The following is a 72089-nucleotide window of genomic DNA, read 5'->3' as shown; positions in this document are numbered from 1 at the left end:
CACCCTTACGACTGGGGAAGGTATCCCGCGGAGGCAACAGCGGGTGGTTTCTTCTGCTCAACGGCGCGCGCAGCGACGCTACTGCTGAATGGACGAGGCGCGACAGAGCCCGGCGAGCATTTTTTACCTGCAGCTATTAACTTGTACTGGACTGTGGAGCCGTGAAACAAGATGACTGCGACTTTCCATAAGGTGGAAAGTGAAGGACTGGTGTTTCCACATTGTGAGAGGTGGAAAAGATGTTGTCCTTAGCAGACAGGACGATTGTTTTGTTTTGTCTTGACCACTGAATGGTGGGATCCATAAACTTTTGGCAGTGACTTGTTAAGTGTGCTTTGTGAATGGCATGTGGGACACTTGGTATACTTAGAGGACAGTTGTCGTTTGGTGAACAATTAGAGTGGGACATTGACATTTGCGTCTGTAGTAGGAGACATTTCTTGGATTGGCGCGGGAATAAGTGCTGTTTGTTGAAACTTACGACTTTTAATTACACCATGAACTGAAAGGACAGAACCGTGGGTAATAGTAGTTGTAGGGCCATTTTTTTTGGACGAACAGTTTCGTGTGGATGGTACTCTGAGAGTGACTATGACATTTGTGTTTAATGAGAGATACAGTTTACTGTTCAGTGCGTGTTCAAAATGCCGAATTGAATGACTCAAAGACTTTCGTCCGGGTAACCATGGGAGAGCTTTGACACCGAGACAGTGGTTCTAGGAAAACTATCAGCAACTTTTTGACCCCAAGAAAATCACAGAATGAAATGTTTCCGTGTGACTCGCAAGATAGGGAATAATGTATTTGTAATTGTGTAAATGTTTTTTTTATATGTTTCATTCCTGAAGGGACAGCAAGCGTAATTGTATTTTATTAATAATTGTGTTTAGAATAGTTAGTGTTTGTTTTTTGGTTTGTTCTGGGTTATCAAGTTCACGTAGCATGTGTATTAGAATATTTGGTACAATGATGCTTTAACTATTAGCCAGTGGCGTAATACAAATGTAGCGGTTCTTGTAGCATTTATCAGTAAGGTTGTCACAGGGGAGAAGAATTTGCATTGCACAACAAATATCGGAATTAACTGATGTATTTTGATGTCGTGCATGGTAATAATCTTGTTGGTGTTTTGACTGAAGCCACTTATTTCTATTATCACAGTGGTGATATTTCACATTAAAGTGTAACGAAGGCTAGTCGAAATGCAAGTTCTTGTCGTCTATATGTGTGACAACAGAGAAATGAACAGTAGAGTAAGATAAGAGAGCTACTGGTGGATTCAAGCACTTATTGATAAACTATTTATTGCGAGTATTGATCAAAGCAGCAGGTATTTGCACTGATGGATATAGGATAAGGTTAAACTCACTGTCGAGTAGCTGTGGCAATTGTTTAGGTGATGATAGTTAATGAGGTGTGACATGATGTCTTAGACGAACTATATTACGTAACCAGTATGTAACTTGTGGAATATTTTATTGTTTTTCTTCTCAGTTTTTATTTCTCTGTAGGTTTGAGGTATATTTTAGAGTAATGGTATGGAGCCTGACATTCTACGTGTAACTAGTGTACGAATTTTTTTTCTTTTGTTGATTTTGTTTTGTATTTAGACTTTGCTATGTAAGGGTTTTTACAGCGCAGTTTATGAATGTCAGATTACTTGCTCTGTGTTTGGACGGTGAGCCATTTAAAATTTCATGAGTAACGAAGATCCCAGTAACTAAAGCAAATTTTTATCTCAATATTATTTTTTCATTTCTATGATGTGATGTTTTATTTGTCATGTGGATTGTTATATATTTGTATGTGTACGTTACTCCGGATTGTGGAGAGTACAATATAATTTGGTCGTCTATTTGAGGTCACCAGGGGCTAAGGTCTCCTCCTGGTTATTTTGATGAATTGCTACGTTTGTTTTAATACAGTTTTCTTAAAAAAAATGTTCGGAACTACCCTCGCATTGCAAGGATAGTACCGTGCCATTTTTTTCTGCATGGGTAGCCGGTGATGAAAGGGTACAGTACCGCCCAACATTGAGAATAGGTACGAAATTCTGTCAGAACAACACATTTTTTTTGTAAAAGTAACTCAATAATTTCAATTAATACAGCGAAGCCGGATACCAGTGTGGGAAAGAATGACAATTTATTTATTTAATTGATCACATGTGCACTTCCTCAACATAAATCCTTACATCCAGTTTGGTGAGATCTGTGTGGTGTAAATGAATGAATGTATGGTCGTCTGCTAACCACAGATAGTGAATCGATATGAGCATCTTTGAGTCGATCCTTTGGGTACCTTTGGTGAGACCAAAGAGATGGAAGTTACCAGAGCTTTTGAGCGTTTGAAATGTGGCCGACCAATAAGGTAGCAAGGTGCTTCTCCCACTTCGAGAGAGGTGCGAGAGAACGAAAAGACGGCCATGTTTCAGACTCGGCACTCTGGCGCTGAACCTTCTGCTGTGAAGACCTGTTTTTTGTTGTGCTCCGTAATGAAAGCGTGGAGGCATGGTATGGATGTGGAATACTTAAGAGTAGTTAGAACTAATCATTTCTCTTTCCTAGGATCTTTTGTGGGGAAAATTACAAAGTGAGGCAGGTAATTTTAAAGGGATTATAGTAAACCAACGGTCACAAAGGGACCACGTGTAGTTATAAGTTGAGATACTAGCGTGGGTACAATAAGCTGAAATATTTAAGAATTAATATCGTGTGTACCATAAGCTGAAATATTTGAGAATTAATAGCGTGTGTACAATAAGCTGAAATATTTAAGAATTAATATCGTGTGTACCATAAGCTGAAATATTTGAGAATTAATAGCGTGTGTACAATAAGCTGATATATTTAAGAATTGCGTGTGTATCATAAATTGAAGTATTTAAGAAATATCATTCCGTGTGACGCTGAATTTAAACTCTGAGAGAAAATCAAGGTGAGTCGGCCGTTTTTTCCAGCAACGCCACTTGGCTTGCATTGCACAGGAAGACGAGCGTTTATCTCCAGAGTTCACAGTAGGAAACTGGAATTACAAATTGGGGCAGTGTCGAGTGAAACTGGGTTAAATATTGATTGAAGTGGGAAAGCGGAAAATGATGAAGTTGTAACGGTTTTTGTGTATTATTTCAGATTGTTGTATTGGGTATGTCTTGTAATTTGAATATGTGTGTTTTGCATGGGAGTAGCAAGGTAGTTTCGGAAGATTTTGTGGGTATGCCTGTTCCTTCTGCATCACTCGATCTGGAGGAATGTTTCTGGAGAATGATTGTGAGAGGCGAAGTGTGAGGTATAATAAAAGATCCACCATCCGATCCAGGGAGTGCACAGTTGTGGTAGATAGATTACGAGACCGTAGTATGGAAATTCTCTTATGATATTGTCGTAGGTTGTAGAATTTGTGTGCTAATGAATAAATCAAATAGTGAAAAGAAAGAGATTAGTGGCCTATTTCATTAAATTGTATGTTATCATAATGTCCCGAATTTGTATAAAAGCCGTTAAATCAAAGACAAAAAGTAAGTGTGGTATTGCCAGTGCGTAGTGTGCAGACAGAGTTCTATAGTCAGATGCGTGTTTCCGTTGCGTATTATTCATGCAGGAGGATAATTTATAACAAAATCGTAAGATACGAGAATTCATGTTGCTAATCCACTCGCTTGGCAAACCACCCATCTTGCAGGCCTGACTGCTTGATGCCACAGTATGAGAAAGGCAAGTGGGTGCCTCTCAATATATATATATATATATATATATATATATATATATATATATATATATATATATATATATATCCGAAGAATGAGGCATATCCATGACACAAGAAAATTTTAAATATCCTTAAAACTACAGAAGTTCATGTTTTAGAGTGTTTAAACATTTCCAGAATGAATCTCTGAATTCACAGCTTTTAACGGCTACATGCGATTTCAACAAACAGTATCTCAGATGACAGCATTGCACTGAAAGGTGCGTACCTGTATGTCTTTTATTTCCTAATTTATTAAGTGCTTAAATCTTTTCATTATTCCAATGTTTCTTCGAACATTACAGTCCCAAAAATAACACAGCAAACGAATGGAGCATCGTTTGTAATATTTGTGTATTTATTTAATGAATAAGTCACTATTTTTACCAGATTATTATTTAACTATTGATTACAATTGCTAATGAGCAATCAGGGTAATTTAAAAAGAGGTCAATCACATATATTAGCTGATACCACTAATGAAAAGAGAACCAGAAAACGCTTCCTTCAAGCTGGCCTAAATAATTGTTTAAACAATATTTAGCGACAGTCCGTCGTCATTTAGTTTGTGCACACCTTCACAAAAATGCTGGCTCATTTATTAAGGAAAAAACTGTTACTTGTATATATTGGAAAAGATCTGAGGCTGATCGAACGTTTATAACATTTCTTTATTTAAATGCTTTTGTAATATATTACTTTAGCATGGAAAGTGGTCAAGTCAGGTCTGTAGAACTTAAGAATAGTGTGTTTTGGATGGGGATGGCCTTCAGGCAATGGAAAAGCAGGCAGTGGCGGAACACGTCTGGAGTCAAGTGGAGATAGACTTTTTTTCGAGTGAAGAGCTCAAGGGAGCCAGTGTGGACACTTTCACGTTTGTTCCTGAAGATAGTAAACCTCCCAGTGATCTAGTGCGTGTTTGATTCTAGTGGATTATAGAACATGGCCGGTGAACGGTCACTATGATACTTCAACTTTTGGTCACTTTGTGTCGAGTTATTGAAGAAGGCATACATGCCTGAGGTGACGTGAATTATTCGGTCAGGGAGGTGATTAATTGTGGGTGATGAACAGCCGCTACAAAACTCCAACTTTTCCCGATTGCTTTACGGAATTGAGAATACACAGAGTATGGGCCTGTATTCGTTATCTTGTGTCTGTTTATTAGTAAATCGTTATGTTAAACTATTTTGAGCTGGTGAATATTTCGTGTATTGTGATACCATAATTGTGATAGAAGCAGAATCCACAAGCTAAACAGCCATCCAAGATGCATGAAAACTATCAGTCATGAAACATTCTAAATACGTATTCTACAGCGTTTGATTAGGTTATTTTTGTATATTTTAATTGGATATTAAGGACCGCTTTCTGTTTGGTTGAGATTTACTTCTAAGAGTAGAAATTATTCATCATAATTTTCTGTCCTCTACATCAATTACAGACATTAGAATAGAATCATTTTAATTAAATTATTCTTTTATGTTTTATTCAATATTCCTGCGTATTTTATTAATTCGCAGCCTCCAGCCAATGCACAGATTATTTGACTGCAGGGTCACAGCCACAGATTATTATTTGCAGCGAGTTAGTTGCTGGGCACGAGCAGAAGTCGACTGTATGACTATATCAGGCTATCCCTTTTAAATAGAGCCGTGCATAGTAAAGTTACACCAAGTGTGAGCAGTATTACGCAAAGTTCTAATTAGTTTGCTAGTATGGCCTGCTCGTTAGAGAGCTGCTACTCGGCGGAGAACCGCAAGTAACGTCGTACTCTTCTGCATTGTGTTAGGTGGAATGAAATGACAACACCTTGTCATGTCGTTATGGTGGGCATGTTGTGTGAATAACACCTCTTAACATCCAGAATTGTGAACTGTTGTGTCATCCACGTTTAAGCAGTGGCTCTAAGTGCTCTTTGGTTACATCGTGGAAATTTGAAATGTTCTAAGACTCAGTATCATGATCAACATGTACAGCTCAGTCTCTTGGATTGAACATTGACTCATGTGTTTCATTCTTGTTCGCTCATTTAATAGTGAGCTTATGGGGATTACTGAAATTGTCCTGTTATGTGGGCTAACTGTTAAATGGACTTTCTCATGTAGTTCTACCTCCAGGACGAGACTGGTTTGGGCAGCACTGATAATTTGTTTTGTTAATTATGTTTTGTTGTCGGTGAGTAAATTGTGTTTGCATTAAGAGGTTTTATACTTTGAACTGTCTAAAAAATTACCGAATAGTTATGGTTCATTCATTGAACTGTTGGAGAGGGGTTTTACCGTGCAAACTGGAGCACCCTTCACTCATTTGGATTGTGCTGTATAATGTTATTTCGAGGAGAGTGTTTCATTTTTATTCTGTCACTAGGTATTTAAAGGAGCTACCATTTGATCTGTGTGAACTCATTTACGCTTCTAAATTGTTAGGTTTATTAACAATGTGAGTTGTCCATTGTATTAGCATTTGTTATAAGTGTTTTAAGATACCTTTGTACATGTGTTTTAGAAGTGTCCGCTATTTGAATTACTCGACCAGTGTGTACTGCGGCACGTTCACACTAGTGGGCGATGCTGGGGTTTGAGTCCTCTTTCCCAATGCGTCACTGGGGAGCAAGCTAATTGTGCTCTGCTGAAGCACCTGGTCTTCGTTATAACGTTGTTGATATTGTTAACTTGCTTGTCAATTTACCGCAGCACTGGGAGATCTAATAAACTGTATTGATGTTGCGAATGCGGTTCAAATTCCCATTGCCCCGTCCTTCCACACACCAAGACACGACTAACCGCTGGCTATATACCAAATGCATAGCGCTAATCCTCTGTTACACGGCACTAACAAGCTTTCCGGTTTCCCAGTATAGGCGGCACAGTGCTCACTCTATATCGCATACACACCTTCGGCTTTGAAGGCTTTTACTGCATCATTATGGGCCCTACCAAATCATGGATCGTGTAGCCACTCCGTAATATTGGTTTCGTGCTTCCCTAGCGAAGGACCTTGGCTATACAGCTACTGATGCACTTAATAAATGAGGCACTGGTGATGTAGTGACACTGTTGGAAGTGAAATATACACAGTAGCACCCACTGGCCAACTAATATGAGAGGTACTCAACGAGTAATGAAACAAGTTTTTTTCTGAAATCAGACTGGTTTTATTCTTTTCAACATAATCTCCATTGTACGGACTACCGAAGATCCACGAGGATAATGTTCGCTTGAGACCTATTGTCTGTGCAATTGATTCTCCTACCTACAAGCTTGCCAAATACCTAACAAAGTTGATGACTCGTATAGTCGGCTGGTGTGAACGTCGTATCAAAAACTCCCAGATGTTCATAGAGAAAATCAAACAGATTACAGTTAGTCCAAATGACATTTCAGTCAGCCTGGATATGCTATCGCTGTTCACAAAAGTTCCTGTGGCGGACACTTTGAAAATGCTGGCGAATCTTTTTCCTCCTGAAACTATAAAGTTGTTCCGGCATGTGATGACGACCACCTACTTCCTGTATGGTAACAAATTTTATGAAATGACGGACGGTACGGCGATGGGCCCTCCGTTGTCTCCATCACTGGCTAGCTTGTTTATGGAGAATTTTGAGGAACGTGCATTAAATTCGGCTCCCCTCCGTCCATCCTTATTTTATCGTTATGATGACGATACATTTATGGTCTGGCCACACGGCGCAGAAGCTCTCGAAAAATTCATGGAACACATAAACAGCATACGTCCAAACATTCGGTTCACTGTCGAGATGGAGAAGGAAGGAAGGCTGCCATTCTTAGACGCTTTAGCACAACGACAAGCGGACAGACGTTTCGGCCACTCTGTATACCGTGAGTCGACGCATACCGATATATACCTTAATGCACAGAGTTTCCATCATCCTGTTCAGAAGAGAGCCGTTTTGAACACTTTGGTATTTAGAGCCAAAACTGGTTCTGACGATGATCACCTGAAGTCCGAAATGAACCATCTGAAGTACGTGTACCGAAAGAATGGCTATGGTGTACGCGATATAAAGGCAGCGTTCTCCAAGAAAAGGAAACGTGAAAATGCTGCACGCTCACAGGATGAAACACCGATTGCGGCTCTTCCATTTTGTAGCGCTATATCCAGGAAAATAGGAAGACTTCTGGGTAGACGGGGTATAAGACCGATTTCTCGTCCTCCCAAGAAAATTAAGGAGATGGTGCGCCCTGTTAAGGAGAGTCTCGGCCTCAGGCTCCCTGCAATTTATAATATCCCCTGTGAGTGTGGAAGCAATTATATAGGTCAGATCATTCGTAGCGTTTCCGACCACTGTGCAGAACACCAACGTCATGTTAAAAATAGAGAACTGGATAAATCGGCAATTGCGGAGCACAGCCTCACGAACAAACATAAAATACTGTTCAATGGAACAAAAATTCCGTCCCATGCCTCCACATAGTGGGATTCTGTTATTAAGGAGGCTGTTGAAATAAGAAAGAGGGAGAAGAACTTTATCCGTGACAGTGGATACTATCTGAGCGATGCATGGAAACGAGCGCTCGATGCAGAGAAGCAGCAGACAGGCTTACGTTCCAACGGAAGCGGTGGCGCCACCAGCGCACACATTGACACTGTCTGCGACAGCAGTACGAAATCGCCAACCAATCACAAGCCGACCAACCACGAGCCGTCCACGGGCTATAAAAGGCCACCACAGCAGCAGTGAGGACACCTCCCGCAAACTCGATCCTCCTCATCCGCTTGTATCACCCATCCTCTCCCACCCCCGCCCGCTGCCGCGCCTGTATTCCCACGTCCCACCCGGTCTCCATCTCTCCACCCTCCTTACCCTCTCCCAAGGTGGCTTCCGCCAGCTCCCCCTCCATCTACCCCTTTGATCCTCCCTCCCTCTTCCTGTGTCTGTTCCTTTGGGCACACTCCCTCCTCCCTCCCTCTTCCCTTTCTCCCCACTCCTCCCCTGGGCCTCCCTTCCCCTGTCCCTCCTCCTCCCATCTCCTCAGCCATTGGCATCTTTGTTCTCCCCTCTCCAGCCCCCCTTACCCTTCTTCCCCTCTTGGCAGGTCCCCGGACTCGCACACGCTACGTGGACTTTCGCGCCCCGGAGATCATCGCCATCAGTGTCTCATGTGTGTGACGTCGTTTTGTGTTTTTAGTGTCCGCCGTCTCGCTTCTACGTTCACTTGTGCCGTCGGATTCATCAGTGTTATGTGCGCCGTGTCAACGTGTTTTCATTGTCGTTACCGTCGAGTGTGAACGGCTCCGTGTTTTTTGTGTATCTGTGACCACTATTTTTTGCCCGTCAATTTGTCTTTTCTAATTCTCCATTCTGTGTACTGCTATTGTTACCACTATGGCTGAAGAGCGGCGTAGCATGCCGCTGACAGCCTACCTGTTTGTTCAGGTATTAAAATAACAATAAAGGAAAAAAAGCAGTGAGGACAGTCAGTTGCTCCCGACGATGACGATGGAGGCAATCGTCGTAAGCTTGAGATATTATCTCGATTTGACGTGGCAAGAAAACCGAGATGTTTTACATATATTATTCTTGGACCTGCAGCCAGATCATCCTGAAGCAATATTTCCACGGTCCACCTGGCCACTCTCTTCAGTTGGGTATAACGATGCACGAACTCACCGGAACTGAATTCAGACTGCGAGCGTTGGCTGCTTTATACGCCCAGAAGCACGTCCTCAAGGAATCGTAATAAAGGCGCTCCAGTGCAAGTGAACTTATAGCATGGACGCTAGCGAATCGATAAATCACTGTCGAAAACTATTCTGATGACTAAATCGAAGATCGCTGTTTTTTAATGCTTGCTGAAAAAGGATTTCGAATCTTACTTAAAGAATAACCATCGTCTCTGTTTATAAGATAGTCAGGTAGTTGAATTTCAATGGATTCTTTTAAAACACAATCCTAATAGAAAGACTCAGGGGCAACCATTTGTGTCTCTTCACACAACATCTCTATCTATTTTGAAACCTCTTCTGGCCTCGAGTTACGAGTTGTACGTCTCGTTTAAATAATTGCTTAGATATGTTGGGACGTAGTCGTTCTAATGTGGCTGTTGCTCCATCAGAGACTTTGATTGTTTCTAAGCCAGCTTATAATCAGTATCTATGTATTCGCCATTTGAAGTATGGTGAAGCTATTGGTGATCTTGCTCGTTATAGTACGTCACATATAAAGTGGCGTCGCGTTCATAGTTCTATCCGATGCAACATTTCAGCACAGACTCTATCTCTAGATAGAGTCTGTGCTGAAATGTTGCATCGGATAGAGAAGGACGAGACATTCCCCAAACATACAAGACATATCAGACGACAGCTTCGTGACCTTAAAAAGAAGGCATCTCCCTCATCTGAGTATACCCATCCCTTCACAGTTTCAGACATTGACTCTGGACTGAAGGACCTCAAACCTCTTAAGGCACCTGGATTCGATGGTATCCACCCAGAATTCCTGATACATATGGGAGGAAAAGCTAAGAAATGGCTGGCAGAATTCTTCACTGACATCCTGCTGACTGGTCAACTTCCATCTGAGTTTAAAAAGGTGAAGATAATATCTGTTCTGAAACCTGGCAAACCCAGCAACAAGGTAGAAAACCATCGCTCCATTTCCCTGCTCAGCTGCTGCTACAAGCTTTTTGAAAGGCTAATATACAACAGAATAAGTAGCGCTGTCTTAGAGAACGTTCCAGTTGATCAGGCAGGCTTCAGACCAGGGCGTAGCTGCTGCGACCAAGTATTGTCTCTCACATCCTTCATAGAGTCAGGATACCAAATGAAGCAGAAAACATCTGTGGCATTTGTTGATCTAACTGCCGCCTTCGACACTGTGTGGAGGGAAGGCCTTATCTGCAAATTTCTCAGCATCATACCCTGCAGAACAATGGCTCGACTGATTAACAGCATACTAAGTGATCGGAAGTTCCAGGTAATCACTGGAAGCAACATAAATAAGGAGAGGAAGCTGAACAACGGATTGCCTCAAGGATCAGTTCTCTCACCCTTACTGTTCAACCTATATCTATCTGATCTACCTGACACTTCGTCCAGAAAATACCGCTATGCCGATGACCTGGCTCTAGCCGTCAAACACCAGGAAATGAAGACAACAGAAGAGATTTTAGCCAATGACCTGTCTGCATTAGACAATTACTTCAAAATCTGGAGACTCCAACCCAGTGTGAGTAAAACAGAAGTGTGTTGCTTCCATCTAAATAACCAGTTGGCGAACGTAAAACTGGAGGTAAGTTTCAGAGGCAGAATTCTTCATCACAACTGGAACCAAAAATATCTTGGTGTCATCCTGGATCGTACACTATGCTTCAAACAACACCTTCTTAACTTAGCTCAAAAGCTGAGGACTCGAAACATTATCCTCCATAAGCTATGCGGAATTACCTGGGGATCTTCAGCAACCACCCTGCGAACTTCAGCTCTGGGCTTGGTATACTAAAGTGCTGAGTATTGTGCACCTGTTTGGATGAATAGTCATCATACAAGGCTTGTTGATACCCAGCTGAATACGACAATGCGCATAATATCTGGCACAATCAGATCTACTCCAGTTTATTGGCTTCCACTGTTAACCGGTATAATGCCTCCTGATCTACGCAGATGTACTGCCCTTATGAGAGAATTCCACAAGATCTCCAGGAATTCTAATCTACCCGTGCATAGCGACCTGCCACTTTTAAATCGCAAGAGACTGAAATCACGTCATCCAACTCTGTGCGATGCTGCTGACATGGTTGCTAAGAATTTCAAACCTCTTGAAGAATGGAAAGGTCGATGGGAAGCAGTGACAGATGTGCACCTGCATAACATCTTCTCAGGTGCTAAACTTCCAAGTGGATTCGACTTACCACGCAAGACGTGGTCTACTCTCAACAGAATCCGTACCAGCCATGGGCGATGCAGGGATGCTCTCTTTAAGTGGAAGAAGCTGCCTGGTCCAGCTTGTAACTGCGGGGCTCCATACCAGACTGTTCACCACATTGTCACTGAATACAGGATTCGAGCCTATCACGGCGCCAAAGAGGACTTCCTGCTAGCAACTCCAGATGCAGTGCGCTGGATTGAAGGACTGGATATTCAGTTGTAAAGACAAACTTAAGTTTCTTGTGTGTCAATATGTACATATGTATATGTAATTTCATGATATGTCTGTATTAGCCATACGCTAAATAATAAAAGCACAGACTTTCCCACGAGTCACCTCAGCTGCATCACTAATGTGCTGTGCTGTGCTGTGCCGTTGTGAATTTTTATGGTTTCAAGTAAAAACGTCTACACTGTACTCGCCAGTCTTATATGGAAAGCCAGTCTCGCGGAAAGCACGTCGCGTTGATTTTTGTGGACTGTGGGCAAAGCTCTCCCTACGCTGTTTGACATGTTTGACATAATCATCAACACTCGGGCGACCTGATGATTTTTCATCTCGCAGTATACAATCCATCTCAAGAAAGTTCTTGAGCTAACAGTAAATTGTAGGCCTGCTTGTAGAATCTTTAGCGAATTCGGTGAGCGAAATTTACGCCGAACAGCTCTTGCAGAGTTCGTTTCGTGAAACCGAAATGCACAGCGAGGTCGCTCCGCACAACTGAAATTAGGAATTTTAGCTATGGACTACGCTGGCGCTCCTGGTTGCGGAATGGGGTACTGATGCACTACGTGAAAACTAAAATTCGTGTATTCCATGTATCAAATGCTCTATCAGGATTTAGTCTGTTTAACACCAGGTGCATGTATCTCATGTATCCACAGAATATTCCACAACTGCCAACAATAAGGGAAACAAACAACTACTGAATATCATGTAGTGTCCTGACATGCTACACTCCAAGTAGTACATAAATATATATAAACACAATAAACATACATAAACACAAACCATTTCAGATGACAATAGCTCGAGGTTCCGCCGAAACCTTCTCAACCGAAATAGGCAGAAAAAGGCTATTACCAACCAAGAAGCTAGTTAGACTGCATTACAGATCCAAATGTAGTAAATCACTTCCCTCTACATATTGCAACTTATTTTCAGCACACTTATTGTATTACTTTCTTGCATTATATAAATTATATTCGCTTCAAATAGGCAGAAACAAATTATATAGAAAAACCTTAACAACTCTTAAGCATTAATTTCTCTGTAACCTTAGACAAATTTTAATATTTTATATTCTTTATATTATATAAAAAAGCATTAACAACTGTATACCACTAAGACTGTAATAATAAGAAGTCTTTGCTGTTAGGTTTAGAGCCTCCGACCCACCTTTACGTTTCAGTGCGATACGTTACTATTTACAGTTAATAAAAGAAAAACGTGATTCAAAGTTGAGGTAATTTGCTACTCCACTCCAAAGTTGTACCGACCGAGGTGGCGCAGTGGTTAGCACACTGGACTCGCATTCGGGAGGACGATGGTTCAATCCCGTCTCCGGCATTCTGATTTAGGTTTTCCGTGATTTCCCTAAATCGTTTCAGGCAAATGCCGGGATGGTTCCTTTGAAAGGGCACGGCCGATTTCCTTCCCAATCCTTCCCTAACCCGAACTTGCGCTCCGTCTCTAATGACCTCGTTGTCGACGGGACGTTAAACACTAACCACCACGACCACCACCACCATCCAAAGTTGTAAAGTGCTCTTTAAATCATCCTGTGTAAGCTTTCCCACGGTGGCAGGAGATTTTGTACGCACCAGGCTTCCTCAATCCCAAGTCATGCTTTACTGAGCCAAGAAGCCTCTCATCTTAGACGACGGATGAAAGACACTTTCGATCTCATAACTTTTCAGAATTCCCCCTATTTCTGAAGGCCAACGGCGTTGCCGCAGTGGTAACACCGGTTCCTGTCAGATCACCGAAGTTAAGCGCTGTCAGGCTGGACGAGCACTTGGATGGGTGTCCATCCGGTCTGCCGAGCGCTGGTGGCAAACGGGGTGCACTCAGCCCTTGTGAGGCTACTTGACTGAGAAGCAGCGCCTCCGGTGTGGTAAACTTACCAGCGTGCGGACATTTGTAAGGCCGGACATTTGCCACGCCGGACATCTGCCACTATTTTACCTGTTCCGACGGGTTGGGTCCCTTGCGCACCCCTCCTCCTGCTCAGCCGCCGCCCGACCCCTGGAACTGCCTTTACTAACTCCACTTTAGTGGCACTGTCATCAGTAACACTACCGTCGTTGTCGCGCAGTAAAGGTACTTACTGAGCCTTTCCGCTGGTTTACTTAACATAGGACCCGAATCTCTTTGGATTTTCCGCCACATTTCTATAGAGAGTTTCGTTGTGGAAACTATTAAATGCATCTCGCATTGAAATCCGCACGAAATTTCGAGCCTCAGTAAAACTTCGCTAATCTTGGAGATTTGGCGTTCGTCTAAATTATACGTGCCTTTTTCGGTGCTCCTGTAGCAGCTTTCTGTCGTGTTTTGTGTACCACGAGGGATCAATTCCGTATTTTACTAATTTATTTGATATGAATCTCTCGAGTGCTGCTGATACTATTTCTTTGAACTTAAGCCACATATGGTCTTCACTCACATAGTTTGGAAGGATTGGAGACTGTCTCTTAGAAAGACATCAACCGAATTTTTAGCTGCTTTTATAAATAGATATATTTCTCGTTTAGTTTTGGTGAATCTCTTTGTTACGGATTTGAGCCTCGCTACTACTGTGTGTTCACTAATCCCTGTATCCGTCGTGATGCTCAGGATTATTTGTGGCTAAGAGGTCAAGTGTGTTTTCGTAACCATTTACAATTTGAATAGTCTCGTGAACCAATTGTTCAAAATAATTAAAAGAAATTACGGAAGTTGTTTTCTATCTACAACAGAGTCTAAAAACGTATTTTTGTCAACATACGGAAGGTAGTTTGAAGTCACTGCCAACTATAATTGTATGAGTAGGGTACCTATTTGTGATGAGACTCAAGTTTTCTTTGAAATGTTAAGCAACTGTTTCATCTGAGACCAGTGTCGATAAAAGGAGCCAGTTATTAATTTCTTCCGGTTGTCGATTATTACCCCTGCCCATACTAAGTCACAGGAAACATCTGCTTCAATGTCGCTTGTGAGCTTGAACACACATTACATTATACAGGGTGATTCAAAAAGAATACCACAACTTTAAAAATCTGTATTTAATGAAAGAAACATAATATAACCTTCTGTTATACATCATTACAAAGAGTATTTAAAAAGGTTTTTTTTTCACTCAAAAACAAGTTCAGAGATGTTCAATATGGCCCCCTCCAGACACACGAGCAATATCAACCCGATACTCCAACTCGTTCCACACTCTCTGTAGCATATCAGGCGTAACAGTTTGGATAGCTGCTGTTATTTCTCGTTTCAAATCATCAATGGTGGCTGGGAGAGGTGGCCGAAACACCATATCCTTAACATACCCCCATAAGAAAAAATCGCAGGGGGTAAGATCAGGGCTTCTTGGAGGCCAGTGATGAAGTGCTCTGTCACGGGCTGCCTGGCGGCCGATCCATCGCCTTGGGTAGTTGACGTTCAGGTAGTTATGGACAGATAAGTGCCATACAGTTGATTGTGGAATTTGCAGCTCTCTGCTAGCTCTGCGAGTCGATTTTCCTGGGCTGCGAACAAATGCTTGCTGGATGCGTGCTACATTTTCATCACTCGTTCTCGGCCGTCCAGAACTTTTCCCTTTGCACAAACACCCATTCTCTGTGAACTGTTTATACCAACGTTTAATACACCACCTATCAGGAGGTTTAACACCATACTTCGTTCGAAATGCACGCTGAACAACTGTCGTCGATTCACTTCTGCCGTACTCAATAACACAAAAAGCTTTCTGTTGAGCGGTCGCCATCTTAGCATCAACTGACGCTGACGCCTAGTCAACAGCGCCTCAAGCGAACAAATGTACAACTAAATGAAACTTTATAGCTCCCTTAATTCGCCGACAGATAGTGCTTAGCTCTGCCTTTTGTCGTTGCAGAGTTTTAAATTCCTAAAGTTGTGGTATTCTTTTTGAATCACCCTGTATATTTGAAGACAGTAACTAGTTCTCGAAAGAACAGTTATTGCTGATGACCGTGCAGCTTTTCCCTGGAATAAATGATGACTAACTGACAACCTCAGCTGCCGACAGGTGTTGTTGTTATACCTCGATGTGGACAGCTGAAAATGTGTGCGCCGACCGGGACTCGAACCCGGGATCTCCTGCTTACATGGCAGACGCTCTATCCATCTGAGCACAGAGGACACAGATGAATAACGCGACTGCAGGGACTTATCCCTTGCACGCTTCCCGTGAGACTCACATTCACAACCGTCCGCAATTCTACATATGTATTTTACCTTATAGACATTTGCCCGCCCACTCATTACTCGCGCACGCTTTGGCGATTCCCGCAAGAGTTTGGGCAAATGGTTCAAATGGCTCTGAGCACTATGGGACTCAACTGCTGTGGTCATAAGTCCCCTAGAACTTAGAACTACTTAAACCTAACTAACCTAAGGACAGCACACAACACCCAGCCATCACGAGGCAGAGAAAATCCCTGACCCCGCCGGGAATCGAACCCGGGAACCCGGGCGTGGGAAGCGAGAACGCTACCGCACGACCACGAGATGCGGGCAAGAGTTTGGGCAACCTGTGCGCATTCGCACAGACGAAAGTCAATGGCTGGGTAGCCTTTAACTATATATTTGAAGACAGTAACTTGTTCTCGAAAGAACAGTTATTGCTGATGACCGTGCAGCTTTTCCCTGCAATAAATGATGACTAACTGACAACCTCAGCTGCCGACAGGTGTTGTTGTTATACCTCGATGTGGACAGCTGCAGTCGCGCTATTCATCTGTGTCCTCGGTGGCTCAGATGGATAGAGCGTCTGCCATGTAAGCAGGAGATCCCGGGTTCGAGTCCCGGTCGGGGCACACATTTTCAGCTGTCCACATCGAGGTATAACAACAACACCTGTCAGCACCTGAGGTTGTCAGTTAGTCATCATTTACACATTACATTATTTTTACTTAAGCTGTGCTTCTTGTTTCTGTTGTAGTGCAGATCATTACAATTACGGTTTGAAGCTCCAAAACGTAGGATGCATTCTCTGTGTCCCTGTAAATACCAGAGCTAAACAATATAGAACAACAACGTACGTAACAAACATAGCATTCAGTATTACTTCATTTCCTTATTTCTAACATTTCAAAATTGTACCTCGACTTTAGATGACATGTCAATCATAGATGTTCTTATCTCTATTTAGTGAACGTATTTTCAGTCATATTTTGAACATTGTCCCGCTACACTTTATCAACTAATGTTTCGCTGCAAGGAATATCGGATTTTAGAGAGTAAACTGATATGGAATATGTCGTTCTTCTTTTCAAACAGTCACATACCCATTTCTGCTTTCCTTATTGTCTTTTGGGCATGCAGTTGTAGTAATTAAAGTAGGCAGAAATGTAGTGATAAAAAAGAAATGGTTAGCGTGCATTCGCATTCTCTTTTCATCGTTCCTTTCTTGTTTCTCCCTTGGCGATGGACTGTTTCTATCGCAATCAGTAAGCGTGAAAGGAAGCTACCGTACAGACAAAGGGATCTGTAGTGGACTGTTAAGGCAGCCAGTCCACAGTGAAGTAGCCGAAAGGGCACGCGTCAACTCACGCCGTCTGGCGTTAAGTCTGGAACAGGATTCGTAATGAATGTGATAAAGAAAAGAACGTAGCTACTAGAACACTTAACTTTTATATTGTCCTTTGGTATACAGCATTCTGGATGATACAAGTGAGACTATCTTGAGATACATGCAAAGGTACAAATGGCGCCTTGCTAGGTCGTAGCCATTAACTTAGCTGAAGGCTATTCTATCTGCTCGGCAAATGAGCGAAAGGCTTCGTCAGTGTAGTCGCTAGCAAAGTCGTCGTACAACTGGGCGAGTGCTAGTACGTCTCTCGAGACCTGCCTTGTGGTGGCGCTCGGTCTGCGATCCTGACTGGCGACACGCGGGTCCGACATGTACTAATGAACCGCGGCCGATTTAAGCTACCACCTAGCAAGTGTGGTGTCTGGCGGTGACACCACAGGATCTATATTTGTACTTGGAAGAACTCATTACATACTGACATAATCGTCGGTATTGTTTTCGTTTCCCCAAAGTTATAAATATTTCGATTTCGGAAAAGAAGCTCTGTATTTCGCCAAGATGTCGAAGAAGAAGGTCCCTTACGTACTGGTTGCATCGTGTAAGATTTGGAGACGGCGGTTTGAAAGCGGACAGAAGAAGTACGAGGAAGGGCGTCCCTTACCTGAGGGATCGCTACTCAAGCTACCTGGCGAAGGGGCAAGTGTGGCAAATGTCCGGCGTGGCAAATGTCCGGTGTGGCGAATGTCCGGCATTCAAACTGACCTCACGGCCGGTAAAGCGGTGCGCTGACCACTTGCCCCTCCATATACGCATCCAGTGACGCCTGTGGTCTGAGGTTGACATGGCGGCCGCTCGGTACCGTTGGGTTTTCCAAGGCCTCTTCACGGAGTTTTGTTTAGTTTTAGTGTTTTCCTATTTTGGAAGATAAGCTTCCTTCGATAGGTAAGTAACTAGCAGTGGTTAGTATTTTATAGGATGACGCGGTGATACATCCAGAAGGATTTTAACGAGACGCCGCGACAGGAGGGTGCAGCGGCGCGCAGCCCTGCGCGGCGGGAGCGGAGTGGTCGCGGCAGGTGTCCCGAGAGCAGCCGCGGGGCGCCGGCTTTTAGCGGGCTGTGTGTGCTCCTCCTGCCACTATTGTCGCCGCCGCTGGCAGGACATCGATCCGGCGCGGTGTCCCGGGGATTAAGGCGGGCGTCGCCACTCGCCAGTCGCCGCCACAGCGCGCCGCCGCCGCCGCCGCCGCCGCCGACTTGTCGCCGCGGGAAGAAAGGCAGGGCCGGCGCCCCCTGCTGCCTGCATTACGCTCTCTGCCCCCGCAGCACTCTTCCCACTGAAAGCCGCCCTCTGAAGGATGGCGCGGCTTTCAACTCCTCCCCGAGGCAGATGCGCAGCTGCGCTCCACATTCCGTATCTTCCCAGTTATTGTTGTGCCGTGTGCGAAGGCACCACCTTGAAACCGGGTAACTCGGTAACAGGCGCGGCTCGTCGTGTAAATTCCACCGCCGTCACCGAACGAAACTTACTGATGTCAAAAAAAAAAAAAAAAAAAAAAAAAAAAAAAAAAGGGTTCAAATGGCTCTGAGCACTATGGGACTTAACATCTGTGGTCATCAGTCCCCTAGAACTTAGAACTACTTAAACCTAACTAACCTAAGGACATCACACACATCCATGCCCGAGGCAGGATTCGAACCTGCGACTGTAGCGGTCACGCGGTTCCAGACTGAAGCGCCTTTAACCGCACGGCCACACCGGCCGGCTTGCTGATGTCTTCTTCTTTCTGCATGTAGTAGGCATTTACCTATTACGCTCTATTGCTTGAGCTTATTGACTCTTCCTCCTTTTCCTCGGCCTTCATAAGGACTTGGAAGAACAGTTGAACGGAATGGACAATATCTTGAAAGAAAGATATAAGATGAACATCAGCAAAAGCTAAACGAGGATAATGGAATGTACTCGAGTTAACTCGGGTGATGCTGAGGGAATTAGATTAGGAAATGAGACACTTAAAGTAGTAAAGGAGTTTTGCTATTTGGGGAGCAAAATAAGTGATGATGGTCGAAGTAGAGAGGATATAAAATGTAGACTGGCAATGGCAAGGAAAGCGTTTCTGAAGAAGAGAAATTTGTTAACATCGAGTATAGATTTAAGTGTCAGGAAGTCGTTTCTGAAAGTATTTGTATGCAGTGATGTATGGAAGTGAAACATGGACGATAAATAGTTTGAACAAGAAGAGAATAGGAGCTTTCGAAATGTGGTGCTACAGAAGAATGCTGAAGATTAGATGAGTAGATCACACAACTAATGAGGAGATATTGAATAGAATTGGGGAGAAGAGGAGTTGGTGGCACAACTTCACTAAAAGATAGGATCGGTTGGTAGGACATGTTCTGAGGCATCAAGGGATCAACAATTTAGTATTGGAGGGCAGAGTGGAGGATCTAAATCGTAGAGGGAGACCAAGAGATGAATGCACTACGCAGATTCAGAAGGACGTAGGCTGCAGTACGTACTGGGAGATGAAGAAGCTTGCACAGGATAGAGTATCATGGAGAGCTGCATCAAACCAGTCTCAGGACTGAAGACCACAACAACAACAACATAAGAACCTTGTTTACCCAGGTAATAATTCATCATTAATTTTGGTGTTCTGGCATCTTCCATTCTTGTTAGTTGGGGTCGTATGAATAAAAAAGAGAACATCATTCAGAGTAGATTCTCAGAGCAAAAGAAAGTTCTCTGATAAAGTTGTCAAATTTCGTACGAATAAAAATTTCGAATCATGTTCTCTGACAAGGGAGTTGCTTCTCACTACGTCCCCTCCTTATTTAGCAGGGTCTCGTTCTGTGTCGTCTGCCGTGTCCGGCACACGACGCACGCGTAATGTTACACTTCAGTCAACTCACTCAAAAAGGCAAACTATCCAGCGTACAAATATAGAACTGGCATCAACGCATTCTGGAAGAGTTGCAATACGTTTCGATTTTTCTTGTATGTGCAGCAACAATTTATTAAGACGATTGCGGACAGTTACGAAAGCGTGTTTTCTTGTAATGTTACCGAATTTTCGACATACAGGAACATTTTTTGTTATTGAAGTTAGGTGAACACATTATGCGAATGAACTCTTAAGATTACATGAAACAAACATGGAAAGTCCTGGATGGAATGTAACGATATTGTGGTTTCAGTTGCCTGAAACTGCAGTCGTGTGTGAGAGATGCGTTTGCGTGCGCGCGCGCGCGCTTGTGTGTGTGTTTTTGCATGTCTGTCTATTGTTGAAGCAAGCCTTAACGGCCGAAAGCTATAATTATGAGAGTCTTTTTGTTGTACCTATCTGCGACTCAGCATCTCTGCTATACGGTGAGTAGCAACTTTCCTTCTCAATATTAAGATTACATGACATTTTCATCTTCTACTAACCGGAACTGTTTCAGAGTTTTCTGACACGATATAGCTTTGGTTAAATACTGTGCATAATGGTCTCCTCACGTGTCGAGTACGCTTTCATGATTTTCTGGAAAGAAGCTCGCCAGGCAAATGGTTTTGTTGTTAAACTTGTATAAACTTCTACAATTTCTCTCTTCAGTTTTTCTTCGGGCTACATATAGTATTTTTTTCGCCTTCAAAGCGACATAAATTGTGCCATTACTACCAAAAAGTCAGTAATACTGAATCTGAACAGAACTTAGCTCGGAGTATGCTACAGAGCTCACTTCACAAACTATAGAATGTTCTCCGCTTTGAGCAGCTCCTCTAGTTTTATTCATACGAAATCGGAGAATGATCTTTGTTTTGAGTAAAATCCTCCCTCCGTTTTATTCACGCTGAGAACTTTCTCGGGTAAAGCATGTTCTCCGACTCGCTTTATTCATACGAACCTGAGAATGTTTCCCGAAATTTCGAGCGCAAAGTGCAGAAATATTCTCAGTTTTATTCATATGAACCACGGTCTATCCGGTTACTCCTGTGTTCCTTTATCTCCACATTTAGACTATTCACTTGTTAGCATTTCTCTTCCTGTTGAGTAGTGAGCTTCCAGCTACTCTTCTTAGGAATTGGATCTGCGATTCTTGTGTTCTTGGCTAATTTCTTTTTGTTACAGTTCACAACTCACTTCTACGAGGGCTATTCGGAAAGTAAGGTCCTATCGGCCGCGAAATGGAAAACACAGCGAAAACCAAAAATGCTTTGTTTGCAACAGTTTGCTACACCTTCCACGTACTTCACTGTATAGTAGTCGTTCCAACTTACAGTTAGACATTTGTCGTTCCAGTACTCTCGTCATAGAAGGCAGCCACCTGTTCTTTCCACCACTTCTGTACGCTGTCTGTGCTAAAATGTTGCCCTCACAGCCAGACGTTCGTGGGAGCAGACATGAACATCAGATGGATGCAAGTCTGGGCTGTATGGTGGGTAATCAAAGCTTCCCATTCAAAACGCCACAGGGACGTCCTCATTGCCATGCTGTGTGTGGCCCCAGAACTGTCATGAAGAGGGAAATTCATGACACATACGTTATTTGCGGTTGCATGAAATCAAACGAAGCCCTACAGTAGGCACCCACACTTGGCATGATACACTATTGTTCTAGACGTTTTACGTGATCACCGTGTTCTCAGAACTGGAAAGAACGACATGACGCAGTCGACGGGCTTACTAGACACACTGCCTAACACATCTGTGAAAAGCCTCGTAGGATTTTCATTGTGGTTTCTATTTCGCGCGCGATCGGACTGTACTTTCTGAATAGCCCTCGTATGACATCTTCAACTTTTGTAGTCCTGTCTTCCTCAGTTGCGTATAATGTAACGGTATATTGATAATTTTTACTTAATGGACCGTCTGACAGCAACTGAATAAAACACAATTTTAGTGCCATACGCGTTTCGCCTTTATTTTCTGCGAGGCATCATCAGTGGCCTGGAATATGTACGTTTTCTACTTAATTTACATTTTAGTCACTGTGCCTATTGGTTATAAACAGTTCTGGTGGTTGGTATTTCCTATCAAGTAGTAATGTTTTGAACTGTACTTACAGGTTGCGTGGACAAATGGTTCAAATGGTTCAAATGGCTCTGAGCACTATGGGACTTAACTTCTGAGGTCATCAGTCCCCTAGAACTTAGAACTACTTAAACCTAACTAACCTAAGGACATCACACACATCCATGCCCGAGGCAGGATTCGAACCTGCGACCGTAGCGGTCGCGCGGTTCCAGACTGTAGCGCCTAGAACCGCTCGGCCACCAAGGCCGGCGTTGCATGGACAATTTCTTACATATTACGCTCTCGTATGTGTTGAGGCTGAAACTGATATGGCTTTTCAGAGCTTACGTAGAGCTTACTTTCTCACATTAGTCCTCAGGAAACTATAGATTGTTCGATTAATGTAATTAAATCCTCCTACTTCCTATTCTGCCCTCATTTCTGCCATGAGTGAGGTAGTATTTCCTAAGAAGCTGAACATGTTAACCCCTTCTAATTATTGATCATTTATTATTGTTTTCCTGGGAATTGCCCTCTAACCGTAGAAGCCATAATTTTTGTTTCTTTGAAGATGGAGGGTGACAATTACTGAAATATATGACATAAAGTCGTCATAACTTCCGAACGGTTTGCATTAGGACGTTCAAACTGCACGGTTGGCCGCGGGTCTTGATGGGAAATAGTATGCGCATGTACGGTTTGGTTTACCGACGAAACCTCGTCAATAAGCAAAATTGTCGCATTTGGGGGACTGAGAATCCGCATTTCGCCATTGAGAACGGATGACTGTGTGGTGTGCAATTTCCAGCTCGGAATAATAGGTGCGATACTTCCTGATGGCACGGTGACTACCAAAAGGTACGAGAAGGTTTTGGAAGATGATTTCATTTCCATTATCCAAAGTGACCCTGATTTTGACAAGATGTGGTTCACGCAAGACGGAGCTTGACCCCATCGAAGCAGGAGAGTGTCTGATGTCCTGGAGGAGCACTTCGGGGACTGCATTCTGGCTCTGGTGTACCCAGAGGCCACTGGCATGGGCCTCGATTGGCCGCCATATTCTCCAGATCTGAACACGTGTGACTCTTTTTTGTGGGGCTGTATTAAAGACAAGGTGAACAGCAATAACCTCAAAACCATTGCTGAGTTGAGAACAGCCATCCAGGAGGTCATCGACAACATCGATATTCCGACATGGATCATGCAGAATTTCGCTATTCGTCTGCGTCACATCATCACTAATGATGGCAGGCACATCGAACACGTTATAACCTAAATCTGAATATCTGTAGTGATGTTCACATGTTAAAAAAAAAAAAAAACTGTGCACGCCATAGCTTGCAACTAATTTACGTTTTATTTCATATAGTTCAATAATTGTCACCCTGTACTAATATATCACATAACTAACATGTTGTGGATAAGTATTTATCTCTTATGATCATTGGAGTTAGATGATTGAAATCGAGAAAGAAACGGAAACCTTTGATGGACTCGCTGCAGCATATAACTATAGAATAAAGGTTTGGGGACAATTCGACTTAAAAAAAAAAAATGAGTCACTCGTTCGTCTCCTTGTCCCATGAGCCAATTAACTCATCTGCTCTTTCTCGCAGTTGCACCACGTACAATACGAAGCTATATTGTGGCTGATTACATCACCAATTTATTCATAATGGTGTAAATCCAAGTTCACTGCAATTTACTCCTGAATATGCGTAAACGCACATAGCGTTTCCACATTTTCGGCTGGGACAAATTGCTTGATAACTGTATTGATTGGTAAATCTTCTCCTGCACTTGTACATTTGCGTCTGGGACAAATTGAAGGCAATTACAGCGACTGCAAATCGCCTCCGAGGCTCCACCACCAGCTCGTCAGTTTCCTGACTCTGCATATGCTATCACCCGAATAGCCAGGTGAACCTAACGCTTATTAACGGACCTGTTCTTGAGATGTCTTCCTTAGCTGTTAATTGAATTTCGTATCCTCTCTCAAGTACTCCCAGTTAGGAATCTCTCTTCTCATTTGCCAGCCTACTCCGACATTTTGCTGGAATTAATGGCGTTTCGTAACAACCCTCCCTCCGCGGCACAGGTACACGCCCTGAATGGAACCCACTCGGCATATTAACGATGAAGGCCGGTCTGCTGGACCGAACGGGGTGGGGTTGTTAGGCGGTTTCCCATGTACTCCTACATAAATGCCGGCGTAGTACCTACTCGCTGCCTCATTTACGCGATTCGCAAACATTTCGAAACCGTTCTCACTTTTTTTGTTCAAATTATTGGCTTCCAGGAAGTGACCATGTATCCATCTCAATAGTGTAATGTCAGGTACGACGCTACGAACGTGAGGACAACACAAGACCAAGCCCTCAAGGGCAGAAAATCTCTGAGGCGGATGGGAATCGAACCCGGGCTCCGTCACTTAGCAGTTCGCCGCACTGACCGTGCAGCTACCGAGGTGTACTTCTCACATTTTTACACGAGGTAACACTAGACTCAGGCAGGTGAAGTACACAGATTCCGTCCAGACGGAAAGCGGTGGCGTCAAGAAGTTATCCAGCCACCAAGTACCACTAACAACGCCAAATCCAAAAATAACATGCCGAAGCCATGGAGACACTTGATGAGGCCAGCAAGAAGAAGAAGAAGAAGCGAATCAAAGTTGTGTAAAGGAAAATAACAGTTACCAGCAAAATACTTGCCAACTCAGTGAACCCACGACATGCTCACTCCATGATGCAGGAACAAGATTAGAAAGAATATCGGCTCGCGTGGCCAACCCGTGTACACGGAAATCAGGTCCACAGATTATGTTGCCAAAGCGTGTTCAAACATTATCGCGTCCACAAATGATTTTACGAAATAGATCGCATGTGTCACAAACAGCTGACGTGAATTCATAGCCATAAAATGAGAATCTTTTTCGTAATGTTTACCACAGACAATGTCTGTGCCTTTAGACATTCATGCATCCGAGAAGAACATCGTTTTGTGACGATACAGACACTGTATAAACAAAAGCATTGTAACCATCAATGATTTATACGAGTATAGCTTATAGAGAAAGAATAAACTAGTTGAAATTTATGTCTCGACGATGAAAGGAGATAAAATGCGTTCCTTTCAAGCTTAGCTGTTTGGGAAGCCTGCCACTCTATTAACATACTGTATACAACGTGCACTCAGAGATAAGTGTAACTTCTATTTAAAGATTAATTGGCATGTTGTTTCTAGAAGAGTACGCAGTTCATTGATTTCAGTTGCTAGAATTATGGTATGGGTTGGTCGACATGAAAAAATATCGCAAGGATCAAGTCGGCATATAGGGCGTTTCCGCAAGGGCGTGCAAAAATGTAACAGGAAATAGAGAATTCTCCACTGAACAATTTTAGGTAGGGAACTAGGCTCGGAGAAGCCAGTTTGAGGGGATATGGAAGCCGACTTGTCTACCGCTTTGCCTAGCATTACTCTTTTCCCTCTTATTTACAGCTAACATGCATACAAGTTCACACGTACTGTGCTGTTTATTTACATGTACATTCTTTATTTCTTGCAAGGAAACAAGGAAGACGAACCTGATTTCTGGGAAGTCATGATCCAGGTTTTGTTTGCTTTATTTGCCCATAAGGTGGCTCTGTTGTATCGTATTTACATTGCCCGATGACAGAACGTGCTACGAATCGACAGACCCATTCATTACTCAGAGACGCACAGTACAATACTACGGAGCATTACCGCTACATTTTCGTAGAACTTACTGACATGCATCTTGTGTATGGGGAAGTAAATTACAATGCTCTCTCTGTTGAAAGGCTGAACAGTGAACGATTTCCTAACAAGCCTCATCCGTCACGATGAGTGTTAATTTCACTCGATCGACGAATGCAGGAGACTGGTTCATTGGAAAAAAAAAGAGGAATTTGACAACATGAGGACCACTCGCACACCGATTTTGAAGAGGAGTTGTTGGAAGGTGTTGCAGCGGACCTCACTACAAGTACTCATCGTATTGCACGTGAAATGGGTGCTGCACATTCTTACGTATGGCGAGTACTCCACGAATAACAATTACACCGGTAACACCCACAATGAGTCCACGCAATGCTCGCGGCAGACTTTGCACCAAGGGTCCCATTGTGTCAGTGTTCGCAATGGATTGATCCACCAGATTTCCTCCAGATCGTGCTGTTAACTGACGAGGCCTCATTTGATCGTGATGGTATTTTGAACATAAGGAATAGCCACGCGTGGGACGAGGAAAATCCTCACGCTGTAGTTGAGTCATACCATCAAGTACGTTTCGCTGTGAATATCTGGGCCGGTATTGTAGGCGACAGTCTCACTGGGCAATATCTTCTAGATGGCCGTCTGAATGACACCTGTACTTGAGGTTCGTGCAAAGAGTTCTACCTGTGTTGTTGAAGAACGTACCCTTCGTTGACTGTTAGTGAGAGGATGTGGATACAACATGACGGTGCACCGCCTCATTTCAGTGTGGATGTCCGCAACCGTCTCAGTGCTGCATTTCCTGGTCGCTGAATTGGAAAGGAAGGTCCTATTGCGAGGTCACCTGACCTGAATCCCCTTGATTATTTCCTATGGGGATATCTAAAGTCAGTTGTGTATGAGACCACAGTGGATACGGAGATGGAATTAGTTGGTAGAATTGTAGCTGCCTGTGATGTGATTCGAAACACACCATGGATATTTGTTAGGTTCCGAAAATATCTTGTTCCCCGATGTCATGCTTGCATTGACGTTGATGGCCGCCAGTTTCAGCACGTTCACAGAACGCCTGAAGATAAACGTTGACTGTGAATATTGAATCACAGACACAGACCCTTTGATTGTACAGAGGTGTCACTAAACCCGCCCAAAGATGTAAACAACCATCCATGAGCAGCGCCTATTAGACGGAGGGGGTCCGACAGCCGATCTGTTCTAGTCATTTCACCAGGAATGAGGTACACGGCTCGTGTTGTCTGTAGTTCAACATTGCCTAGACGGTTAGTACCACGGTTCGATTGCGTCCGCATTGTTACTTTGTACCAGGAAGGGCTCTCAACAAGGGAAGTGTCCAGGCGTCTCGGAGTGAACCAAAGCGATGTTGTTCGGACATACAGGAGATACAGAGAGACTGGAACTGTCGATGACATGCCTCGCTCAGGCCTCGCTCACTGCAGTGGATGAACGTTGCCTACGGATTATGGCTCGGAGGAACCCTGACAGCAACGCCATCATGTTGAATAATGCTTTTCGTGCAGCCACAGGACGTCGTGTTATGACTCAAACTGTGCGCAATCGCCTGCAGGTTGCACAAATTCACTACCGACGTCCACGGCGAGGTCCGCCTTTGCAACCACGACACCATGCAGTGCGGTACAGATGGGCCCAAGAACATTATGAATGAACCGCTCAGGATTTGCATCACGTTCTCTTCACCGATGAGTGTCCCATATGCCTTCAATCAGACAATCGTCGGGGACGTGTTTGGGGCAACCCGGTCAGACTGAACGCCTTAGATACTCCGTCCAGCGAGTGCAGAAAGGTGGAGGTTCCCTGACGTTTGGGGTGATATTATGTGAGGCCGACGTACGCCGCTGGTGGTCGTGGGAGGCGCAGTGACGGCTGTACGATACGTGAATGCCATTCTCCGACCGACAGTGCAACCATATCGGCAGCATATTGACGAGGCATACGTCTTCATGGACGACAATTCGCGCCCCCATCGTGCACATCTTGTGAATGACTTCCTTCAGGATAACGACATTGCTCGACCAGATTGGTCAGCATGTTCTCCAGACATGAACCCTATCGAACATGCCTGGGATAGATTGGAAAGGGCTGTTTACGGACGACGTGACCCACCAACCACTCTGAGGGATCTACGCTGCATCGCCAATGAGGAGTGGTACAATGTGGACCAACAGTGCCTTGATGAACTTGTGGATAGTAAGCCACTACGAATACAGGCATGTATCAATGCAAGAGGACGTGCTACTGAGTATTAGAGGTACCGGTGTGTACAGCAATCTTAATCCCCATCTCTGAAGGTCTCATTGTATGGTGGTACAACATGCAATGCATGGTTTTCATGAGCAATAAAAGGGGTCGAAGTGATGATTATGTTGATCTCTATTCCATTTTTCTGTACAGGTTCCGGAACTCTCGGAACCGAGGTGATGTAAAACTTTTTTTGATGTGTGTATTTGCAGTTAGCTATGACTAATGTAAATAAAAAGATACACAGTAATGTGATTTTATTCCTGTTATATCATTAAGATGGATTCTCCGACCCCTCAAATTGTTCAGTGGAGCCTCCTGTATCCCCTGTTAAATTTTTGCACGCTCTTACGGAAACACCCTCAATAAGACGAGAACGAGGAGTCTTGCCCTGGGGCACTTTCCGGTCCATGTAACAGTGTGTAACATGCTTCGAACATTCCACATGTCTGACGTAACTATTGCTGTTGACAACAGCTGGCATTCACAGCAAATGCGACGACTGATGACTGCAACGTCTCCTGAGACCATGCTGACTGTTGGCAGAGTACGGCATGTCAACACTTGAATCTGAATCACAGAATCTCCATCCTATATTGACCACAGGTTCACTGTGTATCCGTCTGACGTATTTGATCTCATGTCTTCCAGAGCTCTTTTAAATACTGATTCCAATAATGGATCTGCTATGTCTTTCATATCGATTGCTGTTTCTTCTGCTATCACATCAAACAAGCCCTCCCCTACCTACAAGCCCTCATTGTACTCTTCGCACCCATCCGCTCTCTCCTCTGAGTTTAACAGTGCACCTTTAATGTTACCACCCTTGCTTTTAGTTATAACGGCGGCTGTTTTCACTTTTGTGTATGCTGAGTCAGTCCTCCCTACCACCATTTCTTTTTCGAATTCTTTTCATCTTTCGTGGAGCCATTCCAACTTGGCTGCCCTCCACTTGCTTTTTACTTCATTTCGAAGAGTCTTATACTGCTGCAATCCTGTCTTTCCCTGAACATTTTTGTACTTCTTTCTTTCGTTGAACTGAAATATTTCATCTGCTACCCAAGGTTGATTCGCAGTTTTTTTTGTATCTATGTTTGTATGTTCAACTGCCCATTTTAGAGATGTTTACTGTTCTTCAGCTGCCAACACTAGTATCCGTTATCGAAGTATCCAGATCCTCAGCTAACTTCAGACACGTCTCATCATATCTCAGTACTTCAGTATCCCACTTCCTTCCACACTAACTGTTCCGGACGATTTTGTTGAACCTCAGTCTACTCTTCATCATTACTAAATTGTGCCCTGATTCTGTATTTTACCTGGATACGCCTTACAATCCAATATCTGATTTCGGAGTCTTTTTCTGGCTATGATGTAATCTGCCTAGAATCTTCCCGTGCCTCTGGGTCACTTACAAGTATACTTCCTACTCTTGTGATTCTTGGACATAATATTTGCTATCATCATCCGAAATTTATTGCAGAACTCGATTAGCATTTTTCCTCTGTCATTCCTAACTCCAAGTCTGTATTTTCCCGTAACCTTTTCTTGTCCAGCTTCTCCTACAACTGCGTTCCAGACCTCATGATTGTTAGATTTTCATCTCCCTTTGCCTGCTGTATTTCCCCTTCAATACCCTCATATACTTCCTCTATCTGTTCATCTTCTGCTTGTAACATTTTATGCCTCGACTATCATTGTCGGAGTGGTGATAACAAAACTGTCACTGAGCTATCCACAGTAGCTCACTCTCCATGCTACTTCTCTATTCGTAACGAATCCACTTCCCGTTATACCATTTTCTGCTGCCGTTGGTACTGCCCTATATTCGTCTGACTAGACAGCCTCATCTACTTTTCATTTCACTTCACATTTCACTTCACTGAGCCTCACTATATTTAGACTGAGCCTTTTAATTTCCATTTTAAGATTTCTATCGTTCCCTACTACTATCAGACTTATATTATTAGATGTTCCGACTCGTAGAATGTTATCTCATGGTTGGTTGTTCCATTTTTTTCTCATGGTCACCTCACCGACAGTTCCCTCCCGGATATACGAATGGGCGTCTAATCCGCATTGTATTACTAATGGAGAAAAGACCATGACACATTTTCAGTTTCAGGCTACATGTCGAGTGGATACATATTATGTGTCCCTCATGCAGCGGTTTCTATTGCTTTCTGCCTTCTCCTACCGTTGATCATTACTGGATATTCCGCTTTTTAAGGACATTTTCCCACTAAAAGGCAAGAGTGTTCCAGGAACCTCTGCCCGATCCTCCGTCCTTTTCGGCGACGCCGTTGGCAGAACGATGGTGGTTTCTTATGCCGGAGGACTTCGATCATAGCTTACGTACATGGAATGGTATCAAAAGGACTGCTGGGCTTAACTTCTCCATCCGATAGGCGGAACTTCATAAATAGCGTCACACACCCTCATTCCATGAGGCACTTCAGAGATATCTAAATTTTAATCCAGGGCATTGGCGCAAAGCCTGGTGATCAAGTGGTTTACGTTACCATTTCTCCTCCATTTGCCGGCCAAACGTAATGGAAATTATTCCACCTTTAATCAGCTACCTCCACCTTCAATCAGCTACCTTTAATCAGCCAGCTACCTTCGGATTTTACATGCAAGTACATGCAAAAATCGCGTTACCATATTAATATTATAAATTAACTGATTAGCTGCGATTCTGTCATGACGTCTGCACTTGTTGTTTACCTACTTTGTACCTTTTTGTACAGGCACTACGATCACTACGAACCACGTGACCACAGCATTTTGGTGTATGCATCTTATCGCTGACACTCTCAAGTAATGCGATAGGTTTAACATTCTCAAGAAGGACTCAAGTGCCCGAAACCGATTAAGAAATTAAATTTATTTTTATGCAACTGGTTGCTGATTATTCCCCTATATAAACTGTAATCATGATCTCTGACGGTTTGTTAAATTAAAATAAATGTACAATCAAAAAACTGTTACATCAGCAATACGAAACCCAGAGTGTCAAATGTTACGTTAGAAGTGATATAGGATAAATCTAGCCGTAGTCAATAGACGGCTAGTTGGGAACTGTCCATTCCAAAACCAACAGAGCAAATGGTTGTGAAAAATGCGTACCGTCATAAGCATAAGGCGCTTTGGTGGTCTTAGAAATCAAACCAGACGATAGTTAAATATGTGAACTGTTTGCGAGAAATGTTGCGATCAAGACGTACGAAACTGCACTTACTTCAGCTTCTACTTTTTTGCTGGGAAGCGCTGCAACGTCAGCACCTAGAGTTCCATAAAGAAAAATGTCTTTCCAGAACTTGTCACTAACAGCTCCGACCCAGTATTCTGCTATTTTCTTGCCCATGATCTTTCCCTTCCAGTGAATATACAATTATGTAATCTAATTAAAAATAGTTTATGGTTGAATTACAAAAAATAATTCAGAAGACTTATTCGTCAGTTAGTGGACATTTTCCAGCAGACGCCCAGTAACTTCGTGAACAGTAATTTATATAAACAGTACTTTTAGGTACTCGTTTCTTAGAGCGCGGCGGGTTTCCGAAAGGCATTTGACCCTACAGTAAAACAAAAATGCCTCCAAGCGCTATGAATATCTGAGGTCATCAGTCCCCTAGACTTAGAATTACTTAAACCTAACTAACCTAACGACAACACACACATCCATGCCCGAGGCAGGATTCGAACCTGCGACCGTAGCAGCAGCGCGGTTCCGGACTGAAGCGCCTAGAAACGCTCGGCCACAGCGGTCTGCGAACCCTACAGTATTGTCGACTAATACGCAAGGCATGACTGTACTGAGTATCGCTGTAGACATGTGATTGACTCGATGAATTTTTAAGTTATATTACCGAATACATAATCATTTGGACTTCAACCATGAGCAATGGAGAAAAATTCCTTGAGAATACCTGTCACTCCTAATGACGAGCCGTCGGGTTATCAAATAGCCAGTGTGCAAAAAATCCCAAATAAATATTTTGATTGTATTTCAGAATCCACTACTCTATGCTGGACTGCAAACATTCAACAGAAACGAAAGAACATTGGTTGTTTCGAAAGTAAGATTCATACTAGCACATATTCTGAACGTACAAAAGCGATTCATCAGCCAACCATCGCAATAAGACATTTCGCCGACGATGTTGTTGTCTACAGGGGTACACCAATGTTCGATTACCATAAGAAAACATAGATAGACTAGGACGTAATTTCCACTTGGTGTAATGAATGACAGCTCTAACTGAATGTGACTCAATGCTACATAATACCTATAAAAATAAGATACAAAGGAATTAAAGACATTAACTGCTAGTTGGCACTGATTTATATCAATGGAGTAAGTTGAAAATTTGTGCCAGACTGGGACTCGAACCTCGGTCTCCTGCTTATTAGGCAGATGCCCAGAATGCTACACCTACCAGACACAGTGGTCACCACAACCGCATGGACTGCCCTAGCACACCTTCCGCCAGACCGAATTTTCAACCTGTTGTGCCTCTCTTACTTTGCGCATTAGTCACGGCGTTTCGCCAGTTCCTGGAGACATAATGTGACTGATACTTAACGCGATGAATGACAAAACGTCTTTAGAAACTCTGACAAGAGGAGAAAGTTCGAGCTTGGTGTGCATCTGCTCTGAAGGGATCATTAGCCGTCATCCTCTTAGTGATTAACATTTTTTGTTTCCTTTTCTCTTCCCATAACCTCTTCATTCCTTGGCTGTACTCCTGTTTCCTTTGTTCCTTACATATTTTATCTGTTTCCTTCCTTTATTTTACATCAGATTTCCTGTTAATAATTTTGTTTCCGAATTTGTCTCTTGCATTTATCATTTCAGTACTTATCCCTGATTGTTGTAGGTATATATTTGATTGAACTATTTACAGCGACAAAAATTCTCTTTATGAGTCTTTTGTTGATGTACATGTTACCGGCCAAACCCGATTTTAGGATGAACTAGTTTCGTCTAGGTCAAACACGTTCATCTTATTACCGGTAGGATAAAACAGTTTAGCCTAGATCGAATCGGTTTAACCTAGTTAGAATTTCACCTAGTTTGCATCTTCTGTAAGCGTTTCAAAGTAAACTGAATAAATGAATAGAAATAAAATAGTCAATATGATTCATTAAATTTATTTATTAACTAATCAGAAATTTCACATCTATAACTAGATCAACTTACATATATCCATCCCCAGAAATCACCTTATCTGCAATTTGCTTGTTTACTTATTTTTGCAATGTTTACTTTGGTGGTAATTAGAATTGCAGATTACTTTGTATTTCTTGCAATTGCATTTGTTTATTGTGCAGTTTTTCATGTAACTTCATTTCACGAAACCTTGCCTTGATCCAACAGAATGTTTTCTGGCTGCAGTCCTTCAAGATATTTCAATTTACTGGTTATATCTTCCACACATAAAAACTTCTGAATGCAGACGTCGAACTCAGTTTTAAAAAAATAAAAGATAAGTTAAAACAAATATTTTTTAATATTGTATTACAAAGAACTAGGGAAAATTTTAATAAAATTATACCTGCAATAATGTTTTTGAAACACGCCACGTTTGGTGGCAATTTTGTAGAGGCCCTCATCAGTCTTTTGAAATATTACTCCAGTTATGTTTCGAAGGTCACCTCTGCCTTTATCTACATCAGGAATAGGTATGGTTATGTTGTCTCCAATGTCAGCTTGTGGATGGGATTTGTCGGAGGAAACTTTCGTTCTTTTATCTTGTTTTTTTTTTTTTAATTCTGTCACAATTTTTCTAGCATTTTCAATGTCTTTTTTATCAATTTTCACAGTGTTATCATCATCACTGTCTTCGTACTGTTCAGTATTGCTGTCATCTTCAATTCACTACTTTAGGTCATCTTCATACTGAATATGATTTATGATTTCTTGAAGCAACGAGGAAGTGTAAAGTCCTACTCTAGGTTCGATTCCGCATAATGCTTTGTCACGTGATTGTTTCATGTCAGAGTGGTAAGCTCGATTTTTCATGCATTGGACATACCTTAATCCTTCCGACCACTTCGTCGAACTGTTGTCCTTTAAACAAGAACTTATCATATTTTCTATATCTTGGTTGGCACTTTCAACAGAACAAAAAAAAAAGTTCAAATGTGTGTGAAATCTTATGGGACTTAACTGCTACGGTCATCAGTCCCTAAGCTTACACACTACTTAACCTAAATTATCCGAAGAACAAACACAAACACCCATGCCCGAGAGATGACTCGAACCTCCGTCGGGACCAGCCGCACAGTCCATGACTGCAGCGCCATAGACCGCTCGGCTAATCCCGCGTGGCTCAACAGAACCCTGACTTTGGCTGTCACTTGGTTTTCCATGCACAATTTTCAGTTCTGACTAAGAGTTCACTTATAACATTATTGACAAATTCTCTGCCATTATCAGACTGAAGAATGTACGGCGCCCCTACAGTTAGGAATATGTCATTTAAATGATAAGCCATTTCTTCAGCCCTCTTTGATGTTAATGCACGGAGAACAAATTTTGTGATATGGTCTTGGTAAACTAGAATGAATTATAAATTCCCGTCTGGTTGTGTTTGGAAATGAATCAAATCGACTTGGCATCTGCCATTCACTTCCGAATGGAGAATTGGCTTTGAAACTAGCCCTCTTTTCTTTTTGGTCTTCTTTTGTTGACAAACATCACACATCGATAAATAGAGGCGTATTATTTCCTTTGTTGATATTGGCATATTTTTTTGGTGTCTCGGCTAACATCCTATCGCGACCACCATGACCCAGAGCTACGTGAGCTGCGTCAATCACACTCAGCTGGAACAAGGTATTTTATATTCCTTTCACACCGTGCAATGAGTATTTTTCACATCATCAATTTTCAAAACAGCAAATCGTTTCAGTCTTCTTTTTTGTAATGGTGTTCTTTTTTCCAAGTTTTCTGCTCATAATTCTTGTTTTACCAAATCCGCATATTCCTCTACTGTTAACACATTATAAAGAGAAGCCTTTTTGTTTTCACTCTGGAAAATCTTCTCCAGAAATTTTTCTGTCCACAGCTTTGGATTGGCTTATCTACTACACGAAGACTCATCCATGATGAAACGTCGCACGATAATTATACTAGGATTACAATAAAATCTTGTAAACGCAACCAACAACTTAACACGCTCACTCGTCGATGCAGAATACCGTTAAAAACAAAGAACAATGCGGTTGAGAGGCGCGAAGGGCGAGCCAGAGATGATTCGGTGATTCCTCGTCCGTACAGGCAGCGACATGCGTTCCGACTAGGCAAAATTAGTTCAGACTAGAATGTACCAGTTTATCCTGAAGAATGTAAATTCTAGCTAGAATAAACCGATTCGACCTAGGCTAAACTGTTTCATCTTATCGGTAACAGGATGAACGAGTTTGACCTAGGCGAAACTAGTTCATCCTAAGATCGGGTTTGACCGGTAACATATGCATGGTTCCATAGAATGTTAGTCGGCGTTTTCTGACCAAGTCTGTGAGCCTGTCTGTGTGTTCATACAATTCTTTGATTGGTCTCTTCGTCCATATAGCATCTCCGTGTACTGCTCCAAAATTTTTTCTGAGGATTTTAAGTGGTTTTTTTTTTTTTTTTTTTTTTTTTTTTACTTCTGTGTTGTCAGATGCTCTGATTGTGCTCGTTTCTGATGCGTAGAGTGCTTCTGGTAGTACGAATCTACCGTAGTGCCTGAGTTGATCCTGTTTTGAAATATTTATTTTATTCTAGTGCGTCCATGTTAGTCCGTAAGCTTTCTGAAGTTTTTTTGTTCTCTGCATGTTGGATGCCTTGTTTGATACACCAAGATATATTCCTCAAGATATTTGAATTTTTCCGCTCTGCTAACCTTCCCGTATTTTGCGTAGATGGTTGTTGTTGTTCTTCCTTTCGATATATTACGTCTTCTCATACGATATCTGTAGATCTGCTCTCGCAGAGACTCGACGTACGTATTTCAGTCCTTCTTGTCTATTTTCGCTGAGTATTTCAAAGTAATCTGCAAATACCAGGCATTATATGATCGTCTTGTTTGCACATCTTATTCCTAACTGAATTCCTTTTACTTTTTCTACCCGTAGCTTCATAATTTTGCCCAAAACAATGTTGAGAGCATCTCCTTGTCTGATCCCTTTATGTATCTGCTAGGGTAGTCTGACGACTGTGTCCAGAAGGCGTAGCGGTAAGCACATCTGCTTAGTAAGCAGGATATCAGGGTTCAAATCCATATCCAGCAGAAATTTTCAACTTGCATCCTGCAGGATCAGAATGGCGTCTGTTCTTTCAGACTCGTTCGAAAGCATAGACACCCAGTGTATAAAATTAAGGCGAAGACGGCCAGTGATCTCTTCAGTGCATAAGTACACTAAGCTTGAACTCTTACGGGAATTGGCGAAACTGCGCGAGTAAGGGCTCTATATTAGTAGTTTGTGGTACACGTTGAGAATTTGGGTCTGACAGTAGGTGTGGTGGGCAGTTGTGGTGATCACTGTGTGCAGAACGTATAGTGGTAAGTGCATCTGCCTAGTAAGCAGGAGACTCGAGTTCGAGTACAGGTCCAGCACAAATTTTCAAATCACCCGATTGATATAAATCAACATCCACAGCTAGCTAATGTCTATTCATTTGTGTCTCGATTCATAGTGGCTGCCGGATCAGAATGTTGTCTGTTCTTTCGGACTTGTCCGAAGGAAAAGTCGCCACACACACACACAAACACGCACATGCACACACACACACGTGTATATAACAAACAAGCCGACAGTGTCAGGCTATGCGAGTATCTGGAGCGCGTCACAGCTTAATACATCGGGGTAACAGAAAGCAGCTACTCGAAATGTGACATAATATAAAATCTGTAGTAGGTAAGGAGAAAGAACAATTTTGATATCCGGAAAATTTTCTTGGAAAGCGCAATGTATGTGCAAACAAAGTCGTGTACAACACGCTATTGCGACTAATTCTAAGATTGTTGTTCCTGCGTATGGAGGCCACCATCGTGTAGTCCCAGCAGAATAAATCTAATGCAGAGGCATGATGCTAAGACCATACAGGGTTGGTATAGCTCATACGAAAATGTAACAGACGTGCTCTGTTAGCGTGAGCGCTCTCATCTGTGGAAGACTGGAAACTTCGTTTTAGTGTTGATTATGGTAACACATATTCGCCGCTTGTCATGTCCATAGGAGTTGTCACATTTTATTTTATTTATGTTAATATCTTGTATTGAAGCATTCCATGACCACGGCGATTTGCTCCTCAATTGGTCCTACGGAACTAGACGTGTAAAATAGAAACTGAAAAAAAACTTTGCTGGGTAAAGACAGCGTGGCCCAGGAAGAATGTTCGATAATCGGTGATATGAGACGAACAATCAGTTGAAGCAAAAAATTGTAACAAACATGTCTATTCTATTCTATTTTTACTACTCGCTGGATAATGAATTTGAATTTGAATTGGTAACGTTTCCTGACTTTTGACTTTAAACTCATAAGGGGAAGTTAATAAAATGCTTTTATGGCCAGCTGCCCAACGGACACCATCAAACAATCTGAAATAAATATTCTAGGAAATTTGATGTTAAATGTTCTAAGTGGCGTTTTCTACTGAGTGGGAAACTTTACCTCTTCTTTCTGCTGATGATGTTTGGTTTGTGGGGTGCTCAACTGCGTGGTCATCAGCGCGCGTACAAAGTCCCAATTTTTACACAGTCCATTTTGTTTTCACAATCCAATCTAGTCACTCTCAAAAATGATGACGATGATGAAATTATGAGGACAACAACAACACCCAGTCCCCGTGCAGAGAGAATCCCCAACCCGGCCGGAAATCGAACCCGAGACCCAGTGATCTAGAGGCAGCAACGCTAGCCCCAAGACCACGAGCTGCTGACACTCTTCTTTCTGCTGCGTAGGTAGTCTCGAATACAACTTTCGTAGAAGTTGGTAACTGCTGACCGTGTCGTGGCATGAAAGAAACTCATATTTCGATACGTTGAGATGAACTGTTTATCAGATAAATAGACGGGCACAGTAATTTATTTCACGTTATTTGTATTAACCCCAAAATCCAATATTATTAACAAAACTATTACAATAGCAAGACAGATAAAATGTTCACGTCCTCTCTTCATCAAGATACACCACGGACTCCCCCCTTTCCGTCGATCGAAAAAGTGGGACAGTCACATTTCTCTCATTTAACAGCTTCTTCACTGCAGCGCATCGCTTCCTTTTTTTACGTATATCTCTCTGGAAACATCTAACAAGTGTCATCACACCTGCTCCCTGCTGTCGGCTGTGGATCCAAATACACAGCACGTAAAAAAAAAAATTCTTTTCTTTTTTATACATTTTACGTTCTATACCCAAAGGGTCAATGTGCAGTCGTCTAATTTCATGGCCAAAGGGGTCAAAAACTTTTATTCTGGCTCCTCAACTATTGGCATATTTGTCTATTACTCTTTAATATACTGTTTGACTACTGTGTATCAGTTATCTGGAGACTTCATTTTTACTACAGTCTTCATATGTCGTATGTTGTTGTTGTTGTGGTCTTCAGTCCTGAGACTGGTTTCTTGCAGCTCTCCATGCTACTCTATCCTGTGCAAGCTTCTTCATCTCCCAGTACCTACTGCAGCCTACATCCTTCTGAATCTGCTTAGTGTATTCATCTCTCGGTCTCCCTCTACGATTTTTACCCTCCACGCTGCCCTCCAATACTAAATTGATGACCCCTTGGTGCCTCGGAACATGTCCTACTAACCGATCCCATCTTCTAGCCAAGTTGTGCCACAAACTCCTCTTCTCCCCAATTCTATTCAATACCTCCTCATTAGTTATATGATCTACCCATCTAATCTTCAGCATTCTTTTGTAGCACCACATTTCGAAAGCTTCTATTCTCTTCTTGTCCAAACTATTTATCATCCATGTTTCACTTCCATAAATGGCTACACTCCACACAAATACTTTCAGTAACGACTTCCTGACACTTAAATCTATACTCGATGTTAACAAATTTCTCTTCTTCAGAAACGCTTTCCTTGCCGTAGCCAGTCTACATTTTATATCATCTCTACTTCGACCATCATCAGTTATTTTTCTCCCCAAATAGTAAAACTCCTTTACTACTTTAAGTGTCTCATTTCCTAATCTAATTCCCTCAGCATCACCCGACTTAATTCGACTACATTCCATTATCCTCGTTTTGCTTTTGTTGATGTTCATCTTACACCCCCTTTCAAGACACTGTCCATTCCGTTCAACTGCTCTTCCAAGTCCTTTTCTGTCTCTGACAGAATTGCATTGTCATCGGGGAACCTCAAAGTTTGTATTTCTTCTCCATGGATTTTACTCGTAATACCTACTCCGAACATTTCTTTTCTTTCCTTTACTGCTTGCTCAATATACAGATTGAATAGAATTGGGGAGAGAGTACAACCCTGTCTCACACCCTTCCCAACCACTGCTTCCATTTCATGTCCCTCGACTCTTATAACTGCCATCAGGTTTCTGTACAAATTGTAAATAGCACTTCGCTCCCTGTATTTTACCCCTGCCACCTTTAGAATTTGAAAGAGAGTATTCAGGTCAACAATGCCAAAAGCTTTCTCTAAGTCTACAAATGCTAGAAACGTATGTTTGCCTTTACTTAATCTTTCTTCTAAGATAAGGCTTAAGGTCAGTATTGCCTCACGTGTTCCAATATTTCTACGGAATCCAAACTGATCTTCCCCGAGGTCGGCTTTTGCCAGTTTTTCCATTCGTCTGTAAAGAATTCGCGTTAGTATTTTGCAGCCTTGGCTTATTAAACTGATAGTTCGGTAATTTTCACATCTGTCAACACCTGCTTTCTTTGGGATTGGAAGTATTATATTCTACTTGAAGTATGACGGAATTTCGCCTGTCTCTTACATCTTGCTCACCAGATGATTGTGTTTTGTCAGGACTGCCTCTCCCAAGGCTGTCAGTAGTTCTAATGGAATGTTGTCTACTCCCGGGGCCTTGTTTCGACATAAGTCTTTCAGTGCTCTATCAGACTCTTCACGCAGTATCGTATCTCCCATTTCATCTTCATCTTCATCCTCTTCCATTTCCATAATATTGTTCTCAAGAACATCGCCCTTGTATAGACCCTCTATATACTCCTTCCACCTTTCTGCTTTTCCTTCTTTGCTTAGAACTGGGTTTCCATCTGAGCTCTTGATATTCATGCAAGTGGTTCTCTTATCTCCAAAGGTCTCTTTAATTTTCCTGTAGGCAGTATCTATCTTACCCCTCGTGAGATAAGCCTCTACATCCTTACATTTGTCTTCTAGCCATCACTGCTTATACATTTTGCACTTCCTGTCGATTTCATTTTTGAGACGCCTGTATTCCTTTTTGCATGCTTCACTTACTGCCTTTTTTATTTTCTCCTTTCATTAATTAAATTCATTATCTCTTCTGTTACCCAAGGATTTCTACTAGCCCTCTTCTTTTTACCTACTTGATTGCTGTCTACACCATTTCATTCCTCAAAGCTACCCATTCTTCTTCTACTGTATTTCTTTCCCCCATTAGCGTCAATTGTTCCCTTATGCTCTCCCTGAAAATCTGTACAACCTCTGGTTCTTTCAGTTTATCCAGGTCCCATAGCCCTAAATTCCCACATATTTGCAGTTTTTTCAGTTTTAATCTGCAGTTCAAAACCAGTAGATTGTGGTCAGAGTCCACATCTGCCCCTGGAAATGTCTTACAATTTAAATCCTGGTTCCTAAATCTCTGTCTTAGCGTTATATAATCTATCTGAAATCTTCTAGTATGTCCAGGGTTCTTCCATGTATACAACCTTCTTTCATGATTCTTGAACCAAGTGTTAGCTATGATTAAGTTATGCTCTGTGCAAAATTCTACCAGGCGGCTTCCTCTTTCATTTCTTACCCCCAATCCATATTCACCTACTACGTTTCCTTCTCTTCCTTTTCCTACTGTCGAATTCCAGTCACCCATGACAGTTAAATTTTCGTCTCCCTTCACTACCTGAATAATTTCTTTTATCTCATCATACATTTTATCAATTTCTTCATCATCTGCAGAGCTAGTTGGCATATAAACATGTACTACTGTAGTGGGCGTGGGCTTCGTGTCTATCTTGGCCACAATAATGCGTTCACTATGCTGTTTGTAGTAGCTAACCCGGACTCTTATTTTTTTATTCATTATTAAACCTACTCCTGCATTACCCCTATTTGATTTTGTATTTATAACCCTGTATTCACCTGACCAGAAGTCGTGTTCCTCCTGCCACCGAACTTCACTAATTCCCACTAAATTTAACTTTAACCTATCCATTTCCCTTTTTAAATTTTCTAATCTACCTCCCCGATTTATGGATCTGACATTCCACGCTCCGATCCGTAGAACGCCAGTTTTCTTTCTCCTGATAATGACATCCTCTTGAGTAGTCCCCGCCCGGAGATCCGAATGGGGGACTATTTTAGCTCCGGAATATTTTACCCAAGAGGACACCATCATCATTTAATCATACAGTAAAGCTGCATGGCCTCTGCAAAAATTACGGCTGTAGTTTCCCCTTGCTTTCAGCCGTTCGCAGTACCAGCACAGCAAGGCCGTTTTGGTTAGTGTTACAGGGCCAGATCAGTCAATCATCCAGACTGTTGCCCCTGCAACTACTGAAAAGGCTGCTGCCCCACTTCAGGAACCACACGTTTGTCTGGTCTCTCAACATATACCCCTCCGTTGTGGTTGCACCTACGGTACGGCTATCTGTATCGTTGAGGCACGCAAGCCTTCCCACCAACGGCAAGATCCATGGTTCATGGGGGGATATGTCATGCATGTGTCACCAAAAATTTACTTACATCATATTAATTTACAGCATTACAAAGCTTGTTTCTCATCATGTAGTCCTTTTTCACATTCATTTAAATATTTATCTTTTTTATTTACATTTATGACAATCGCGTGTCTCTCCTCTAGCTTGCAACAAAAATTTTCTTCTTCTCTGCCCTTTCTATTGTCGTTGGGTCGTCGGGGTGAACTACTCCATTGTTTGAACTTCCTCGCGGCTATTGTTTTCCGCACCACACAGTGCATTATTCACGCGTTTGATGGAGTGTGAACACAGTTCGAGTGTCCACTCAGGGTAACTATTTACACCTGCCTACGGATTCCATAAGCTACGACGGCCTTCACTGCATCCTAATGGCGAAGGACCCTGCTTGGCCATCTACGTTTGGATGAAATCGTCGTCGACATTTTGGTGAATGTTTACCTTTCCTTTAGCACACTCGTGCTACTGCTTATTCAGCTAGGCACTGCAGATTCGTTGAAAATTCGGCATTGCAGATGATGAATCACTTGGCGATTGCAAACTTATATCGTCGCGCACTACTATTTTTTAATCACTAGGTGGCAACTCCACACACTTGAGCTACGTTGCAAAACTTACGTACCACTCTTTCACACATGTTTGCAGTTCCTAATACGCCTGATGTCACTTAAGATTGGTTTGTACAGGTTTACCAAATATATATGAATAGATTTACAAAGAGTTGTAAGAAATGAAAGTGATACAAGCACAGTCCCAAGAAAATCTTTTCAAAATTTTAACTCTATGTTCCTTGCAATTAATTTTTTGCTAGCACCTTTATTTTTAGCTATAAGAAAATTTTGACCTTTTTATTTCTTTCAGTGACTGAAGAATTTACTTCTCAGAAGGTGTACATCTGCTATAACAACCTGAAAACCGATATAATAATCAACACCATCAAGAGAAAATTCATCTTTACTCGAGGAAAGGAAAAGCATATGAATTACATAAAGCATCTTCTTGTAAAACTATTTATTTTCACAAACACTTTACACTACTTGGCAGGAGGACTGGTAAAGTACTGGTTTTAAATCCATGTTCTAGCCACTGAATAGTGTTTCTTATATTCCTATTTAGGTCTCAAAATAATTTGTTTAATATTTACAATTTTCACTCAGCTAATAATTGTTGAAACCGCCTTTTTGTGCTACAGACATATGTTTTCCATTTTATGTTCAGTTTCGCAAGTAGCTCTCTGTTTGAATATAATGTTCGAGTGTTTCTACAACGCTGGTCTTGTATTACGCTTTGTACAACGTGAACATAAGTGTTAATTTACTCTCAAATGTATCTTGCATAAATATGTATGTATTTCATTGGACAACGTTTAATTGGTTGCACACACAAGCTAAGTTAATGTGAGATTCACTATACTCGTTATTATTCTTCAGCTGGCAGGGCCACACTCGTGTTTAGCTGTTTCAGCATGCTGAATATAAATGTACCTAATTATCCTCCTTTCCATAAACGCATGTTATTATTGTTGTTGTTGTGGTCTTCAGTCCTGAGACTGGTTTGATGCCTGGTTTGATGCCGCTCTCCATGCTACTCTATCCTGTGTAAACTTCTTCATCTCCCAGTACTTACTGCAACCTACATCCTTCTGAATCTGCTTAGTGTATTCATCTCTTGGTCTCCCACTACGATTTTTACCCTCCACGCTGCCCTCCAATGTTAAATTTGTGATCCCTTGATGCCTCAGAACATGTCCTACCAACCGGAACCTTCTTCTTGTCAAGTTGTGCCACAAACTTCTCTTCTCCCCGATTCTATTCAATACCTTCTCATTAGTTATGTGATCTACCCATCTAATCTTCAGCTTTCTTCTGTAGCACCACATTTCGATAGCTTCTATTCTCTTCTTATCAAAATATTTATCGTCCATGTTTCACTTCCATACATGGCTACACTCCATGCAAATACTTTCAGAAACGACTTCGTGACACTTAAATCTATACGCGATGTTAACAAATTTCTCTTCTTCAGAAAAGCTTTCCTTGCCATTGTCAATCTACATTTTATATCCTCTCTACTTCGACCATCATGAGTTATTTTGCTCCCCAAATAGCAAAATTCCTTTAATACTTTAAGCGTCTCATTTCCTAATTTAATTCCCTCAGTATCATCCGACTTAATTCGACTACATTTCATTATCCTCGTTTTGCTTTTGCTGATGTTCATCACAATCACAATTATACTGTATATAACTTATAAACTAAGATAAGGAGAGGGTCCTTTTATTTGGTACCTTCCACATCCAGTTCAATCCTTCCGTCAAGAGGGACGTACTACTTTGCGTCATTCCCTACCAAATACTTATTACTACATAACTTCTTAATCATGCATAACTGCCTATAGCTGAGTCAGCGTGTTTATTCGCACGTACGCACACATAAAGTACAACTCCGTACATTTACTAGTTTTGGTAATAACGTTTGGTCTTCATTACGTCTCAGAGCATATGATTAAGAACATTTCATATTTCCCCGTGCACTCTTTGACAGGGATTGCTTGCTGCATTGTCTTCGTGTAAATAACGTTCATTTGCTGTAACGATCCTTAACTTACTTTGAGGCTTATAGTTGCTAGCTATGCAAGATTTTTGCCATTTTAATCACGTGTGCTTAATTCTATATTCTTCTTCTCTCTTTTTTTTTTTTTTTAATTCCTTCCTATACAGTACATTAGATTTTCGTATTCACTCTAATGCAGGGGTGGTTATCAAATGTACTCTTTGTTCCTATAACTAGTCGTATATGTTGTTGTTGTTGTGGTCTTCAGTTCTGAGATTGGTTTGATGCAGCTCTCCATGCTACTCTATCTTGTGCAAGCTTCTTCATTTCCCAGTACCTACTGCAACCTACATCCTTCTGAATCTGCTTAGTGTATTGATCTATTGGTCTCCCTCTACGATTTTTACCCTCCACGCTGCCCTCCAATGCTAAATTTGTGATCCCTTGATGCCTCAAAACATGTCCTACCAACCGATCCCTTCTTCTAGTCAAGTTGTGCCACAAACTTCTCTTCTCCCCAATCTTATTCAATACCTCCTCATTAGTTACGTGATCTACCCACCTTATCTTCAGCATTCGTATATGTAACATGGAAAAATTACTACTTCACTTGTTTAAACTTCCTGTAATTTTGTCTTACCTCTACACCAGCGATTACTTAATGTAGTTTATTTATAGCGTTTCCTTTGCACAATTATGTCTTATTTTGTCACTTTCATTAGTTAATGTGTGAACGACGTGCCTGTGTCTCTTATATTCAGTCATTGTGCGTTAAGAGGCGCACTAGTGTGTTGGATACAGCACACATGCGCAAATATGGCCACTGCAGACTGCGTCAAAAGTGCGAAGAGATGAAGGGGGGGGGGAATGTTTACCACCCTCAATTCAATTAACTCTTCCCAGGCTACCAGACTGTATTGCTATAGTCCATATTCAGTGTTTCCCAAAATGTATTTAATGATCAGTTTGTATGTTGTCATTTCGCTGTGAATAGAATTACAAAATTTTCATAATGATTTCAAAGAATCTTCGTATGTACCTAGTGTAACATTCATTACGAAATTCTTCAATTTGTTTCAAAACTAATATAGATATTTTGCGTGTAGTTAAACGAAAATGTATATTGTGTTACGTCCTAGAGATGTTTTCATTTCTTGCTATCAGATAGACTCTCCAAATTTTTGTAAGGATTATAGTTTGTTGTATTTTCCGTATGGGCTGTTGACACTGAAGGGGATGATGTACATTAACCTCGTATGTTTAGCGCATAAATGTTTTGGTACATACATGTGGATATAATCAGCGTATTTTCCTTGTTTTTGGGTTTCTCAGCAAACAACCCGGGTGTGGTATTCTGTGTATAATAAATGGTCTTGTGTACAACAACTGCCATTTTTTGTTAAACTTTTTGTGTTTGGTAGATTGAGGATGTGTGCGTAATAACACGTCCTGTCCAACGTGAAAAGTTGTTGTGTGACCTATTATTTTATCATGCTTTTTTCCCTAGCTTGTTCCTTTTCTTCCAGTGTTATTAAGGCATATTTAACCTTTCCCTCTAATGGTATCTCTTTCGCAGAAAATTAGGTGAGGTTTTAACTCATTCGTCAATTTTATACTTCACGCACATTAATTTGAAGTATAACTGGTAGATGAGTGTGGAAAATTAGTTACTTTTTGCTGAAAAAGCCTCACCTATTCAGTCCACTTAACATCCTGTGTGCTGCATACGTTCTGATAAACCTGTTAAATTCACGAAATACCTGTACTGTTGGACTGGCCTTGGAATGAAATTTGGATACATAAATATGTTTTATATTGCTTGACTTGACAAGTTCTTTTCACTTTGCTCTTGTGAAGTTAGTTCCATTATGTCAGAATAGCTTTAGGTTTACCCACTATACAACATATTCTCTCACGATTCGCTTGGTTGTAGGCCCTGTCATTAGAATTTTAATGGCATACATCTTCAGATATTTAGAAAACATGTCGAAAACAAGACTATTACATATATAACTCCTCCTTTTTCCGCCGGAAAAGATACTGCAGCATCAACTGATGTAAGGTCAAGGGATGTTACTGGTATAATACGACGCAATTAATTAAATCATGATCTGTTAAGTGTTCGGTCTTTTGACAGATTACACATTATTTGATGACTTGTTGTACTCTGTGTCTAATGTTAGGGAGATAGTAGCATGACTTTATTTTCTGAGTACATTTGGCTACACTGTAGTGACCCCAAGAATTACGTGCATACCTGATAAAACAGTCTACATATGCTTTCGGTAAACAAACACACCAGTTACCAGACAGAGACATTTGACGATAAAACAAAACTCCATCGTGTAACATAACGTGTTCCCAAGTCTGCTTCATCAGTACTTGTTAGCTGTTGCCTTACATTGTTCCCTGAAGTATCTTCCTTTCGAAGCTGACTCATATTTTTACACACATTCACATAATAGGGCCTGTATGTACCATCGCCTGTACTTCATCGTTTATTCCTGTTATATCTCTTTTCTTATCTGTATGTAGATCATCTCGCGTATCGATTTCTATATTATACCTCGAGAAATGATTATTTATTAGCGTCATGCCCCCACCCTCGTTTGCAGTCGGAGGCGGGGGGTCTAGACTGACCGATCGCCGTTTACCCTCTGAGAAGGCGGGGTACTGCCACTTCTGTCAGTCACTTCTATAACGTTTACAGTGTGATCGGTATTTTGCCATGTTCTAGTCTGCATATAATTGGGAGTGGTGTTCGCTGATTTTGGTTTATGACGTTCCAATTGCGCTATTTTTATGATTGCTATTTATACATGGTTTACATTCCCGTTCCTGTACCCCAGTTATCTATTATCACTGGGATGGCGCAAATTATTCCAACCATTACGGTGAGCAACTGTACCCTGATTTCTATTGTTTCTCTTAAGGAAACTGTTACTTTGACGATTTCTGAATCCTCCATTACCATTATATCACTGTGCCAGCGTGTATGGATGCAACCGCATAGCGTGTTGACGTACTGATTTATGCTACTAATGCCGTTGTTGTTGTTGTCACTGATGCCACGATTATTGAATCCCTTATTTTTCGGTGGATCCGAATGGTTTCTGTTACACTTATTTGTGTTTTGACTACATATGTCCTCAGTATGCATGTGTCCATTCCGTTCTCTCAATATCGAGCTCGGAAAATTTCCTACGTCTGTTGCATTGTTGCTATCCAAATTATTTTGAAAAGAGACATGTCCTATTGAGCACTGTGAATTAACTTAATCGAATGTTAGGCACGAGACATCATTTGCGATAACGTTCTGGCCATTCATTGCAGTTGAGTTCAGTTGTATATTGTTTTCTACTGCGACATTACCAGCCCGTCGCTATTCGTTGTCATTTTCATTATCTAATACATTAGATTCTGATTCAGTGGTTTCCTGATCACTGCCATTAGTAATAATTTGATTCCATTTTCACTGATAATAGAAGGTACAGACTGAAATGGAATTGTTGAACTATGACAGATACTCAATAGTTATAGAAAATTTCGCTCATCATTTAAGTTCACGACAAGGTGGCTTCTCAGTATGTCACTGTTATTTATATAGAAATCGTTTATTATTGCAATGAAAAATCAATTTGACCATAAATATTATTGCTTGCGAAATTGCTTTAATCAGGTTACGGATCAGGATATTGTGTCGAAATTGCTACTGTGTGCTACGATTAGTGGAATATTCTTGATCATATCTTTGGCAGACATAATTCTGTTCATGTTTCGTGAAGGTCAATTACTTGTCTTTGTACAAAATTTTCTTCAATTTCCATAATTTTGTTCCGTTTTTACTAGTAACATTTTCCTTTTATCATTGTATCGTCATTGGCAAATATATGGAACAAATACAGAACAGAGTTAGTATTTCTACAATCACTGTAGCAATCACATTACTTTTTACTTGGAGTCTCGAGATTGAGGGATCTGGTCCTGTCACGATCACAAGTGAATTCTATTCCACTTTTTAGTAATGGCTGGATAATGTATTAGAATTTTTAACTGGAAATGTTTTCTCACTTTTAATTTTGAAATCATAAAGGAAAGTTAATAAGACGCTTTAACGGCAAGCTACCAAAACAGCCACCATAAAACATACCTAAACTAAACTTTATAGGAAATTTAATGGTAAATGTTCTTAGTTTTATTTTCTTCTCAGTGGGAAACTTTACTTCTTCTTTCTGCTGCAATGGTCGTTTCGAATACAGCTGTCGTAGAAGTTGCTAACTGCTGACAATATCGCAAAATGAAAGGTATTTATATTTCAATGGGGTGAGATCAATTGCTTGTGAGATAAATAGACAGGCACTCTAATTTACTTCACGTTATTTATATTAACCCCAAAATCCAGTATAATTATCAGAACCATTACAATAGGAAGAGTGATAAAATGTTCAAGTTCTTTCTTCATTGAGACACACCACAGATTTCTTTCTGCCAACCTAAAAAAAAAGTGGCTGTCACATCTATCTCTTCTAACAGCGTCTCTGTTGCAGCGTATCGCTTCCTTATCTTAGGTATATCTCTCAGGAAACATATATAAAGTGCAATGATACGTGGCCTCTAAATTGCATACTTTAAGAGCTATGAGAACTTCTTCGTCTATGAAACTGTGAAAGGATTCGCTTCTAGTGCAAGCTCTTTGCTATTGGCTCCGTGTTTTGCGAGGAGGTACTATGGAAAGAAATTTGTCTAGTAAAAATAGACTCTGAAAGGGATACATCAAGAGCTGCGAGCGCTTGTTGAGTAGAAGATGAACAAGTGCTCATACCTCTTAAGGTATGTACTTTAAAGCCCATGCTTATGAGACTCTTTTCATGATTTGGTCCGCTGCCTCTCAAAATATGGGAGGCATGTTCACAATATCGAAACCGAATAAATGTTCGTAGCTCTTAAGGTACATTTTTCGGAGCCCATGTTTACTAGGCTTTTTCGCTTCGAATGATGGTTCCTGTCGTATCCCTACATATTTACAGTTCCTCCCGTGAACAATGTGTACAAAATCGGTTTTACATGTAGACAGTGTGAAAATCTTTTTCTTAACTATAGGTGGCCCATAGATTCAAACATTTGAGTTACATACATCATTCTATTGTTTACGAGTTTTCTGTGTTAAATCTGAGCAACTGCAATACACAAGAAACATGAATAAAAGTGTTTGTACTGGCATGTAGTAACAAGAGATACATCTGATAATCTACAGGTTAGTTAAACAAACATACAACACAAAATAATGTTTTTTTTAATGTTCCTTAATAGAACAGATGAGCCTAAGGCAGTTCGAGATCAATTTTTCTACTTATGGCGGTTAAAATGATATCCTCTATCAACATTAATTTTCGCTACCTTCATAGGTTGCCGTTAACTTCATTTCCTAACTTACTGACTCGATACAAAATAACACTCTATAAATTTTTCAAGTACTTTCACATCACATAAGACGTAGATTGTTCGAGAGACACATGTTTTTCAACATAATTTCCCAATATTTTTCGGTCATCAAAACTATTTCACGTCTAGGGAAGGGTCTAATTACTCCAATCACAAGGAGAAACACTGTAATATTCCTTTCTGCCCTGTCTTTCGACTTCTTCTTTTCTTTTTCAGTTGTTGTTGTTGGAGTCTTCAGTCCTGAGACTGGTTTACCGCAGCTCTCCCTGCTACTCTATCCTGTGCAAGCTTCTTCATCTCCCAGTACCTACTGCAACCTACATCCTTCTGAATCTGCTCAGTGCATTCATCTCTTGGTACCCCCCAACGATTTTTACCCTCCACGCTGCCCTCCAATACTAAATTGATGATCCTTTGATGCCTCAGAACATGTCCTACCAACCGATCCCATCTTTTAGCCAAGTTGTGCCACAAACACCTCTTCTCCCCAATTCTATTCAATACCTCCTCATTAGTTATGTGATCTATCCATCTAATCTTCAACATTCTTCTGTAGCACCACATTTCGAAAGCCTCTATTCTCTTCTTGCCCAAACTATTTATCGTCCATGTTTCACTTCCATACATGGCTACACTCCATGCAAATAATTTCAGAAACGACTTCCTGACACTTAAATCTATACTCGATGTTAACAAATGTCTCTTCTTCAGAAACGCTTTCCTTGCCATTGCCGGTCTACATTTTATATCATCTGTACTTCGACCATCATGAGTTATTTTGCTCCCCAAATAGCAAAACTCCTTTACTACTTTAAGTGTCTCATTTCCTAATCTAATTCCCTCAGCTTCACCGGACTTAATTCGACTACATTCCATTATCCTCGTTTTGCTTTTGTTGATATTCATCTCATATCCTCCTTTCAAGACACTGTCCATTCCGTCCAACTGCTTTTCCAAGGCCTTTGCGGTCTCTGACATGGATTTTAATACCTACTCCAAATTTGTTTTTTTTCCCTTACTGCTTGCTCAATATACAGATTGAATAACATTGGGGATAGGCTACAACTCTGTCTCACTCCCTTCCCAACCACTGCTCCCCTTTCATGCCCCTCAACTTTTATAACTGCCATCTGGTTTCTGTACAAATTGTAAATAGCGTTTCGCTCCCTGTTTTGTACACCTGCCACCTTCAGAATTTGAAAGAGAGTATTCCAGTCAACATTGTCAAAAGCTTTCTCTATGTCTACAAATGCTAGGTTTGCCTTTCCTTAATCTATTTTCTAAGATAAGTTGTAGGGTCAGTATTGCCTCATGTGTTCCAACATTTCTACGGAATCCAAACTGATATCCCCGAGGTCGGCTTCTACCAGTTTTTCCATTCGTCTGTAAAGAATTCGTGTTAGTATTTTGCAGCCTTGGCTTAATAAACTGATAGTTCAGTAATTTTCACGTCTGTCAACACCTACTTTCTTTGGGATTGGAGGTATTATATTCTTCTTGAAGTCTGTGAGTATTTCGCCTGTCTCTTACATCTTGCTCACCAGTTGGTAGAGTTTTGTCAGGCCTGGCTCTCCCAAGGCTGCCAGTAGGTCTAATGGAATGTTGTCTACTCCTGGGGCCTTGTTTCGACTCAGGTGTTTCAGTGCTCTGTCAAACTTTTCACGCAGTATCATATCTCCCATTTCATCTTCATCTACATCCTGTTCCGTTTCCTTAATACAGTCCTCAAGTACATCGCCTTCGCATAGACCCTCTATATACTCCTTCCATCTTTCTGCTTTCTCTTCTTTGCTTAGAATAGGGTTTCCATCTGAGCTCTTGATATTCATACAAGTGGTTCTCTTTTCTCCAAAGGTCTCTTTAATTTTCCTGTAGGCAGTATCTATCTTACCCCTTACATTTGTCCTCTAGCCATCCCTGCTTAGCCATTTTGAACTTCCTGTCGATCTCATTTTTGAGACGTTTGTATTCCATTTTGCCTGCTTCATTTACTTCATTTTTATATTTTCTCCTTTCATCAATTAAATTCAATATTTCTTCTGTTACCGAAGGATTTCTTCTAGTCCTTGTCTTTTTACCTGCTTCATCCTCTGCTACCTTCACTACTTCACCACTCAAAGCTACCCATTCTTCTTCTACTTTATTTCTTTCCCCCATTCCTGTCAATTGTTCGCTTATGCTCTCCCTGAAACTCTGTACAACCTCTGATTTACTCAGTTTATCCAGGTTCCATCGCCCTAAATTCCCACCTTTCTGCAGTTCTATAGTTCATAACCAGTAGATTGTGGTCAGAGTCCACATCTGCCCCTGGAAATGTCTTACAATTTACAACCTGGTTCCTAAATCTCTGTCTTACCATTATATAATCTATCTGATACCTTCTAGTAGCTCCAGGATTCTTCCAGGTATACAACCTTCTTTCATGATTCTTGAACCAAGTGTTAGCTATGATTAAGTTATGCTCTGTGCAAAATTCTACCAGGCGGCTTCCTCTTTCATTTCTAACCCCCAAATCCATATTCACCTACTACGTTTCCTTCTCTCCCTTTTCCTACTATCGAACTCCAGTCACCCCTGACTGTTAAATTTTCGTCTCCCTTCACTATCTGAATAATTTCTTTTACCTCATCGTACATTTCATCAATTTCTTAGTCATCTGCAGAGCTAGTTGGTATATAAACTTGTACTACTGTAGTAGACGTGGGTTTCGTGTCTGTCTTGGCACAACAGTGCGTTCACTATGCTGTTTGTAGTATATTACCCGCACTCCTATTTGATTATTAAACCTACTCCTGCACTACCCTTATTTGATTTTATATTTATAAGCCTGTATTCACCTGACCAGAAGTCTTGTTCCTCCTGCCACCGAACTTCACTAATTCCCACTATATCTAAATTTAACGTATCCATTTCCCTTTTTAAATTTTCTGACCTACCTGCCCGATTAAGGGATCTGACATCTCACACTGCGATCCGTAGAACGCCAGTTTTCTTTCTCCTGATAATGACGTCCTCTTGAGTAGTACCCGCCCGGAGATCCGAATGGGGGACTATTTCAGTAAACTCCTCTGTTTCTCGAATCCGTATCATTATAGCGGATGTATTATTACACTGTCAAACAATGAAGATTAATAAACAAAAAATTTTGGCTCATTGCAACACAACCCCGACAATTAATTACTTACGTAGCATTTAAGTAAGGAAAATAATACTTCTGCGACTGTAATTTAGTAACATGTTGCACTAAAAGTACACTGTCGACTGCTTACTCAGGTCCTAACACTGTCTGCTTCTATTTGTGCTACCGTTGGAGGACAAGTGGCATTTTATTACCACTGTCATGAGGCAGTACAGAGTGGCCCAGCTCTCTGAATTTATGTACACAGCGATCAAAGAGTATGTAAATGTATAACCTGTCCTGATGTGAAGTTTTTCTGTAGCTTGTTTGCAAATTCCCCTGACACAGTCACATAAGTTTCGTTTTATCGGTAATAATTCACCACTCTAGCAACTGCAGTCCGCGTGACAGGGCAGCGTTTACTACCACATAAACGCGAGCAGCTCCGACGCTTAATACTGCTGCTAGGCCAGGCGTGCGGTGTGGTGGTGTACTGCAGCAGGTGTGCTGGCTACGAAATACTAAACTTTTACGATTACCCTTCGTATCAAACAGCTTCAGAAATCCTATTCACTTTTCACCTCTGTGTTAAAAGATCTAGATCAATGTAGTGCTAGCCACGGCGCATCTACTCTGCGACACGTATGTTGGCATTGCGGCAGTGTCGCGTACTCAGTGAGAGGGTAGTATTAGATAAAAAACGAGAAGCGAAAGAAGGGGTAAAGTGTTTTGACTGACTAAAATGAAATAGTTTGATGTTATTCGTGACGTCCGTAGATTTTAGCCGCAATAGGCTCACCATTGTTTCAATTCTTGTTGGGAACATAGATCGTCGTAACGAACAGGTTTATTGATCAACCTGGTAATTAGCTGAGTTTTAAATGTGATACTTTGTATGCGATGTGGCGGCTTTAGAGAATATGGTAAGACATTACAGATTGGTTTGCAGCGTAGCGCTGCGTTTAAGGGGGGATACAATAAATGGTTGGCTCTGAGCACTACGGGGCTTAACTTCTGAGGTTATCAGTCGCCTAGAACTTAGAACTAACTAAACCTAACTAATCTAAGGACATCACACACATCCATGCCCGAGGCAGGATTCGAACCTGCGACCGTAGTGGTCGCTCGGTTCGAGACTGTACTGCACGGCCACTCCGGCCGGCTACAATAAATGAAAATGGATTTTTCAAAAATATTATTTTCATTATCTACAGAGTTTAATCTATGTTGAGTGTGAATTTGAACGTGATACCAGGATTAGAAAAGCCTTTAATATATTAAACTGTTTAACTATGCACTGGCAGCCACTTCCACATTTTCAGACATTTCGGAAACCGTTTGCTTCAGCGGAAGTTTTCTGAGTGTAAAGGCTATTTTCTTTCAATATGACTGGCTAACATCTATATCGGTGTTTATTGAAGAAGAAGAAAGGTGAAGTGTTTCAGGATGGAAAACCACTAGGAAGAAAAGGCAGGCGTACTCCGAAAGAAACTGATTCTCTCCAGTTATTTTATGAGAGAGCTATCAGGAAAAACAAACAATTTAGAGGCAATGAGGCTTGCTGTGTGGGTAATTTTTTCCACAAACTACCACTGACAAAACACCATTGCTTAATCTGTTTCCGAAAGACGATTGGTGTAAGTACAATAGAAGGAATGAGACGGAATCACATAAACACTCATTACCAGAACCCGTTATGAATGCAGTTAGTGCCACTTTCAGGTTTCTTATAAACACTGGTTTATTGAGGAACTGCCTTCATGGAAAGATACAGAACGCAAATGAAAGTCTCAATAATTTAATTTGGATAAGATGCTCAAAAAGGAGATTCTGCGGACACTAAAGATAGGTGTCTATGATGCAGTTTTATATTTTAATGACACCAATATTGGCAGAACTGAAGTGCTGAACAGAGTTGGTACAGATCCAGTTGTGTTTGCAACAAAAGCATTTTACACCATCTATGAGAGCAGGGGCAAGATAGCCGACAGATCACTGTGTTACCTACAAATACAGGACAGGTAGATTCGATGGGAGGAGCATAGAAAACTGGAATATGAGGAGTATTAATAAGGAGGATTTTAAAATTGATGCAAGCTTATAACGTGTAGAAGGATGAGAAGAAAATCTTTGTACCCCATTTCCTTAGTTTTACATTTTTTGCATTATTAGAAGCCTTTTTTCAAAAAATATGTGTGCTAATGCTATGAAATTTTCAGGAGCTCTACGTAATGTGTCTCCGCATCATTGTAAGTAAATAATAAGAGATCTTGTTATTACATTCTGATTTGTAAAGGGTTGTATGTAGAAAAAAACTTAATTTTCAATGTACAAAATTAACAACTCTGTTAATAATAAAATCTGCACTGCAAATTAATGATTGTAATTCAGTGGTCTTATAATCTTCTCAGAACACTACTACAATATTTTCAAATTAATTGCATGATTGGGAGTTACTGCTTTAATTGCATGATTGGGAGTTACTGCTTTTTATAAAAAGAAGACAATAGAAAATTCTAAATTAAAATTTATTGCAAAATATTAAGCCTGCGTCTTTTATTATATTTTTCCGTAAAAATACAGCTCTTTATCTGTACACATGCAAAGTCTTAGATCTGTACATTAATAACCATGGCTGCAATGATTTTTTAAATTATTGTTACATTTTCGTTTACATCCCGTCTAAGTTAGATTAAAATATTATGTTCTGTTATTGTATTATATAGCCGCTGAAGCGAGCAGTTTCCCAAATGTCGGAGAAGGTGGGGGTGGCTGCCAGTGCAGAGTTAAACAGTTTAATATCTTAAGCGCGCTCAGATTGCACGTCTCTGCAGCCTCTGTTTTGCTGAGTTATGTGGTGAACAGTGTTTATAACATCCTTTCTATGGCACAACAAAGCCCTATCGACGAGATGGTACTCCTGGAACAGCTTCACCCATTTAAACGGCTCCACCTAGTGGGGCTGCAGGACGCTGAATCGACGGATCGCTGCATGTTGTGGGCACAACTTGTTGCTGATGTATCGCTGCTTTCAGCAGTGTTCTGTAGAACTTCCCACGCTTGCAGACCAGGTGGTGGTGGTCTGCATAACACAGGCGCACATCAGGATTGATACACTGTGTGAGCAGAGATGGCCGATCATTCGAGAAAGAAATCCGGGCACATGTGTGGCCTGCTGTGTCAGCAGCTTCTAACAGGATTAAGATAACGTGTGTCTCTGGCCAGGCGACGAGTGACACCACAAAGCTGCAAAGTTTGGGTACTCTGGTGTGTGAAAGAATAGACAGACGGGTGGAATGGCAGTCTGGTTTCAGCGATAAGAGTAGGTTCTCTCTATAAGCGAGCTATGGACGTAAACGTGCATGGTGTAGACTTAGTGAACCGCCAATTCTAAAGTGCATTCCCCCACGACACGTAGATCTCATCCCAGGCTTCAAGGTACTGGCGGCCATCAGATACAACTAGCGGTAACATTTAGTGTTTTTGCACCGTAAAGTAACAAGTGCCCGCTACATTACAGAGACTGTTATCCACGTGCTACTGCCACTTCTTCGACAGGAACGTGATGTGCTTTTCCAGCAGGACAACGCTCATCCACATAGGGCTGCTGTGACTCACCATACTCTCCGTGTCCTACAACACCTGTGTGGCCTGGAAGATCACCAGATCTCTCGCCAATTGAATACCTATAGGACATGAGAAAGCAGAAATTTACTCGTTCCCTGGGCCTGCAATAATCGTCGACGAATTGCAAGAAAAGGTACAAGTTGCTTGGGACAGTCTGTTACAATATGCCATTTGGTACCTTTATGATAGTTTGCATGCGATAATACACTCCCGTTTTGCCTCCTGTGGTGGGTAACTGGGTATTGATGCCCTGTTTGGGCACCCTTTACTGGTCGGAATTTGTTATCATGCATAGAGGTGAAGTGCCTGTCACCTCACTTGTCAGTAAAACACCCTTGTCCTTGAGAGTGTTGGACTTTTTCCCGCAAGGTACTGAAAATGTCATTCCCCAATGCCTTAAGCAATGGAAAGTAGCAACAAAATCTTTGAAACTTCCTGGCTGTTTAAAACTGTGTGCCGAACCAAGACTCGAACTGGGGACCATTGCCTTTCGTGGGCAAGTGCTCTACCATCTGAGCTACCCAAGCACGACTCACGCCCCGTCCTCGCAGCTTTACTTCCGCCAGTACCTTGGCAAAGATCCCGAGTTCGAGTCTCGGTCCGGCACACAGTTTTTATCTGCCTGGAAGTTTCATATCAGCGCAAACTCCGCTGTAGAGGGAATATCTCATTCTGGAAACAAAATCTTTCTCTGAAATTAATAAAAATGTAAAAGATCTCAATAACGAAAGCTTATATTGTGCTGATGGAACATCACAAAGAGCTATGAGCAGTTGTGCAACAGAAGCACATACAGCTTTGAATTTGTAATTCGTGATATTCCCCACCAAGCTCGCCGCATTAGTGCAGCTCTCACGCCGGCGGGTGGATGGAAAGCGCTGTCGGCAGTGTTCGCGTCATTGCTGGCACCGCTTCGACACCTGACGGACAGTGCAGGAGGAGAGTTAGGCAGTCACTTGCTCCACTTCGAACGCCGTGTTCGCTGTCGGGTAACCTGCTCCGCATTGTCAGCGGTCAGCGCAAGGCATGAAGGGCTGTGGTGACGGCCGAAGTTTGCCGCTCGGGCTGCGATTGGAGTTTGGACAGCGAAGTTGGACTCTGGGGATGGACAGCACAACATCCGGAATAGGCAGACGGTTGTAGACAGTCGGTACACACAGAGAAGCAAGCAAATTATGGGCAAAACCAAGAGGAACATCCTTGACGTGTTGATAAGCTGTGGTATGGTCAGCTGGACATCACGAATGGTCATCGCGTGGTGTGGCTGCTGTATGGGCCCACCAAACTGGTGGTTGACGTCCTTTCCTGGCCGAGCTAACAGTCATCCCAGTGGAGCCAGAGAAAGGGGCTCCTACACGTCAAAAAGATAATCTCCTGAGTTCTTTTTCAACTGACATTTGCACCCTGGTGGTTTAGAGCTTCATAATGCTCGCTATAATAAGTATGAGCCGTGCATTGGGTGTTTACACTACCAAATCATGTTATGCATAGGAGTCAGTGGTTGTAGTGTGACAAGCTGTGGTTGTTAACTCATGACATGTGGGCGCTTGTCGGTGTGTGCTCAGTGAACAAGACGAGATCAAATTCTTAAATGGCGTGCTGTAAGCGTAATCAATTGAATTAGACAAAAAGTGATTTTGTTTGAACTTATTTCATTCTCCTCACTATTCCGTGATTTTCTTTATTGAGAGTACTGGACATGTTTCCCTAAGAGAAAAAATTTTCGGTTTTCTCACTAGGAAGATGTGCTCCCGGTGTTGCAGAAGGTGGTGAGTTAGTCTCATTAGGAGGGCCGATCAGTCTCAGGGATTTGAGGAGTTTCGCGGAAGGGGAGGCCGTGGTCCGTTGTGTGCTTTTATTTGTTAGAATCGGCACCTGTCCTTGATGAGCACAGAGACCACTGTGCCACCATTGCCAAAATAACTGACCGTGTCATTTCTGTCTTTTCCACAAGGATATGAGACGAAAGGATTATGTGAAACCATCCAAACAGCATAAGAAACTTGGTTGTTTTCGCTCCAAATTGTTGATGTATCCAATCAAATGAGTTCCACACACCACTGTGCTTGCCAAAAAGAGGTAGACCAATTGATAGGGACACTGCTCCAGGCCAGCAACATTGTCTTACTTGTTAATGTGTGTTTTTTACGATAATAGTGGGACGTTTCTGCTCCGTTGCCCTGTTTTCCTGTGAAATGAGCGATAGTCTCCTTGTCAAATTGGCAACAATATTCAGTCATTCCCTCCAGAGAGATCTGTTCATCTCCCGACCGCCATTTGGTGCTGACTGTCGTATACTCTTTTGGGGAAATGTAAATGTCGTATTTGTGATAGCGTGATCCATATTCTGAGCATCTCGCAGAATAGTTATTCTGCCAAGTAACTTGTGTTGCCTATTTGATCAAAATTTTTGGTCTCTTTCTGCCTCCTTAACTTGGAATTCGAGAGGTGCACAGTTGAGCAAATACTGCTGCATTCCATGTAATGTGGTATCTCCCATAAGGTTAGCGTACTTTTGTATCATTTCTACTGAGATTTTAGAGAACTGTGCTCTCTGTCACTTTCATCTGTCCATCTTAAAGAGCAAATAAAAAAAAACTTATATTCAGACTTGACTTATATTTCAAGATAGCTTAGTTATTGTACAACTTTTCCATTATTCGGCTACCAACAAATGACAAATGCAAACCTACTGCGTGCCTAAGTTGTTGTTCTCACTGTGATGGTATAGTCATTGTGTACAGTGGCCGAACACAACCACCACCTGTTCGAAGTTAAAGAGAGACCACAAAATAGTAAATTTACCTTTTTTTTGTTCTCAGTGAATGCCTAATTCTGTGTGTTATTAGATAAGCATTGTCGGTAGGTTGTTGTGGAAACTATGTGGTGATGGCAGTGGTACTATACCAATTGTAGTCATCGCTATGCAACTGACCCTAGCTAAGCCTAAGGGTTGTTTTGGCTTCCAATGTTTAGTTTCAGGAAGTGTGTTAATTATAATTAAAATTTATGGCAGAGAGCCATAAACGTTAATGTTGTTGCCCCGTTTCGTATCCTAGGGCAAAGGCTGAATTTTAATTGCGTTTATTGTGTGAAGCTATTTTGTTTTATTGATTGTTTTGAGCTCTGCTTAAGCATTTCGTATTACTATTCTGTTTTCCAGAAGTATAAATAAACTAACTGTTAAATTGAGTCCCACAGCTACACAACCACAGACCGAATCCCACTCCATCTAAACCCTATGCAACAACAGAGAATTTTTCCAGACAGATTAATATAAGCCATTGATAATCCTGTTCATAAAAAAATTAACAGGAAAAATCTAGGTTATTGTTGTGCAATTTCTTTACTGTGTACTTTTTCCAAAATGTTCTAGTACGTAGTGTACTCAAGTGTAGTCTCACATGTAAATATAAACAATTTACTTAAGATGTCAAAATTTAAATTCCAGAAGGGTTACACGACTGAAAAAGGCATTTATGCAATTACAACACTGAAGTAAAAAAACACAGAGAGTGTTTTGGGATTTATGAAATGAATTCATGTGGATCATAATAATCTCTTAGACAAGCTTCAGTTTTATGGAACTGATTGCTTTACAGTCAACAGATTTGAATTGTACTTAACAATAAGAATTCATAACGTTGTGCTCAGTAAGTCAAACAATGCTTCTTGTAAGGAAAGATAATTTTAGTGACTGTAGACAAATTGTGGAATCCCATAATTCCATGCATATTAGAATGAAGTTCCAGTTAGTACACATCACGCAAATTATGTTTGAACTGGAAGAAACATATCAGCGAGTTACTCAACAACTAAGAGCAATAACTATTACTCTTCGTGTAATCGCTAGTTTTTGAAACATAAAAATCAATATTTGATTATATTGTGCATAATTCGATTCATTAATGTCTGAAGCAATAATTTTTTGTGGTTACTCAGTACTTTGTAAGAACGTATTGACAGCACAAAAACCATTTGTGAGAGTAATATGTGGTATTCACCCACAAACATCTTGCATACACTTCCTCAAAGAATTACGCTTCCAACCATTCCTTCACAATATTTATATTCCCTAGTAAAATTCGTCATACATATTCACAAAAATTTGACATGACAATTTCACAACTACTATCGTAGACGAATAAATGACCTATGTCACCCATTACTAAAGCTGTCAGTGGTTCAGAAGGGAATTTAATATGTAACCACAAAAATCTTTGTTCATTTTCCCAGTATCATTTAATGTTTGACAGTTGCCAAAGCAAATTTTAAATCTACCTTAAAATGATTTCGTATGGGCAACTGCTAATCCATACTCGTTGGTTAAAAACTGTTAGTATGCTTAGATAAAAAAAAATTATATTTAAATGTATCAATATATGACATCATAATAAAGATGTAGCACCTAAAAATTTTTGCCAATTTTGTATATTGCAGATACTCAGGACGCAGTGGTGTGACGTCAGAGCGAGTGTGCTGTACAGGACTGCAGTGCGAGACACTGTAGTGTGTGGACGGGCGAGTTGCGTGTAGAGTGGAAAGCTAGGTCTATATGAGGACAAGTAGTTAATTGTGAGGCACAAGCGCATGTGACAATTGTGGGCAGATGCACGAGGCTACAGAAACGTCAAGATCCTTTCACATAACTGGTCACTATTAATCATAATGTGTCCGCAATATGTGGAGTAACAGGAACGCTGTCGACTACATTGACGACATCATCTTCATTTAAATATGATTTATATTTTATATTGGAATAAGACCAGTGTCCTATTTGTATCATTATTTGCAATAAGTGTATCTGGTGAAATAGGCCATGCCTGAAACCAAATAAAATAAAGGGAAAAAAGACACCTTAAGATTTATGACGAACTGTAAGATAATTTTATTTTCGTTCCCGTTCGGAACATTGTATGGCTTTACTCGGTGACTCTAAATGAACTTTTTCTCAGTAATAAGTATTATGAGTCAAAATTTTGGATCCCCAATCTGCTTTTATTATTGCATGACATTGTCACCTAGAATATGGTACAAATCCGTTCCTGTTATTAAATATCCGAGTATCGTTGTACAATGATAAAAGGACATCGCAAAGAAAGAATGATAATGTCACTTTGTTTTTGATTGTAAGTATAACTAAGAATAATTATTAATGATGCCTTGATAAAATAACTATACTGTTCTATAATAACAATCAGAGGCACAATTCATTCTTTCAATATAAATGTGAAGTTGTTGTAGTGGCCTTCAGTCCAGTGACTGTTTTGATGCAGCTCTCCATGCTACTCTATCCTATCCAAGCTCCTTCATCTCCCAGTACCTACTGCAGCCTACATCCTTCTGAATCTGCTCAGTGTATTCATCTCTGGGTCTCCCTCTACGATTTTTACCCTCGACGCTGCCCTCCAATACTAAATTGGAGATCACTTGATGCCTCAGAACATGTCCTACCAATCGATCCCTTCTTCTAGTCAAGTTGTGCCACAAATATCTCTTCTCCCCAATTCTATTCAATACATCCTCATTAGTTATGCGATCTACCCATCTAATCTTCAGAATGCTTCTGTAGCACCACATTTCGAAAGCTTCTATTCTCTTCTTGTCTAAACTATTTATCGTCAACGTTTCACTTCCATACATGGCTACACTACATACAAATACTTTCAGAAACGACTTCCTGACACTTAAATCTATATTCGATGTCAACAAATTTCTCTTCTTCAGAAACACTATCCTTGGCATTGCCAGTCTACATTTAATATTCTCTCTACTTCGACCATCATCAGTTACTTTGCTCCCAAAATGGCAAAACTCGTTTACTACTTGCAACGCTGAAATACGAGCCAAGCCAACATAAAATAACAATTCTACTAACAGTATAAAATGAAATGTGCAAAATTAATATATTCTTCTACTTACATTTTAATATGCATGTATTACTTTAATTGAAGTTAACTGAGTTTGCTAAACTTCACAACGGGTGATGCTGAGGGAACTAGATTAGGAAATGAGACACTTAAAGTAATAAAGGAGTTTTGCTATTTGGGGAGCAAAATAACTGATGATGTCGAAGTAGAGAGGGAATAAAATGTAGACTGGCAAAGGCAAGGAAAGCATTTCTGAAGAAGAGAAATTTGTTAACATCGAGTATAGGTTTAAGTGTCAGGAAGTCGTTTCTGAAAGTATTTGTATGGAGTGTAGCCATGTATGGAAGTGAAACATGGGCGATAAGTAGTTTGGACAAGCAGAGAATAGAAGCTTTCGAAATGTGGTGCTACAGAAGAATGCTGAAGATTAGATGGGTAGATCACATAACTAATGAGGAAGTATTGAATAGGGTTGGGGAGAAGAGAAGTTTGTGGCACAACTTGACTAGAAGAAGGGATCGGTTGGTAGGACATGTTCTGAGGCATCAAGGGATCACCAGTTTAGTATTGGAGGGCAGCGTGGAGGGTAAAAATGGTAGAGGGAGACCTAGAGATGAATACACTAAGCAGATACAGAAGGATGTAGGTTGCAGTAGGTACTGGGAGATGAAGAAGCTTGTACAGGATAGAGTAGCGTGGAGAGCTGCATCAAACCAGTTTCAGGACTGAAGGCCAGAACAACAACAACAACAACAAGGGGAAGGTTGAAAGTAGATTCTTGAAACACATTAAAGACGCTATAGGCTGAGAGCACCGTTAGTACTAGGAAGATCCCCTTCGGACGTTGAGTAGAGCGACGAGCGCATAGCTCTCGCCTGTCGCTTGCTGCTACAGTGTTGCCACATCGGCTGTCAGTTAATGCTCGTTCATAGGTGATACTCAGTGGATCATCTCAAAAATGATGTTTAAGTGTAAATCGGTGCTATTTTGGAAGTGGCCGCCACGAGTTATGTCGAAAATTCCCTATCGACAGCTGATTTTAAGTGACCAATGAGTGCGTTGAGGCAGACAATGTGTTTTGTAGTCGTCAGTTTAAATTCATGTCTTAAGCTAATCACAATCTCGTGACGTGCAACATGCCCGAGAAAAAGGCGGTGAATAATCTGCGGCAAAACTAAAATCACGATTGCCTTGTTCAAGGCGATTAATATGATGAGTGGATGGAGAGGGTTGTAAGGTCGCACGACGGCAAGGTCTTCAGCGCCCGCTCAGTAACAGATTGAGACAGGTGTCAAGAAAAGACTCAAAACAGTAAGATAAAACAGAACGTAAAAAACAGGTAACAAGCTTGGAAAAATATGTGCCTACCCACACCGAAGCGTGGGACGAAGCATCCCTCCATCAGTAAAACATGGACAACATAGGAAGAAAGTGGTAGAGGAAGCTAAAAAAATATAGCGGATGGAAGTGGCTGGCTGACCGCAAGGAAAAAAGGGAGGAGCCAGACACTCTGCAATACACTAAAACCTCCAGCCTAAAAGTTTAGGCCAAAGTCCAGACACATCACAAAACTTTAAAATCCTAGACACACATGTCTCATCATTAGCTAAAACACAGGGCAGATCCCCATCAACTTGTGCTTCTGCCCTTGCATCACGGTATAAAATGTAGTCTGTTAAAATTGTGGCGGACAGAGATGTGCACACCAGAAGCATCACAAAACGGGGGATCCTCCCGCCGTAATAGAAAGCTGTGTGTGAGAGGACAGTGCCCAATCCTAAGAAGCGTGAGGGTCACTTCTTCCCGCCTGAGCAATCAGCAGGAGGAACGCCACGGCCGTGTTGTTGACTTCACCAACAGCAGTTTATTGGTCGTCACCGCCAGCAATTCTTCCTCTCACAACTCCATGCACTTCTTGTGGAGTGCGGAAACGACAGACTGCAGGGGAATAGGACACTGGAGCACATCCTGCTCTCTGCAGGCCTCCGTGGCAGACCGATTGGCCTGTTCATTGCCCCATATTCCTACATGACCAGGCACCCAGCAGAAGTACAACTCCTTACCTCGCCGTTGGAGCAAGTGCAGTTGGTCATGTATCAGCTGGACCATCTCCTCAGTTGGATACAGATTCTGCAATGATTGTAAGGCACTAAGAGAATCGGAGCAGAGGAGAAATCGATTGCTCTGAACACGATTCATCCGCTCCAGTGCCTTCAGGATCGCGTGGAGCTCCGCTGCGAAAACGGTATATTCATCAGGGAGGCGAATCCGGCTAACATGATCAGGGAGCATTATAGAACAGCCAAGGAAATTCTCCTGTTTGGAGTCATCAGTGTAAACGACGGTAAAACTGTGATGCACATCTAAAATGTTAAAAAACAGAGATTGGAATGTAAAGTGTGGTGTACTATCTTTCTTAAAATTAGTCAAATCTAAAATAAGTCTGGGTCTCCGGAGGAGCGAAGATGGAAATCTCCAATCGTGACGTAAAACATGAAGACCAACCATATCCATGGCAGAGACGCAATCCTGTGCGCGAATCGCATAGGGCCGCGTCGCTCGTTGCCGGTTATGAAATAGCCGTGCCAGAGGAAGCTGAGCAAAGGTATGGTAGTAACATCTGTGAGCAAACTCAAGACAGAGAAAATTCAGTTTCAGCGCTAAAAGCAAACTGTAACTTGTTGCTGTCATTGCTTACCTGAAACTATCCTGACACTGGCTACACGAGCTGTCACGTTACCGACTGATGAGTAGTCCTGGTTGGCACTTAGTTGCAAATTATAGGCGTCACAGGCAGATTTCAATGAAGGAATAATGATAGGAAGAAAAATACGAGCAAATGAAAAAGTCAATACGAAGATAAAAATGGCGTGGCAAAGTATTAGAAATAAAAATTAGTTTTAAACCAGTTGATTGAATAAAAATAATAATCAAACTCATTTGTTTGGATTTAGAAATTAGAAAAATTGCACTCTGTTTGATGAAATTCAAATCTACAACTTTTCATGCATCAGGTTTATATGCTAACCATTGCTGTACGTCACAACACAGGGTTACGCAATTACATTTATGACTGATATGACCCAGTCGCAATGATGAATTGCAGCCTTAAATAATTCTCCTTCCGGTCATGGCGTACAAAGCTTACCTAATGTAAGCTGGTATCTGATTATGATAACTGTATATGTGACGCTGAATCGCATCTTGTGCGCAGGTAAAAGTGTTTGGTTAGTACTGTCTATAAAACGTGTGTATCTCGTTAGCATCGCGTTGTGTGCGCTTTGTTTCTGGTGTGGCTGTCATGTGTGATGAAACTAGAAATCAAAGTGCCAGACACATAAAGGAAGAATGCCAGACAACGAACTGGAATGGACTGACCAACTGTTGTGACTGTTTGGCAATGGTGAGTTGTTCGGTCGTGCCATTGAGCTCTCTGTTTGGAGGACACTAGCTCCAAAGCGTGAATTGTTAACTATCAAGTAATTTTAATCGGACTACAGTTCACCTATGGTCATGAAATCAGAAATGCATCAGTACATCATCATACTTTATTTAAAGAGATACTTATACAATTACCGGACGCGGCATCTGGACTGCGTGAGTTGACGACAGGTGACAGAGCTAGCATCAGATGGGGTGCTGGCGACACTCGGACGCTGATCAGGCAAGGGCCCTTGTGGCAAAGTGGCAGCATCAGCGGCCCTGTGGGCGCGTGGCTGCGTCAGGGTTTTCCGTCAGCGAGGTGTATATATGTTGGGCGCCAGCAGTGCTGGCAGTGGGTAGAGACAAGGCGCGCCATGGTATGGAAAGTACCTTGGAGGGGCCCATTACGTCGGTGATCACATTGTGGAAGGGACCTCAGCTGGCTGGCGCCCATTCAGGCACCAGCAGCAGCAGGTACAGAAGTAGTTCATAGACCAACAGCTAACAGAGGCCGAGGCCAGCCGTCTGTGTGACCCATATCAAGCCGAAGGCTCACTTGCAGTAGTTCTCGATGCAGGCAGCTGTCGAAGACCGACACTGCAGAGCCTGGACGGCGAGTATTTACGACAGACTGCCCAGCTTGTTATGATCAAGTCATGCCCCTAGTTATGTAAGTGCCGAGGAGCTACAGTGGCTGAGGCACTGCATTAGGCAACCCCGCTCGCCTTTGCGAGGGCCTGCTGTCTTCCTCTATGCGGTCTTCGCAGAGGAATTTCACAGGCAGTACGCTGGCCCACCTGGTCAAGGATTGTGAAGTCTGCTAGGTAGGATGTTAGCGTAACAGACAGCAGTATACACCGAGATGACAAGAGTCATGGGATAGTAATATACGCACACACAGATGGTGACAGTATCACTTTCACAAGGTATAAAAGGGCAGTGCATTGACGGAGCTGTCATCTGTACTCAATGATTCATGTGGAAAGGTCTCCTACATGATTGTGGTCCCAACAGGAATTAAAAGACTTTGAACGCAGAATGGTAGCTGGAGCTAGACGCGTGGGACATTCCATTTCTGAAATCGTTAGGGAATTCAATATTCCGAGATCCACAGTGTCAAGAGAGTGCCGAGAATATCAAATCGCAGGCATGACCTCTCATAACGGACAACGCAGTGGCCGATGGCCTTCACTTAACGAACGAGAGCAGTGGCGTTTGCGTAGAGTTGACAGTACTAAAAGACAAGCAACACTGACAAGGGGAGGCCGCCAATTGTGAAATTCAGATTCGATTCATATTGCGCATAATAAAAGCTCATAGCCAGAGGTGTAATGTGGCAAAGCACCAAGGTGCACTTGTCAGCCGTTGTCGAGAAAAATCGACAGTTAAAAGAAACCGTTGAGGTGGAATACTCTCTACGATTCGAACCTTCCCACAGCGTCGTGGCGTAGCGGTAAGCGCTCGGGTTCGTAATCCGAAGGTCGCCGGATCGAATCTCGCGCCATGCAACATTTTTTTTTAGTATTTGTTATTTGTAATTAATATATATATATATATATATATATATATATATATATATATATATATATATATATATATAATTCCCGGCAATCAGTTGCAACAATTATGCATAATACGTTGTTGAAAGTCGTTTGTCGTGGAAAAACTGGCGACTTCGAACATGATTATGTTTTCTGCAAACAAAGTTGTATTTCACAAATATTATTAATTGTCTTCATAATGTTTACACGTGTAGTTAACGGAAGACGTAGAAACGATATTCCGAAACGAATACGTATAGTGTAAGTCACACGTTCGAATTAGAGACCCCATGATATACACTCCTGGAAATTGAAATAAGAACACCGTGAATTCATTGTACCAGGAAGGGGAAACTTTATTAACACATTCCTGGGGTCAGATACATCACATGATCACACTGACAGAACCACAGGCACATAGACACAGGCAACAGAGCATGCACAATGTCGGGACTAGTACAGTGTATATCCACCTTTCGCAGCAATGCAGGCTGCTATTCTCCCATGGAGACGATCGTAGAGATGCTGGATGTAGTCCTGTGGAACGGCTTGCCATGCCATTTCCACCTGGCGCCTCAGTTGGACCAGCGTTCGTGCTGGACGTGCAGACCGCGTGAGACGACGCTTCATCCAGTCCCAAACATGCTCAATGGGGGACAGATCCGGAGATCTTGCTGGCCAGGGTAGTTGACTTACACGTTCTAGAGCACGTTGGGTGGCACGGGATACATGCGGACGTGCATTGTCCTGTTGGAACAGCAAGTTCCCTTGCCGGTCTAGGAATGGTAGAACGATGGGTTCGATGACGGTTTGGATGTACCGTGCACTATTCAGTGTCCCCTCGACGATCACCAGTGGTGTACGGCCAGTGTAGCAGATCGCTCCCCACACCATGATGCCGGGTGTTGGCCCTGTGTGCCTCGGTCGTATGCAGTCCTGATTGTGGCGCTCACCTGCACGGCGCCAAACACGCATACGACCATCATTGGCACCAAGGCAGAAGCGACTCTCATCGCTGAAGACGACACGTCTCCATTCGTCCCTCCATTCACGCCTGTCGCGACACCACTGGAGGCGGGCTGCACGATGTTGGGGCGTGAGCGGAAGACGGCCTAACGGTGTGCGGGACCGTAGCCCTGCTTCATGGAGACGGTTGCGAATGGTTCTCGCCGATACCCCAGGAGCAACAGTGTCCCTAATTTGCTGGGAAGTGGCGGTGCGGTCCCCTACGGCACTGCGTAGGATCCTACGGTCTTGGCGTGCATCCGTGCGTCGCTGCGGTCCGGTCCCAGGTCGACGGGCACGTGCACCTTCCGCCGACCACTGGCGACAACATCGATGTACTGTGGAGACCTCACGCCCCACGTGTTGAGCAATTCGGCGGTACGTCCACCCGGCCTCCCGCATGCCCACTATACGCCCTCGCTCAAAGTCCGTCAACTGCACATACGGTTCACGTCCACGCTGTCGCGGCATGCTACCAGTGTTAAAGACTGCGATTGAGCTCCGTATGCTACGGCAAACTGGCTGACACTGACGGCGGCGGTGCACAAATGCTCCGCAGCTAGCGCCATTCGACGGCCAAGACCGCGGTTCCTGGTGTGTCCGCTGTGCCGTGCGTGTGATCATTGCTTGTACAGCCCTCTCGCAGTGTCCGGAGCAAGTATGGTGGGTCTGACACACCGGTGTCAATGTGTTCTTTTTTCCATTTCCAGGAGTATATATATATATATATATATATATATATATATATATATATATATATATATATTTGAATTACAAAAAACAAATACTAAAAAAAATTGCATGGCGGGAGATTTGATCCGGCGACCTTTGACTTACGAACCCAAGCACTTACCGCTGCGGCACTACGCTATAGAATGCCATACATCGTAGAGAGTATTTCACCGCAACGGTTTCTATTAACTGTCGATTTTCTCGACAACGGCTGAGAAGTGCATCTTGGTGCTTTGCCACATTACACCTCTGGCCATGAGCTTTTATTATGCGCTGTATGAAATGAATCTGAATTTCACAATTGGCGGCCTCCCCTTGTGAGTGAAATAACCTCAGAAATCAATGTAGGACGTATGAAGAATATATCCGTTAGGACAGTGCGGCGAAATATGGCGTTAACGGGCAATGACAGCAGACGACCGACGCGAGTGCCTTACCTAACGGCTTGACATCGCCTCCATCGCCTCTCCTAGTCTCGTGGCCATATTCGTTGGACCATAGACGACTCTGAAACCGTAGCCTGGTCAGACGAGTCCCGATTTCAGTTGGTAACAGATGATGGTAGGGTACGAGTGTGGCGCAGACCCTCGAAGCCATGGACCCAAGTATCACCAAGGCACTGTGCAAGCTATCAGTAGCCGTCCGATGTGACCGAGCGGTTCTAGGCGCTTCAGTCCGGAACTGCGCTGCTGCTACGGTCGCAGGTTGGAATCCTGCATCGGGCATGGATATGTGTGATATCCTTAGGTTAGGTTTAAGTAGTTCTAAGTCTAGGGGACTGATGACCTCAGATGTTAAGTCTCATAGTGCTTAGAGCCATTTTAACCATTTGAACCAAGCTACCAGTGGCTCCATGGTGGTGTTTGCTGTGTTTAGATGGAATGGACTGGGTCGTCTGATCCAACTGTACCGATCATTCAGAGGAAATGATTATGTTCGGCTACTTGGAGATCATTTGCAGCTATCATTGACTTCATGATGTGAAATGAAGATGGAAATTTTGTAAATGACAATGTTCCATGTCACTGGGCCACGATTGTTCGCGACTTGTTTGAAGAACATTCTGTGCGATTCGAGCGAACGATTTGGCAATCCAGATCGCCAGATATGAATCCCATCAAACATTTATGGGACATCCTGCACTAGTAACACTTTCGCAATTATGGGCGGCTGTAGAGCACAATGGCTCAGTATTTCTGCAGGGGACTTTCAACGACTTGTTGAACTCATGCCATGTCAAGCTGCTGCCCTAGGCCGTTTAAAAGGAGGCCTGACACGATATTAAGAGATATCGCTTGACTTTTGTCACCACAGTGCATCTGTTCTTGCTCTGCTGTTTAGTAATCTTTAAATGGCTGCATATTGTCGCCTTAATTATTCAATCTGTGTGGAGTGAACATTATGGGCAATCCAAGGTTGCTTGAAGAAGAAACGGTATTAAAATAGCTGGGATACACATAAATTATCGCAGATATAGTGGTGGAAAGAAGTGCAGAAGAGTGAAAGATCCTCTAACTGAAGTTGATAGAAGAAAGACCAAACGCCGATCTAATGCTGGTAGTGAAGAAAAATTATGGCAACTACACCTATCACGTCATGGTGTACAGGAAGAGAAACAATCAAGCAGTTTCTGTATTCAGTTCTCTCAGCTACAAGATTTCTGCTGATGGTGACGGCAGACTCAAAATCAAGAGACGTTGTTTACTTGTCAGAAAGACAATGTCCAACAACAAAAATCCCTATAGTAAGGGCTATGGCCTTTCCTGTTGTGATGAACGGATGTGAGACTTGGACCGTAAGATTGGCTGAACGGGGTAGAATAGACATCTTTGAATTGTACTGTTAGAGTTACATGGATTGTAATGAGAACGAATAGTTCAGTATAACAGCAGATGAAACTGACATTCTTTGGGCATGTTATGAGAAGACATGAGTCGTAAGAAAGACCATTAACGATGGGGAAGTTCGAAAGGAGGAGAGGGCGGTACAGGACAAGATGGATCGATGGCAACTTCCACAGCCGGCAGGAAAAAGTGCAGGACAGAAGAAACTGGCGTCCTTTTGTTCATGGGGTTACAGAGAATCCGAAATGACTAAATAAATAGAGAGAGATTGAGAAATGCCTAATACATAGCCACACTCACAAGCTTAAAAGGCACAGTTCACTGACAAGCTGCATCATTCCACATCGTATTGATAAAAACTGTGCAAGTGATCTAACGAAAATAAGACTGACTAGTAAGTGGGCAGTCATTGAGAAAGGCGTTTAACAATTAGTACGAAAGTGTATTTTAATGACACAGCTGCAAGCAACTGCAGGTTCCCATAGTTGTCTTTTCATCCGATGTTCTATTACCAACTTCAGAATTTTATTGATAAAGTTTCTTAAAATTTAGAGTCAGTCGCATTTCCCTAGTTGCGTGCTTGTTCTCTCGTCAATGCATCCTGCTACATGCCTGGGTCTGTTGCTTGGTACCACTAGGTTGATTATGATTGA

The sequence above is a fragment of the Schistocerca nitens genome, chromosome 5, assembly GCF_023898315.1.
Source record: "Schistocerca nitens isolate TAMUIC-IGC-003100 chromosome 5, iqSchNite1.1, whole genome shotgun sequence".
In the NCBI taxonomy this organism is placed as follows: domain Eukaryota; kingdom Metazoa; phylum Arthropoda; class Insecta; order Orthoptera; family Acrididae; genus Schistocerca; species Schistocerca nitens.
The sequence above is the reverse complement of the archived record's forward strand: the minus strand, read 5'-3'. Positions refer to the sequence as shown.